Genomic DNA, 72,089 nt, shown 5'->3' with positions numbered 1-72,089 from the left:
TTAAATAATTCGTTACCTAAAATATAGGGGGTCAAAATTTTATTTTACTCTGATGAGATTACTGTTATATCACAAAATCGTCATGTATATTTTATCGGATCTTTGAGAAAATGGGTCGGATCACTGTTGAGTAGGAAGACGGCTGAGCTCCGGAGACACGGAGAACGCGTCTTCGGAGCCTAGGGCGCCCCTTAAAGAGCTCTCCCTATACGGGAGTCACTTACAACGACGATGAGAAGTTATGACGATTATTGCTGAAATTGTGTATGAAGGTTTACGATGACTATTACGACGGAAGGTTTACGATGACCATAGTGGAGGAAGTACGTGATGTAATATCCGAAAAAATTATGTGAATATTTTATGTTAACTAAATAAAAATTATGTGTTTATAAGTTTCAGGTGATTATTGCCATGTGATTAAATGTTATAATTGTTATTTGTGTTCCCGTGCGGACCAGAATTTTTTTTTGAGTCATTAATATATGTTTAAACTGCAATTATATGAATCGATCTGCAATCGGGACGCGTGTTTATTAGAGTCTTTATCGAGGTACTCATTTTATCTAGTTTTATGTGCGTTTGAACGTATGTTATGCGTTTTCGGGGTTTTCTGGTAATTTAGGGATCGTCTCTATGTTTCAAAAACAAAAGGACCGGGACCCCACCGAGATGTCAAAACCCACAAAATTCGTGTTTTTATTTTTATAGAATTATCTGTATTTCAAATACCCTTTAGTTTTATATTTTTGCATTATTCGCAATTTTTGGAAAATTTTGATACAAATTTTATATTTTATCGCTTTTAAAATTATTCCCCGTAATTATTATTTTGGGGCTTAATTAATTTAATTATGGGAATAAAAATACCCTTAATTAATTTTAGGGATATAATTTTAGGTTTAATATAAATAGCTGTATTATTTTTATTTTATTCATTAAAATCATTAAAATTCAGAATAAAAAAAAATTAAAGAACAGGGGGTGTTCTTGAGCTGGGTAATTGAACATCAACTTTGGAAGTGATTTCGATTTCTGTTTTTGCAATTCGAGTAATGGAATCGAAGCTCTCGATGACTACTATTTAATTTCATTAACAAAAACATAAAACAGTTGGTAAATTTTGAATTCGATTTTTTAGGATTCTTCGTCTGAATTTGGGGTTTTATTTTCTGCTGATTGTTGGTTGTTTTAAGTGTTATAGTTAGCTTTATCTTGAGTTTTAGGATCGATTCCATATATTACATGAATTATTTTATCACCAGAAGTTATAGGTCGAACTCGATTTTTGTTTTGGGATTTTGATTCGATTTTATGAATTAATTATTACCTGATTGTTGATATGGAGTTTTAGCCCGAGTTCGATTGAACTCAACGGCGTTTCTCGAGGTTTGATCGGAGTTTCTACTCCGATGACGATTTGATTTGGTTGGTCGCAGTTCTGAGTTGCTGCATTGATTTGGTATAAAACCCTGTTGTTTAATCATAGAAACGGAGGTGTTTGTGGCCCAGATTGAGCTCGTCAGAATCCGGCGAACCGCCGGAAACTGGCTTCAATTCCAGAATCCAGCCGGTGTTCGACCCGGATCCGGTTGGGTTCTTATTGACCTGTTTCCTTTTTATTCTGACCCGCTTTTAATTCTTCTAAAACCTAATTCCCAATTTCAACTATGTTTTCAAAATTCTGATTTAAAATAAAAAAAATTCAAAATTCAATTTTGTTTTTTTTAAATCATTTATTTTACTTTCAAAAATCATTTACTTATTATCTATAATTCTAAAAATTATTTCTTAATTGTTTTAAATTCCAAAAAAAAAAAATTTCTTATATTATTTTATAAAATCCATATTTGTTTTAATTATTTATAGTTTGTTTTAATTAATTATTTATAGATTTAATTAATTGGTTAATTCATTTAATTTTATTTATAAATAGTTAAATAAAATACAATTATTTATAATTAATTCAAATAAATCCTAAAAAAATAAAACTTTTAAAAATTATATTTTGGTATTTATAAATCAATTAATATCATTATTAATTGATTTATTTCCATTTAAATCTTATTTTATTCATAATAAATGAACCGTTCATCCGTTTAATACGAAACGAACGCGTACAGACTCAGAAAAACATTACGCTTTCAATTAAAATACTTTCGAGCCTAATTTCTTTTGTAATGCAATGTAATTTGAATTGTATATCATTCTGAGTCGGTATTTAATCTTTAAACCCTTTTATTTACCTGATTTCAGGTCTGAATGTACTGAGACCTATCTATTAACTATCTGATTTATGTGTTACATGAAGAATATGATTACCTGTTATATGAATAACATGATTACGTGCTATGTGATATACATGATATCTGTTACAGTTTTAACATGCCATGAATAGTTATAAACGATCGGGTAGACGTCAAGACGTATAGTTACGTCAATTGAGTTTAATTCTATCAATTAATATAATCTTTTTGTTTATAGAACCGAGTAGCAATGAGTGCAGTCAAGTGTTAGACGGAGTTAGTAGACAGCAGCTATAAGCCAGGGTTTTAGTGAAAGGTTTTCAAACATACCAGGCAAGTACCCCCGACTTCACTTATCGTTCAAGTGACGTTTATTTCGAATCATATTATGCAAGTATCCATACCTTCACTTATTGTTCAAGTGATGTTTATTATGAAGCCTGTTATGAAAATATCTATATCTTCACTTATCATTCAAGCGATATTGATCCTGAACCCTTTTATATCAGTTTCTATACTATTCTAAGTTTAGAATAGTTGAACGTTTTATATTTCTCTACAAATTACTCTATACAGTGGAACATTGAATTGAGATTAGCGAATAACTAATTGTTCTAGTTATTTCACCATCGGTTGTTGAGATAGCTCTGGTTCATGAGAAATGGGGAAGTTATATTGTTACGGATGTCGTTTGATTTGCCTCCTTTGATCAAAATATTTTATGGATTGGATGAATACGTAAGTGACCGGGGTGGACGGTCGAGCAGAGGGCTATGCATTATATGAAATATTATGATATAACTTGTGCCACAGGTAGATATATTGCCTTTTTATTTGAGTACTCGTGTTTTGGGACATGTTTCTACGAACCATGATCCAGTGCTATCACACGGGCTGATCAGCATGTGATAGTACGTCCGTCGGAGTTAGATTCCAATCTAAAAATTATCTTTTATTGTTGATAGCTTGTTTAGCTTTCATTATTGATCAAATATCACTGGCTTTATCATGTTATTCAGTTATTATCAAAATGTGGTTTATCATTTCAAGCACACTTTATATTGCTTTCTGAGTATATCTTTCGCTCATACTTATTCATTATTCTAATCTTTCAGCTAAGCCAGAGCGGGCTTGAGTTCCAAGTTTGACCAGAAGTTGTGAGCCTGTAAATAGTTTGGTGTGTTTCCAGGTAGACTGTTTTGGGACGTTTGAATAGTCTAGAGGTTTGTAATAAAATTTGAATAATTTTTAAAATTAAATAGACTTATGGTTTGTAATAACACTTTGTTTGGATTAGTGTATATTTCATACTATAACTTGTGATCGATCCGGTTGCATATATGGGGTCATATTTATCATATTATTCCACTGTATCTATTTTAGTTTGTTTATCGTATAGTGACCCCCAAATCTAGACCCCGAGTTTGGAGGGAGTCACACGCGACGACCGATACGATGACGATACCACGACAGTTGCTATAGTAGAAGACGACGACGAAGAACAAATATTAATGAGGAGTCTATAAAGGATGATCTTAAGTCAAGGAAGAAAAAAATGAAACAATCTAGAAATGAAGAATGACTAGGGCTCCGGGGAAATGTCCTCGGATCCTCATAGGGGCTCCCCGTGCTATATGGCCGCACGGGGTGGTCGGTTCCCAATACAAGTGAGATGACAAGGAAGAATTAGCGAGAAGTTTTCTCCCACAACTAAACTGGGAAGTGAACAAAACATAAAAATCACACAAGATAGAAAGAGGAGCCCCCAGAGGACCTCTCCATGCTTATAGCCCGCCCTAGGTACAGGGGGACTCCGGAGGACTCCAATCCTTCACACGCGTACCCCGTAAAAAAAAGGGCCCTCCCGGAGCCCGTTGTCCCGGAAAATATATCGAAGGCGTTGTTTTGTAGTCTTGCGGGTTATACTCGTAGGGGAACATATCTAATGTGTGATTTGGGAGCCCTGTCTACGTATTCGACGGGTTGTCCTCGACGGGAGACTCTGGGTTATCTCGTAATTTCCACTTCTATGTTAGGGATCACTTGCTTGTAGTCTGATGGGTTATTCTCATCCGGGACAAGGATGCGCTTTGGCATTTGATGTAAGTCATGACTATACATACGATTAAGATCGACGGAAGTAGCGGTAGCAGATGAGGACATCCTTCGGTCGGGGGGTTTTCTTGTCCGTGAAGTCCTAAAGTTGTAACCGAGCTTTGGGCCTTTGTGACTAGGTCATGTCGCGGGGCACTCCTAAAGCAAATTAATATTCGAGTTATAATAGGTTTGGTTTGACAACTCCTATTGGGCCACAAAATGAGAAGCCAATTTCATCTAGGTTTCTTATTTTCCAAGAACTACGTAGGGCTTGATCCTCTATAAAAAGAGATATGTATGCACATTATAGGAGATTGGAAGCGAGCGCTCTATAATCCACCACCGAACACCCTTGCGATATCAGCCCCCGATTCGTCAGAATCACCACACTCTGACGACTTTTACGACGAAGGACCACCATTGCAAATCTTGATTCTGGCCGCGAACCTCAAATCTTCGTTAACCAAATTCCCCCGTTAACAGGTACCTATATCAATTATATATAATTTAAAAAATAATACTTACTCAAAGTTTTAAGTAATATAGGCTATGTTAGAACTCAAACTTGAAAAATTTGTTAAATCACCAATAAATTATCTAATTTTTTAAAAAATTGTCCAAAAAATCACAAATTGATAATTAAATCGATTGATTTTAATTTTCGAATTTTATAACCATGAATATAGGTAAAGAGCAGGAGGGTTTGGAGTAAATATATGTTGTATTATATAAAGGGTGGTGTCCCATTAGAGAGTTATTTGTGAAAGTAGATTTTTGAAATATATGCAACTATAGTATATATAGGTAGAGCACGGTTGGATAATTAAAATAATTAAGAGTCTATTATATGTCATCCTAGATCCTAGGTTTGATCCTTACTCTTCCCAAGAATTTATGTGGAAAAAATATTTATTTATAAGCATATAAGCTGTATTTGTTATATATATATATATATGCGTAAATTATATTTATATCTTGATGAATGAATGCAGACGATTTCAAACCTTTTATATACCATGACTCATCGTGTACTAAAAAAAATAGTCACCAGTATTAAATTTATCAGGGAAAGAATGTTAAAAATAGCATTTTTTTTGTGCAAATGAATGAAAATACCAATCTTAGTGGCATGTGGCTGAAAACCGTTTGATATACGAATTTGTCAAATGGATATTTTAATTTGTAGTGCTAGATACGTATTTGTCAAATGGATATATTATGATACGCATTTGATAGTTGGATATCTCAAAAGTAATACCTAAATTGAAATTGTGTATCCTTTATAATTTTCTAAGAGTTATTCAATTCAAAAATATATATTATCTTTACTTAATTAAAAAATGCGTAATTGAATTAATATTTTAGACCATATACTTTTAAAATGGGTATTTTGATGAATTAGGACCAAAAAATAGGTATTAATTTTGACGTCCCTTTACCCGGTTAATCACAAATACACAATACATATAGATATGGCCACTACCGCTACAAACTTGTGTGGTGCTTTCCGCTTACCTTCTTTGGCTTTGCACTTCTATGATTTTCTATTGATATTAATCTTTTTTGATTTTCTATTGTGCGCAGATCAAACTAATATGTTTTTATGATAGTAGGAGATTTAATGGCATTTATGCAGATATATTCAATGGTATAATATTCGTTCTTATGGCACTATGCTTCACATGTTCAAAAATATTATTATATGCTCTTTGATATTGTATTTTGCTAGCTATTTGATTGAACTCTCTATGTCCTATTACTTATGATTAGTACGAGTCAATATCATCTTCTTGTTGATTTGCAGATTTCTGATGATGACTTAATTCAAGATGTACGTAGAGAATGCAGATTATGGAACTTAGTTGTTGTAGTTGTTGTAAGTGATAAGGTTTGGTGTAATTCTATTTGACTGGGTAAACAAGTTTATCTCCAAAACAAACTCTATCTTGATAAACCTATTTGAACTATTCTAATCTTATCATTTCTAAGGTTTATCTTTTACAACCAACTAACGGGTTGTTTTACAAAGACTTATTCAAATATTTTCAAATAAATAGATTATCCAATCTTATCTCTTCTTTGTTTTGAAAATCAAACTCGTTAGATTTGTGTGTATAAATACACATCTTGTTTTTCAGATTCAACAAGAGTGCTTATTCCACGTTCTATCTTTATTCTCTGAAAAACTCTTCTTATTCCATTCTCTTGCATATTCTTTCTAAGAAGAAGACACATCTCATGTTTTCAGATTACACCTAATGATTCCATGTTCTATCTTTATAATCTGAAACACCATTCTTGTTTTATATCTCTTGAATATCCAATCAAACAAGAAGCCTAGTTTGAGTTGTAATCAATCTGTTTTTACTTGTACTCGTGTATTCATATCAACTTTGTGTCGGGTTGTGGCAAGTTTGATTCCAAAGTATAGCAAGGTAGCTAGAAGGCTAGAGAATAGCAGTGGGCTAGGTAGCAAGGTAGCTTGGGAAAGGGTTTCTTTCAGGTGCTATATTTGTAATCAAGGAAAGACTGTAAGTTCTTTATTAAAGTTGATATAATACATTCTCTATGCTAGTTGGCATGGGGACTTGGGTGTAGGCCATAGACTAGGTGTAGGGGCCGAACCAAGTGAAAACTTCTGGTGTTTTTACTTTTCAGTTTTTCAGCATTCTGCGTTTTAATTACTGATATTTATATTCTGCAGTTAATTGAGACTGTCCCATTCATTGTCTCATTTGTAAAGGGACTGTCCCATTTGCATAAGAGACTGTCCCATTTGCCTTGACAGTTAGAATATTATATTATCTATCGAGCCATCGAATTTCATTTGGTATCAGAGCAGGTGCATTTAATTCTCTTTTTAGTGTTTATTTTGCTAGCGATCCATGGCTCAACCAGATAGGTATTCAAACAATTATCCACCACTGCTTCATGGTGCTGAAAACTATAATGACTGAAAGTTCCGGATGAAAATCTTCCTCCAGCGTGATGCATTCGAATGGGATGCTGTAGAAAATGGTTTTACAATTCCCATAAAAAAGGGAAGCCGAAATCTCTCAAGGATCTTTCTCCTGAAGAAGTGAATACAATGAACTCCAATGCTAAAGCTATGAACTCACTTCTCAATGGCATGGTAGCTACAGAATTAAGAAAAGTATCAGCATGTACTATTGCCAAACAGATCTTGGATACGATCAAAGTCAGCCACGAAGGCACGTCTAAGGTACATGAAGTAAAATTAAGTATGCTAATGAGTGACTATGAAGGTTTCAGGTTGGAAAGAGATGAAAGCGTGCGAGATGCTCAAGGGAGGTTTCTGACATTGATGAACTCTATCTCACTTCTGGAAAGGATCATTCCTCAATCTGAGATTAATAGGAAAATCCTCAGAGCAATGCCAAAGAAATTTGCTCCAAAAGTTACCATTCTGCAGTTAATTGAGACTGTCTCATTCATTGTCTCATTTGTAAAGGGACTGTCCCATTTGCATAAGAGACTGTCCCATTTGCCTTGACAGTTAGAATATTATATTATCTATCGAGCCATCGAATTTCATTTGGTATCAGAGCCACCCTTCTAACTCATCTTATAAATCGTCTACTAGATATAAATCTACTAATATTGTTCAGATGTGGATTAAGAAATCAGATAGACATTTATATAAGATTTGTGATACTAACCAACCAGGACCCAAGGTTAAGTGGGTACCTAAGAGATAAAGCAATTTTTGCAGGTTTGTTTGAAGGTCCATGTTCCGCGAAATAAATGGATCATCGACAGTGGTTGTTCACGTCACATGACAGGTGATAAATCCAAGTTTTTATCTCTAGTTGCCAAGGAAGGTGGCTTAGTTACTCTTGAAGATTCAAACACCGTCAGAATTATTGGAAAGGGCACCATTGGTAATGACAGGTTTGTTATTTCTAATGTTCGTTTAGTTGATGGTTTGAAATACAATCTCATTAGTGTAAGTCAACTTACTGATGTTGGTCATAAGGTTAAGTTCGATAAAGATGTATGTTACATTGGTACTAAGACTAACGAGTTTGCTTTAGTTTCCAAAAGGAAAGGAAATATTTTCGTGTTAGATTTTGATGAACAGCAGGAGGAAATTTGTCTTGCTACTGTTCAAGATCAGCGGAATCTTTGGCATCGACGTCTAGGCCATGTTCACATGGATCTTCTTCGGAAGATATCTTCTCATGATCTGGTTCGAGGTCTACCAAAGCTGAAGTACAAGAAAATAGAACCTTGTTTAGCATGCCAACTTGGAAAACAGGTGAAAACTTTCTTTACTGCTAAGAATAAAGTGTCAACTTTTGTTCCTTTGCAGCTCCTTCATCTAGATCTTTTCGGTCCAGAAAGGTATGTAAGCTTAGGAGGTAAGAATTATGCTTTTGTTATAGTTGATGATTATTCTCGTTTTACTTGGGTACTATTTTTGCGAACTAAGGATGAAGCTTTTGTTGAGTTTAAGAATCTTATTACTAACCTTGAGACTAAGTATTCATTTAAGCTCAAGACTATTCGTAGTGATCATGGAGGTGAATTCGAGAAGGATTTCATAACCTTCTGCAAATCGAGAGGAATCACTCATGAATTCTCAGCTCCTCGAACTCCTCAGCAGAACGAAGTAGTAGAACGCAAGAACAGGACTTTACAGGAAACTGCCAGAACTCTACTGCATGAGAGTAAGTTCGATGCGAAATCTACGGAAGGAATCTTCTTGGGATATTCTACTACAAGCAAAGCTTATCGCGTTTATAATTCTGTCAAGAACAAAGTAGAAGAATCCATCAATATTGCGTTCAATGAATCCTCAAGGAATATATCTCAAATTGATGAAGACACTGCGGATCTATCGTCTCATTCCCAAATGAGACAGTCTCATTCTGAAAAGAGTCAGTCTCATTCTGACAAATCAAGCACTCAAGACTCTCCAGGTCCATCTCAGTCTTCTGACAATTCTTCAGGATCTACTCAAGCTTTAGATGAATCTTCTGGCTCTCCAAAGACTCCCGATAGTGTTTCAAATGTGAATTATGTTACTCCTCCAGATAAATCTTCACAAGCGGAAATGAGGCAGTCTCTTTTGAATGAGACAACTCCTATTCATTTCCAGGCAGATAATTCTAATGAGGAAGAAATGAGTAACATTCAACTTCCTAAATCTTCTAGGACTGTGAAGAATCATCCACCAGATAATCTTCTTACTGATTTAGATCAAGGCATTTCTACTCGAAGCAGACTTCATAATCTATGTGCGTTCTGTGCTTTTGTTGCTGAGTTCGAACCAAAGAACGCTCAAGAAGCAGTTGCAGACGAACACTGGTCTGTTGCAATGCAGGAGGAATTGAATCAGTTTGAGCGTTGTGATGTTTGGTAACTCGTCCCACCTCCTCAGGATGCCAAGATCATTGGTACTCGTTGGGTTTTCAAGAACAAGAAAGATGAAGATGGAAATATCATTTGAAATAAAGCTCGTTTGATTGCTCAGGGATACAACCAGCAGGAAGGAATCGATTACGATGAGACATATGCTCCAGTAGCTCGTTTAGAAGCTATTCAAATCTTAATGGCTTTTGCAGCTCACAAGAAGTTCAAGCTCTATCAGATGGACGTCAAGAGCGCTTTTCTAAATGGCTATCTCAAGGAAGAAGTCTACGTGAAGCAGCCTCCAGGTTTTATTCACGAGAAGTACCCTAACTATGTTTACAAGCTCAAGAAATCTGTCTATAGATTGAGACAGTCCCCTCGTTGTTGGTACGAGCGTCTCGGTCAGTTTCTTGTGAACAATGGTTTCATTCGTGGTACACTCGATCCAACTCTCTTTATTTTTCATAAACGTGATAACTTTCTTTTAGTTCAAGTTTATGTTGATGATATAGTATTTGGATCTTCTAACGAATCTCTGTGTAAGTGGTTTTCTGATTGCATGCATAAGGAATTCGATATGAGTTTAATGGGTGAATTGCAGTACTTTCTAGGTTTGCAAATTAATTAGTCTAATGCAGGAATATTTATTCACCAAGGCAAGTACATAAAGGATTTACTCAAAAGATTTGCACTTGATCATGTCTCACCTAAATCAACTCCGATGAGTACTTCAGTTAAGCTTACAAAGGATGAACAAGGTACACCTGTAGATGTCACTAAATTTCGAGGTATGATTGGCTCATTGTTATATTTAACTGCCTCACGACCTGACATTATGTATAGTGTATGCTTGTGTGCTCGTTTTAAATCTCAACCTAAAGAATCTCATTTGAATGCCGTTAAACGTATTTTTAAATATTTGAAAGGTACGAGTGACTTGAGATTATTTTATTCAAGCTCCTCTTCCTTTGACTTAATCGGATTTTCAGATGCTGACTATGCAGGGTCACAGGTTGATAGAAAAAGCACAAGTGGTGCTTGTGAATTTTTAGGAGATTGTTTAGTTGCATGGCATAGTAAAAAGCAAACTTCAGTAGCTCTTTCTACCGCTGAAGGAGAGTACATTGCAGCTGGAAGTTGTTGTGCTCAAATTTTGTGGATGCAACAAACATTGCAGGATTTTGGTATTTCTTACTCAAATATTCCTATTTATTGTGATAATACTTCTGCAATTAATATCTCTAAAAATCCTGTCATGCATTCTCGTACTAAGCATATTGATGTTCGTCACCATTTTCTACGAGATAATATTTCTAAAGGTAATATTGAGCTTATCTATATTTCTACTGAGAAACAGCGTGCAGATATCTTCACTAAACCCTTAGCTGAAGATAGATTTTGTAAAATGCGTCGAGAACTTGGTATGTGCTCCTTGTGTGATTAATTCTTTTGTCTCTTTTATGATGTTGAGGGGGGGAAAGAGTTGTTTTTCGATTTTGATTATGTACTGATTTCATTTGATTCTATACTTATTGTTTTATCTGTTGCATAACGATATAATCTGCATATGCTATTTTCTTGTTACTAACATCTTGAACAGAGCTTAAAGTGTTTTTGATAGGGGGAGCAATTGTTTTCTTTGTCATCATCATAAAAGGGGGAGAATGTTGATTTGCGGATTTTTGATGATGACTTAATTCAAGATGTACGTAGAGAATGCAGATTATGGGACTTAGTTATTGTAAGTGATAGGGTTTGGTGTAATTCTATTTGACTGGGTAAACAAGTTTATCTCCAAAACAAACTCTATCTTGATAAACCTATTTGAACTATTCTAATCTTATCATTTCTAAGATTTATCTTTTACAACCAACTAATGGGTTGTTTTACAAAGACTTATTCAAATATTTTCAAACAAATAGATTATTCAATCTTATCTCTTCTTTGTTTTGAAAATCAAACTCGTTAGATTTGTGTGTATAAATACACATCTTGTTTTTCGGATTCAACAAGAGTGCTTATTCCACGTTCTATCTTTATTCTCTGAAAAACTCTTCTTATTCCATTCTCTTGAATATTCTTTCTAATAAGAAGACACATCTCATATTTTCAGATTACACCTAATGATTCCATGTTCTATCTTTATAATCTGAAACACCATTCTTGTTTTATATCTCTTGAATATCCAGTCAAACAAGAAGCCTAGTTTCAGTTGTAATCAATCTGTTTTTACTTGTACTCGTGTATTCATATCAACTTTGTGCCGGGTTGTGGCAAGCTTGATTCCAAAGTATAGCAAGGTAGCTAGAAGACTAAGGAATAACAGTGGGCTATGTAGCAAGGTAGCTTGTGAAAGGGTTTCTTTCAGGTGCTATATTTGTAATCAAGGAAAGACTGTAAGTTCTTTATTAAAGTTGATATAATACATTCTCTATGCTAGTTGGCATAGGGAATTGGATGTAGGCTATAGACTAGGTGTAGGGGCCGAACCAAGTGAAAACTTCTGGTGTTTTTACTTTTCAGTTTTTCAGCATTCTGCATTTTAAATACTGTTATTTATATTCTGCAGTTAATTGAGACTGTCTCATTCATTGTCTCATTTGTAAAGGGACTGTCCCATTTGCACAAGAGACTGTCCCATTTGCCTTGACAGTTAGAATATTATATTATCTATCGAGCCATTGAATTTCACTTCTATTACTTTAGTCCGCTACATAAGAACTTAAATTAGGGTTTTGCATACACATGCAATGGCTTCTGAATCTAAGCATATTCCTGCAGATTTGTTAATAGATCTCCTTTGCAGATTGCCAGTTAAATCTCTTTTTCGATGCATGTGTGTTTGCAAAACATGGCATCATCTTATTCGTACACCTTCCTTCGTTAAGATCCATCTCAACTATCAAAAAGCCTCCTCAAACACAAACAAGTACATACTTTATCAAGATTCCCATTTGTGCACATTACTTACTGATAGTGAGCAACTATTCGGTTTTACTAAATCTAAGCTATACTACACTCCCCGATCATTTGATATGCACATCCGTCGTCTATTTGTACACGGTGTTTGTGACGGGTTAATCTGTTTGACGGTTTGGCTCTCTGCAATCAGTGATATGTACTTGTGGAATCCGATTTGTAGAAAAGTCAAAAAACTTCCGAATTTAAAAATCTCTTCGTTTGGTACCACTTCAACTCCACCTCCATTTATTTGTGGCGTGGGATTTGGGTACTACGATGACGATTATAAGGTAGTAGTGATTGCTCACTTTGGGAATAAATACGTTGTCTCAGTTTACAGCTTGAGTTCTAATACTTGGAATGTTATTCGTACTAATTTCCATTGTAAACATGCTGGCTCCTTCCGTGATACCAAGTTTGTAGGAGGTACTACTTATACCATGACATCTCGAAACACAATCGTATGTTTTCAGTTATGTGACGAGACCATTCGTGTGTTCGACTTTCCAGAAGAATTTTCTCCAGCAGCTGTTACCGCTGTTGATATGATCCGAATAGAAGCATATGAAGAAACAGTAGCTCTTTTGAGCTGTGATTCTGGTTACTTTTACATGTGGATATTAAGAGACAAGTCCTCGTCCACATCATCATGGGAAAAGAAATTCAGGGTCCAATTTCAAAAAATTGGAATTCATAAAGTTGTAGGGTTCTTGAATAATGGCAAATATTTGGTAAGGACTCTCAGTTATCCAAGGGGTTTAAATGTAAAGTTATTTTGGTGCGACCTGGATTTTCCGAAGTTGACAGAATTTAGATCAATGGAAGTAAGGGAATCAAGCTACCATGCGGGCATACATGCTAACTGTACTGAGAGCCTTTTTCTACTCGATGAAGATAGGATAGATCCTTTTGTGCACTCGGAGATGGAATCTTTCTGCAGTTCTATGCTTTTAATATTGAGGCAGGACTACTCCCCATAAACTGCATTATGTAAGGAAAGAAGAATGGTAGAGCGGTGTCTTGTTATGGCTATTTTTGCATGCAGTTTGAAGCCCCGTTTGTTATTGCTGTTACAGACAGTTACATCAATTTTTTTCTGAAAAACTGTAAGAAAAGTTTTTGGTAAATTCTGAAAGCTGTCGCTTTTGTCTAAAAGCTGTTAACTTGTTAACAAAAACATGTCCCCCATGAAAAAAACTATTTTCAACTTTTGTAAGAAGTAGCTATCAGTTTCACTATCAAACCTTCTCAAAAATATTATATTTATATATTATATCTCAAAATATGCATAAATTAAAAAAAAAATATCAAACAATTATCTAATGTTCCTGAAAGCACTTTTTGTAGCACAACAATTTTCAACAGCACTCTCAGAAGGAGCATGAGTGATGTTGAATCTTGTTAGCTTTCGGTAATCTCAGTCTAAGGTGTTGCTAGTTGCTTTTAGTTTGGTTTAGTTCTTGTTCGGAGTTGTGTTTCTGTAGTCCTATATCTTTCTGTTGCAGTTAGTACTCTAGCCCTCTACTACAAATGAGGGGCTTTTGCTTATCCATGAATGAGTATTTCAAAAAAAACACTAGAGGAATCTGAGAGGTTAAATTTTTTGATTGACTTCTGTTCTTTACTTTTAAGATGCATGTGTGTATGCAACACACGGCATCATCTTATTCTTAGTCCATTCTTCGTTAAATTTTATCTCAACTATCAAAAAGTTTCCGCAATACCCAACACCTCTCGATGTAGCTCACTTCACAGAATATCACAACTATTGGATTTTGCTATTCATTTTATCTAAGCTATACAACACTCCGGAATCATTATGATAACGATTACAGGCTCCGGAATCATTATGATAATGATTACAGGGTAACAGTAATTGCTTGTGTGACAGTACATAATTGATGCTAATTTCTATTCTAAAGATGCTAAAGTTGTTCTATTCCATGCTACCAAGTTTGTTAAAGGTACTGCATATATGATGACATGGGCAAGCCAAAGAGTAATTATATGTTTTCAATTAAGCAACAAGAAGATAACTTTTTCCAACAAAAAAGTACAAAATAAAAATTCATAAACTCTAGAACCCTACTCTAATGGACAATATACATATAGTGGGACTGCATGTGTAGAATATATAGGAACAAAATAATAGCTTCCTAGTACAACCTATATATCATCCAGTGAATTGCCTGTCATTATTTCAAAGAACCCTAAAACTCAAATACTAAACAATTAAGATGGACTTTAATTTAAAGGTAATTTGTTCTTAACTTCTCTCGATCAAAGAAATTTGCACTGTTGCAGTTCAACGACCAGATATGAACAATGAATTGGTTGATAACTGGTTCTTTTCAGCCTGAATTCTTTTCAGCTTTGCCTTGTCGATACGTGAACGTCTAACTGCTTCTTGGACATGGCGATCACGGTCTTTTAGTATCTGATCAACTTTGCCTGCTGGAGCTAGCAGCGGCCCAGAGTAGTGAATGTTGTTGCCTTTTGACCCGTAACCAAGCTGGAGAAGAGAAGGAGAGTTATAAAAGAAAATATTTAAATGTGTGAAAAGGCAAAAAATATTCATGGAAAGTTGGATCAATTCGATGGTGAAGGGAACTTACAAGAATTGGATCTTTATTGCTATTTCTTCCATCCTCATTTGGTTGGCCTGCAACACTTTGCATATGATCCTGCTTTCTCCCTGAATCAGAAGACTCCTTAAAAGATCCTGGAAACCTGCCAATTACTTTCGGAGTTTCTTGTTGTAAATAACCAGGCTTATCTCTGCGATCTTCAGATAATAAACTTCTCCTGGCTGCAACTAGACTATTGACCGAGGATAACTCGGCACCAGTTGAAATCTTGGGTGGATCCTCCATGTTTTTCCCGACCTTAGTCCATGAAGCTCGGCGAACCAATGGTCCGGAATGAGAAGCTCTTTTGTGAAGATTTTCCTGGGGGTCATTGACTTCTTCTTCAACAGCTTGGGATGGTCTAGGAGGTTCAATGGGAAATCCAGAAGCTACTTCTTCCTGAGGAAATTTCTCACTCCGAGAATTGGACTGACCTCTTCTTTTCTGTATGTAAAAACACCCACTTCATAAATATATGTGACATAGAATATGTATATGTATCTAAATGGAGGGAAACAAGAGGCCACATGCAGATGTTAAATGAATATGATGAATTACACACACAAAAATATACCTGCATTGAGAGGACTAGCTCAGCATTGGCATCAGGTGCTGGAACGGCCCGAGACTCTCTTTTTACTTTCCTTTCAACATCGTATCTAGGACCCTTATTCCCACCTGCTGCTTGCCTACAAGTTTTTTTTTTTAAAAGGTGATGTTACGAAATAAAGCATTCCTCTAGCCAGGTTAGATATACTATTAACAGGAATGATCAAAAGAAATTAAGGATTTTTACAGAATGCATAATTTTAAGTGATGACCTTACGGTACGACCAACTTGTATTCTAAGCAGTGTAAATGCATGATCTTAACAAGCCAAAGCCAAATTCAGTTACAGGGAAATGAACTCATAGACCTTAATGAAATGTGGGAGGTGTAATATGTGGCACGTGCTATTGTGTGAATAAAATATTCCACATTATGCCAACATAAAATTTTTGCTTTGAAATATCTATGTACACACAAAGAAATTATTTCAAACTACGCACCTTCTAGCTTCTTCATCCCGTAATTTTGCATCTAATTCTTTGCTAGGGGGATACTTTGGCAAGCTTGAAGGCTCACATGGAAGTGGTTTGGAATAAAAGAACTGCAAGAAGAAATAAGCCAAAATTTTCATGGTTAGATACTTTAAAATTGAAAGGGGCTTTAATGTAACCCATTTGTTACGCTACCTTGACTCGTTCAATGTAGAACCATGATAATATAAGACTCATTCCAGATAAATTGAATGATATCCACCAGTTGAAATTATACGTCGAGAACAAAGACCTTTTAAAATGACATCCAACAGCACAGACTGCATGAAATATAAATATTGGCTTCTATACTGTTAACTTTTTTTAGGTGTGTGTATATTTAGGGGGTTATAGGTGTGTAGGTATCTACATTGTGCAAATAAGAAATGTAACGTGAAATGCATATCTTTATTATAATCATCTGTGACCTTTTATAGGCCAATACATAACAAACTAATCTTATCTCCTAAAAATAATACAACCATAATTCAAAAACATTCAAATCTAAAACATGTCTAAACATAAGTTACTATCCTAGAGATTTAGTCAGCATAACCAATTATTAAAATATATTTATATTCAAATATCAAAGCATAAAATTCTAACACTGCTCCTAGCTTTGATATTTAATTTTCATCAAAATAAATTATAATCTTCATGCTCCTCCTGTGTTTGTATCCTAACCTTTCATTTCTAGGACATCGTTTATGTATTGCAAAACATGTTGTTCTTGTGCTCCTCCTGGATTATAATTGTGCTCCTCCAGATTGTAATTGTCTCCATTCATTTTCATGAATGTGATTTTAGGTTATATTTTTGTATGCCATAGTTTGTTATGATTTTGGACTTCTGGGTCATGTGAGTTATGATTTTAGACTTCTCAGTCATGTGTTATAGTTGTGGGTTATGGTTATAATTCATGGCATGTGTTATGGTGTGTGTATGAGTCATGGAAATGTGTTATGGTGAAGATATGAATAAGTTATGGTGTTTCACAGCTCGGATACCATGTTAACTTTTTTTAGGTGTGTATATTTACGGTCATAGATGTGTAGGTGTCTACATTGTGCAAATAAGAAATGTAACGTGAAATGCATATCTTATTATAATCATTTGTGACCTTTTATAGGCCAATACATAACAAACTAATCTTATCTCCAAAAAATAATACAATCATAATTCAAAAACATTCAAATCTAAAACACGTCTAAACATAATTTATATCCTAAAAATTTAAGTAAACATAACCAATTATTAAAATATATTTATATTAAATATCAAAGCATAAAATTCTAACATATACGTATGAAAATATCTAATAATATAGATCAAGATTGTAAATGATTCTTAGTCTTGAAAAAGAGATTAAAAGCTGCAAACAACTATTTTCGAGATGAACCATGCCGAATCTAGTAAACCTTTGTACCTCACTCCTCAAAGCATTAGCTGCAGATTGACGATCAGCAGGATCTATGGAAAGCAAGGTTTCCATAAGCGCCAATGCTGGTGCAGGGAAATCCTTAAATGTTTCTGCCACACATCTTCTATATGGCTGTTGAGGCTTAAAAATTGTTGCATGGGGCAGCTTTGATTTTTTCCAATAATCTTCAGAGGGTGAGCCACAAAGCTTGAAAATTTTATGCAGTTGCTCCACCTATTATATGAATTTGTTAACTCTTTGCATTAACAAAAATAAGTTTCAAAACCCAAACAGAAGATTAATTATATCTTTCATATGTATCGGTATATCAACTGATGGATTATAGCAATAACACAATATAGATGGAAAGAACAGAATGTAGAGCAACTAGCTCACTAGAAATGCCTACTCTATTTACAAACAACAAACGGACTTCACTGTTTCCTCTATATATTACCTCTATATCTCATTCTTTCAATTTAAAAGAATGTTTTTTTTGCTAAAGCAATTTAAAATGATCGCAAGGAAATCAGAGATAAAACTTTAACATAAAAATTTAGACAATTCAACAAAATATTCAAGCATACTACGCACGCCTGAACTAAAATTAACCGTAAAAAATCAGACTGCCTCCCTCATCTAAAAAAAGAAATAAAAATAGTGGAATGGCATGTTTTCTCTCGACTACCACATATGAGGTTATGGATAAAAGAAAAAGGTGATAAAAGCCTAAAACCCTGTTTGGAGTTTGAGAGACTTCCCCTATCTGCTACTGTCAACACTCAACAGCAACAAATCTATGTTGATGCAAGGAAAACACAAGCCAGTCTTTCTAACAGTACCAAGAAAAATTATGCACCACATATTTAAACAGAATAATATATTTTGTAAGTGAACTCAAATTTGATAGTTTACATTTGTGGAAAATAAGTTACCTAAAGAAAACAGTAATGGTTGTGTTTTGGTGACCTTAACTTGCTTGGAGAAGCATGAAATTAGCCATAAGGCTTATTTGTAAGTTATATCAATTTTACGCTAGACATGACTAAATATTCTCCCAAGGCAACACATACATAACAAAATTACCTCAGTTCTTCCAGGCATAATAGGTTTGCCTGCATATAATTCAGCGAGTATACAACCAGCACTCCATAAATCCACGGCCGTACCATAGTAAGTGGCACCTAGCAAAAGCTCAGGAGGGCGATACCAGAGAGTAACAACCCGGCTTGTCAAAGGCTGAGTTTGCCGAGGATCATAAAAGCTTGCCAGACCAAAGTCTGCTATTTTTAAAATGCCATTGTTGTCTATTAAAAGGTTTGAACCTTTTATATCACGATGTAAAATACCACAATTGTGACAATGATCTAGTCCACGTAAAAGTTGCTGCATGTAACACTTTACCTGCAGAGAATATTTTAAATTTAAAAATGAATTCAAAAATGATACTAGTGAAATGTTATTAACCCATTGAATCAGATACCATCTTTCTAAGACCGACTCCCTCTGACTTCTAGATTGTCATATCAAAGCACCACAGCACAAGTTCTTAGTGATACAACATCTGATATCAATGGTAATGCACTTCTCTTTTAACTACTCTTTAACATAATGTGTGTTCTAAAATCTGTTTCAGAGATGATCGGAGACACAATAGCAATATTTGAACAATAGGTACACATTATTGAAGAAATGTCAGACATTTAGCATCAGTTTTAAAAAAAAGGAATATTCGTCATTAAGATGGTCGGGTTATCATTTTATGAGGCAGTTTCTATTATTTTTTAAATTAATGCGAGGCAACATTACAGAATAAAGAGATTAACAAGTAATGATAATTTTCAAATTACATGACATTAATAGCTCAGTGGATATAGGATAAAATATATAGTAGCGTCTAAATCTGGTCAATTCTAAAACTGTGCAAGTACCTGTGACTCTGTGAACTTCAGGCTAGGGTGAGAAGCAAGCCCCGAAAGATCATGCTCCATGTACTCGAAAACAAGATATAAACTGCATGACATCCTTGACGTAACAAGACCTTCCAATTTAATTATATTTGGATGATCGAGTCTGCGTAGAATATGAATCTCTCTAGCCATAAAACGGACGCTCTCAGGTTCCAGGTTATCAAACCGTACTTTCTTTAAAGCAACTATCTTTCCCTTATCTAGATCACGAGCTCGATATACATTACTGTATGTACCTTGGCCAATCTGCAATAACATCGGAATCGGTGAAGTCAACAGGTCATAATGACAATTTCGAAATGTCAAGGAGCATAAACTGTTCCCAAAAAAGATCATTACGTCAAAGACTATATCTAAAATGCATGAGATATCAAATATTTCTCATATTGTGTTCATATGCATGAGAATAATAGTGCATGGGTAAACCTTCAAGCTACTTGAACGGGAGATGATATTAGGGCAAAGAAATGCAGAATAAAAAAGGTTTAGTCATTTGTGTTCTTTTTTTTAATATAAAATAACTAAGATGTGAGTGACATGGTTGTCATGTCGGTCGACTAGACTAGTCGGCGACTAGTCGACTAAGCGGTGATTGGATGTCGACTCAACATGTCGACTAGCTGAATGTCGATATTTCGGTTGCCTGGTCGACTAATCGGTCGACTGGTCGACTCAGCGGTCGACTGGTCGACGAGTCGACTTGTCGAGCTGCTCAGTGTAAAAAAAAAATTCTGCATAATTTTTTTTGCATATTTGACATGATTGCAAATACTTTTCTTTGTTCAGACAATTGGTATTGATTAATTGTTACATATTTTACATGACTGCAAATACTTTTCTTTGTTGTACTAAATTGTTAGATGATTGCAAGTACTTTTCTTTGTTGTCATTTCTTAACTCTTCTAGCTTTTTCATCATTCTCTCCAAGTGTTGGATTCTTAATTCCTTATAATCTGAAATAAAACAGTGTGGAAGGAGTTGGAACTTTGAACCTAGAACTTAGAAATCTAAAATACATAATATATATACATTTGTGTGTGTGGATATATATGTATATTATATTTTTAATTTATAATAATATATTATTTTTTGTCGACTAGTCCACGACTAGTCGACTAGTCGACTAGCGGGAGGTCCGTCGACTCGCCTCGACTCATCGACGTGACAACCATGGTGAGTGACATTTTATTTCTTTTCTAAAGAGGTGGCAGTAGAAGTGCAAAGGTGGGGTTCTATCTACAAAAGCATCTGCCTGAGGCCTGTGCTCAGTGCTAATTTTCGCTCTATATGCTATGAAAACTGAGAACTACTAAAATGTGCAAGGCAACTTTTTTCCTTTCTCATTATCAATGACTATAATTTTCCTTTCTTATTATCAGTGAGCACATATTTGCTTTTTTCATGGCTTTAATATATATACATTTCTTTTTTAAAAACTTATTTAGGTGAGAAGGGGCATGGCTATATGTTAACAAATAAAAGGCCATCTATGTAGGAGACGAGTCAATCAAATTTCATTTTCCCTTGTTATCATTGTAGTACTAATTGCACTTACAAACAAAATAAAACACAATGAGAAAATCAAATTCTAAACATTAAGCCAATTCAACAATGCAAAATAAAAATAAAAAAAAAAAAAAGAGTAAAGAAGGGCATACTTTATCTAGTTTCTCAAAAGAATCTGCCTTTCTTGGTATCCATCCTCTAATAGCTTCACCTGCCACTCCAGCCAACCACGGGGGCCATCCAGCAGCAACCTGTTCCCCTTCCGTGGTTCTCAGAATTCTACCCGAGCCAGGATGGTTCATAGCAATAGCATACTCACTCTTCTCTCGTTTCCTCTCAAAATGCTCTCCATTTAACCGAATTGAACCATTCACTTGCTTATCAATCAGCATTGCCCTCCCATCATACCCATCTAACCGATCTTTCCCCCTACACCCTTCCTCTTGCCTAGATGAAGTCACCCTCCCAACCCGAATATCCGAGGAAGCCTTACTAGACAACCTCTCTCTTGGACTTTCCCTACTATCTTCAATTGCAGAAGGCTTACAACAATTCACACCCATATCACACCCCACAAACAATGCCTTAAACACTTCACAAAACAATCACTCAAAAACCCCTATATCATAAATTCATCCTGTTCATCCATCAAATCACCATCAAATTTCAATTACTACCTAACAAAACTCAATCAAGAACTAATCTTTCTTTCAAAAAACCCACCAAAGATTCAACCCAATATCAAATTCAACTAATGACACAACATAAACACAAAATTTTTCAAGAACTCCAATACAAAAAATCAAGAAAATTCAAGATTAAAGCTTTCTGGTTAAAAAACAAAAAGGGCTATTAAAAAAGTACCTGAAAAAGAGAGTGACACTAAAAAGATTCAAACTTGAAGAGATTAAATGAAGAATGCATGGATCTAGGTCATGGATTTGTGTCCAGGAGCAGACAGGAAGAGAGTAAATCTTGGTAGTGTATTATTCTTAATTATTTAATATTTAAATTTATTATTATTTAATTGTAGAAAAGGTTGTCAAAAAAATGTCTATCCGTTTTCTTGTGCAGTATTTATGTACTCTGACCACTGGGGGACAGCTTTTTTGCAAGTGTTTCTTTATTTTCATGTATAGATACAGATACATACAGAGAGAGTGAAGTGCAGCATCTGCAAACTGCAACATTCCTAAACACAATTAAGGAAGGTGGATATATTTTAATAATTTTAATTATAGTTTAAAAGTAATAATCTGTTAATTTGTCAATATACTAATTAGTTGTCTATCATTTTGTCCTTTTATAATTTTTTTTGTGAAACCTTGTCTTTTGTTAATTTAAAATTAAGTATCTTAACTTGTTTGCATGATCTGAAATGTTTTCTCTATATAATTGACATTCTAAATTTCCTTGTGGGTAATCATAGCTTCTAAATTATCTTTGTCCAGATCCTTTCTCTTTTTATTTAGGGTTAAGGAGCGAAAAACACCCTTAGTTTAGGTTGAGAAGCAATTAAACCCTCGTGGTAACAAATAGACCAAATGAATCCAAAAAATTAACTTTTTAATAGCAGAAGTCATTGAGCTTAGTCTACTTCATTGTGTTTGTTAAATTAGACAGAATGATCATGTTACTACCTTCTAACATTTCTACATAAACCTAAAGTTGGATACCATTCTGTTGTAAATATTATTTTGCATGATCAAAATGAATACTATCTACAAAGTACAAACCCATATTTTTGTTTGATCCTTGAAAATTAGAATTATGTTATTCAAATAATCAAAAAAGCCGATTAAAGATTGTATTTGGAAATCTAATCTCATATATATTAACAGAAGAATAATAGGTAAATATCAAAATGAAAAGAAACATAAAAAATTGTCTTAACTAAAGTTGATAAAAAAATTCAATGCTAAAACAATGAATTCTTATGTAGCAGTCAGCAAATATGAGCATACAACATCGTCATGCCAAAAAGCAGAAAAAAGTCATTTTGACAATTTTTGGCTTTTTCGTAGTTGTTTCATTTCTTCAAGTTGTCTTGATGTGATACAATTTTGTCCTCTTCATTGTAGTCTAGGTGGCTGAATTGGCATAGATGTCGTATTTATAGGTCCGCCAACCACTCTAATCCCGATTCGTCTATTTGATTGAGTTGTACTTGATGTTTGACCAACTCCTTGAATTTTTTCTACTCGATACTCTCTCTCATTAGGAATAGGAAATGTCAAATTCGGGTCAGAAGAATGAGGCAATGACTCATTCGTGCATTGCACGATTTTACTCCCGGTCTACAAAATTATATATGATCAAAATTCAAAATTAAAGCTAACATGAGCAATACTAATTTACGTCAATAAGTTAATCTAGGAAATGCTTACACTAAAACTCATAGCACCAGTTGTTTTGTCATAGAGTATACCCATTCCAGATTTTTTTGTTGCCTTGTGCAATGAGCTTGATCTAGCAGCCTGTCTCATCTGTTTTAGTGTTCTTTTTCGCGATGGTCCAACTGATTCTTGGACTACAGTGTTCTCAGGATGAGGTAAAGAGCTAATTTCCGTCGACAACTTCAATAAACAAACATAAGAAAATTAATGTAATTAGCCGGGGAAAATGAATGTAACATTTGTACGCTAATATCTTACCTGCCCAAAATTTTCTATTTCTGGTGATTTAGAATTACTTTCTGAATTCTGAACCTATTAGTAGATACATAATATAAATATAAAATTAGAAGAATGAGAAAAATATAATCTATTAACTTAATAAAAAATTAAGAAATTTGTTTATTTAACTTACATTTTTACAGGTTCTAGTATTGTGTCCTTACTGGTTGCATTTGTTGCAAGTGACACTCTTTCCTCTCCTTGTCAATTTTGTCCTAGAGCTTGGTCTATCTTCATTCACAGAACGTACCCTTTTTTCTTTGATCTTCCAGGCTGAGATTCAATTTTAGGAGGCTCTATTGGTTGATAGTTTTCACAATGCCAAAATTTCTTTCCTCGTAATGGTTGAATCTTCCATTTATAAGTTGCCTTGTATGTATCTTTATGATACCAATTTGATATAAAATCAGCAGGGTCTTGTTTACTATGCACATAGGCACACATGGCATGTTGACAAGGGATTCCACTCAAATCCCATGCCTTACAAGTACACACTTGTTTGTCCAAAAACACGGTATGTGTGTCATGTCTTCTACAATTTCATATCCGGAATCCCCATTGAATGAAATGTTGCAGCCTATCGTTGCCATCTTATATGCTTCAAATATTTCCATACAACAGGAGAGTACTTTCCAACCCATTTATGAGCCACAATTTCCATATTAGAAATTCGTTCTATCGTCCTCTTTCTAATATAATCCATTAAAGACTTAATAGGTTTATGCCTACCTTCTAAAATCCAGGCATTTAAACTTTCATACATATTATTATCGACACACATCGATTTGCATCTACCGGAGAAATAAGCTCTGCACCAAGTGTGGTGGATATTTCATTAAATCAACAGCTGATTGTTTACTAACCTCTGCTAACTTTTTTAAGTGATCTTGAAACTCCTCTTCGTATGTTGACCAAACATAAATCCAATTTTTTTTGCGTAATTCTCGTCCGCTCCATTTCTTTGACCAGTTAGCGTAAATGTGCCTTGCACACCATCTATGTTCAGCGGTAGGTTGTATATCAATGATTGCTTGCACTAGACCCTGCGTGCATAATAAAAAACAATTTATTATATAGTACATTAAATAGAGAAGGGAAACATCCACACTAAATGTATTTTTATAGTGTATTTTGTATTTTAATTAGCATAGTAAGTCTGTATCCTCCTACAATATGAACCACATTTTTTACCAGCCTGGTTGTCTACATACATGACACTAGCTGCTCAATTTCCTTATAATTAAAATAATGTGAAAATGCAAGATCTGGTACAAGCTGGTTTGGGTTATAATTATTTGAATATAATTAATATTTTTAGAATTCATCTGAAGCTGCTTAGGAAGTATTAAAAATCCGAGCTAAAAATCTAAAAAATAGTAGAAAAAGAAGCATATTCAGACCAAAATATATAAAGTTACTAGCCATTAAACATACCTTTTGCATATCGGAGATGTAAGTGTATGCAGCCCCATCACCCAATTCCAAAGCATTTGCAAGCAATGTCAAAAACCACCTCCAGTTGACCTTGGTTTCCTTGTTCACACAAGCCCATGCTAGTGGAAAATTCTGATCTTGAGCATCTTTTGCAACAGCTACTAACAGTTCGCCCTTGAATTTTGTTTTCAGAAAGCAACCGTCTAACCCAATGAGTGACCTACATGTCTCCTTGAAGCCCTTCTTGCATGCATCTAGACATACAAAAAATCGCTTAAATACCCTCCTACCATTCCTTAGTTCATCATTGCATAATTCTAAACAAACAACAGAATTAGGATTAGATTTTAATAACTCTGTAGCATAAGGTTCAAGCTCACTAAATTCAGTTGTAAACCTTCCGGTAAACTCATCCAAAACCAACTTCCTGGCCCCTTTACATTTAAAAAAAGAAACATCGCATCTTAACTTAGTCTCTGCATCAGACTTCATATCATTTACCTTATAGTCAACTTTATTTAAAATTCTAGATCTGAAATGGGAAGCCAAGAATCTTGTCGAACAACGAGCATTATTAAAAATTCTAAAACAGTTATGCTCCTCCAGAATAGTTTTGACACATAAACCAGGGTTAATACCATCTTTTGACATTAATAGTAAGAAAGGACACCCTTTCTCGCACTTCACCCGGATCCTAGAGGGTTCATTTTTTACATATTTTAATGAAATACCCCTGGAGATACCATACTTTGCAACTGCCGATCGAACTTCAATAGCATTAGCAAATGTCATCCCTAGTGTAAAAATTGGCCTATCATCATTCATTGAAAATTTATTTTTAAAATCCTCTAAATCACCTTCATCGCTAGATACTTCATTTTCATCTACTGCATTATATATTTCATCTTTGAATTCATCATCACTACTCTCTGAAGTATCACTCCCAAAGTATTTTCCATTATCACTTTCAACCACCCTTTTCTCAGTCTGTCCACCACTGACCCTTGTTTTCATTCCGCTTTATAAAACTTCGTTGGTATCACGTTCACCCCTAGAATCAGCCCCTTGCTCAACTACCTCTCCTGGTATAGCTATATTAGTTTGAGCATCACAATATTCAATAACTCGATGTAACCAGCCATCATCAACGTCATCACTTATTGAATCTGTTTGTTTCACCACATAAAAGTCCACACCAGTACTTTCGGGACTAAGTACATTTCTTAAATTTCTAATTCCGGAATCATTTTCAATTAATATGTACAAACTATTATCTTCCACTCCGTGCTCTCTACCGTAAACTACCTTGATATCTATATACCCGCATAAAGACTTGAATTCATTAACAATATCAATGAAATTCAAAAAATCAACATCAAAATCTTTTTGTATGTCCACATACCCTCCAACATACGTCATTTCAGGCTTGTATATCCATTTTCCACCAAAGTGAAAGTACAAGTCCACATAGCCAATCATTTTGCACTGAACAAATATAAAATAACAAGTTTAGTACAAAGTCTTAACAACATAAAACAACAATATTTTTATACACACATGTACATCTTGTCTCTCACGGATGAATAATTAAAATGACACACTATATGTTTGATATAATCTACCAAAGAAACTCGTTCAACTTTGATCAATAATTTACACAATCACAATGAAACAACTAAAATTTTAATACATGTGAATCCTTTCGCTTTAGAGATGATTTTGGAATAACAAAGTGAGAGATTTTGAGAGGGGAATGGGTCACTTTCACGTGAAATTTCCCGCTATTTTTTTTACCTAAACAACCGGGGAAGATGTGTGTAATATACAGGATCATGGGATCATGTTTGGTATATGATCAGGTAACTCTGTTAACTCAATCCTGACGACGAGGGGTTTTTTGAACCATTATTTTGTTTTTATGGGCTTAATTGATCCGCTTTTAGCCATGGGAGCAAGAACTAAACTACAGGGGTTATTCGCTCCTTAACCCTTTTATTTATCAATCCTATAGGGTAAAGAATCAAAATTATTATAATTGATATCTCCTCCTTAAATATGTAATCTTTTTTGACATGACTTAAATATATAATATCTCGCCAAATTAAATCTGTTTAAATATTGGACTGAAAATTGTTATGACATAAGTATATAATAACATATGATTTCATATAATTATTAGTTTTTAGTGATTTATATACATGATGATATTTAACGGTGTTGTAACAAAAGTATTTTCGAGCTATAAAATACCTTAAAAAATATAATTCTGTCCAAAATACTCACAAAATATGCATATGTTCAATTTTTTAAAAATTTACAAAAATATGTATTCAGTTTTGTCATAAACTAAATATGCATCTTGTCAATAAGTATTCCTTTAAAATATAAAATGGAACACACAACTTTTATATCTCATGTTTTTTGTAAAATCTTGAAAAAAAATGAATAAGCATGTTATGTATGTATCGGACATTTTGAGTGGTATTCACGGTTTTTAGATATTTTGGAAAGTTGGATGGAAAAAATGAAGTAATTTTGTTATTTTTTCGTAATATTATGATGTGTGAGTAGTAATCCCACGGGGTTCTAAGTTATGTATATGTAAGGTTAAAGGTTTGTTAAAATCATAGATATATCTTTACGCCTTTTTCAGACATATTTATCTTTCGAATCATATCTCTTGTCTGCTCCATTATTTGTCTTTGGTGTCTTATTATCTTCAAAGAACAACTGATCCTCTTTGGTGTCCTAACAACTGATCCTCTTTGGTGTCCTGTTGTGTGTTTGTAACACTAACACGATATTGATATCAGAGACAATTCTTTTAGATTGGTGGGGTTATATACTAGAGGGATTTATGAACATCGAACAAAAAGTACCACTTGGACAGTTGGTCACTCGGAAAAAAGTAGGTGTTTCCTTGGGGTAATCAACACCAAGATTAACAAAAATAAAGGTCTCGGCAGAACTAGGATCAAAACTCATCAAGTTCAGATATGTCAAAATTAGGTAAAGTTTTTATTTTAAAGCCTACAAACTACTGCAAATATGCATGCTTAGAATCATGTTTTTATAAATTTAAGAATATACAAATCTTTTTGTTTTCTCTATGATTAGATATAATAATCGACTGAGACTTCCTAGACAACCTTGGAATCTGTTAGAAAATGGTGAATTCCTTCAATTAAATGAAGATGATATCTTCACTAGAATACGGGATTTAGCTTGTCTAGATCTACAAAGAAATACAACAGACTGACTTAGAGAAATCTATATCAGTCTACAAATGATGAATGAACACCAAAGTAGTTTCTACATCAATAATAGTCAACATATCGACGCATCAAAAAATTATATCGCTAATTTTGTCGAACTAGGAAATAATGAACTCATAGCTAATTAATGTTAGGTTTTTTATTTTTGCAAAAACAAACAATAAAAAAGCGCTTTTTAATTTCTTAAAATGAGTTTTTTAACAGAAAAACAACTTGAGAAAACTCATGAAAATAATGATGTAGAAATCGAGTTTTCAAAAAATGAAAAAGGTTTTCAAGCAAGTTTTTTAGTAAATCAAGAAATGCTTTCAAAAATCAAAAATAACAAACTTAATTTAAGAAAATCAAAAATATTTAACAATCCTATGTTAAATCGTTTTAAACGAAAAAACAATATCTTTTATTATATTTTCATCAAGAAAATGCATGTAGACTACTACATGGTTAGTTTTTCTTCCTTTAATCACTATAGATGATATAAGCAAAAATCTATTAAAAATAGACTCTAAGACAAGATCTACCATCAGAATAGTTCACCCGAGAGCTATAACAATACTGCTCAAAGCATAATTTCAAGAACGTATAGATTCTCCTATTAAAATGGTTTTAATAGGCAATAAAATCAATGACCGAAAATGCTGTATTTTAGGTGCTGCTAGTAGGGTTCTCAATGGGGCAGGTTCGGAGTGGGGATTGCAATTGTTAAACCTGCCCCGTATAAATAAAATTTGTCTCATACCTGCCCCGTTTCTCCACGAGGATTTGTAATGTATCCCCATACCCGTCCCACAGGGCAAAAAACACAGTCCCCCCTGCCCCATTTAATAATTATTTATTTAAAAAATTGATAAAAATTTATTTATTAAATATATTATATATTGTTAAAATAGATTCATACTTGATTTTAAATTAAGTATTTAATAATTTTATTATAATATATATAATGAAAAATAAATAAATTATATCTTATTATATACAATAAATATATTATATAATATGCTATAAATTTTTATATTATATTATATTCGGGGCGGGACATATTTTTTCTGCGGGGATCCTATAAATACCATACCCGCCCCATATTTAAACGGGTTAAAATTTTGATCCCCGTGCTTGGCCCATTCCCCATTTCGGCTCGGGTTAGGATGGGTTCCCCATTTTTCCCGCCCCATTGAGAAGCCTAGCTGCTACATGTAATTTAGCATACCAAAAATTTATGTTTACTGTAAACCCTAAATTTGGTTTTAGTTTAGATAAAAAAAATATTGATCAAAAATTATCTTTTGTGCATGATTTTGAAAGACACAATTTCATGAATGCAGTTGATAAAGTATTTAGCATAATTTACGTTGTCGCTCATACTTTAACTAATAGTTATCACAATTTATCACAATATAGACTATAAAAGAATAAATATATCGAATTAGATGATGCATTCTCGGAAATATGATCTGTCGAAGAGAAGCAATTCTCATAAATCGATCATTTAGATAATTCTTGGGCAATTGATATTGCAAAAAATGAATCGATTTTAGGACAAAACCCTAGAAAGAGTTTTTGAAGAAACACCTAAGAGGTTGGTGAATCTTCCAATAAATAATTACTTCATAGTGTCTGTAAGAGAGTTGATGATTTATGTCAGACACTGGATCTCCCGTAATAATTACCGCTCTTACAAATATGCAACAACATAATAGTCCTTCAAAAAGGCATCCGCACATGTACAGAATGGGCAAAATTCTGGAATTTAAAAAGTTAAATGAAGGAGTAGACCTTAAACCCAGAAATTAAACAAGCTTCTCCTTCTTCTACCCCAAAGCAAGAAATGAGAGGAATATCAGGAGTTAAAATCGAAGAAAACAGAAAAAAGAAAGGCAATTCTTATCCTTATAACCTTGAGACAAAATGAACTACTAATATCTTTGATAGTAGTATCTTAAATATTGATGGGAAATCAAATAGAAAAGAACTAATAAATGCATGGGCAAAAGAAATCAGTCTGATTATTCAGACTAACAAAGAATCTTATGATGATCAAACACAGTTTTGTTATTGGTCGAACAAAAGACTTTAAGGGTTGTTAATTCTTTTATTAAAACCACCAATTGGGATTCACTTATGAGTCTTGTTATAACTTTTGAAAATATTTTAAATGTTATCTATAACATGTTTTTAGGAATAAATCAATTCTCTGATAAACTTTAGGAGTTACTAAAAATTAAAATAAAAGCAAAAACCATGATTATTAATATGCAGCTTCGTGACATATGTTTTCTAGATCAATTTTATTGTGATTATAAAAAATATATGTACCAGCTACGCGATCAGGTATAGTATGCAAAATACATCAAAGATTATCTCCTTAAAATTCCTTTTGCAAGATTAAAAGCTTTAGAAAGATTTAATTTGGAAGCTACTGGACCAACAAAGTAGAATTTAGATGATGCTCAAAGAATTGTTAAAAAAGAAATCACTAGGTTTGTGATTTAACTAAGAAGCAAAAACAATTAAAATAATTAATTTAAGATTTAAATTGAATAAGTAATTTATAAGTGATAAATTGATGAATACTTATAAGTTATATAAGTGTTTGGATAGTTATACTTATTATTCAGAATTCTTTTTACTTAAATGGACTAAAATAAATATTTTTTATATATAATTATCTTAATTCTTATATTTTAAGTTTGATTAACATTTTTAAAAATATTTTTAAACTAAAATTAACGAAAAATAAAAAATAACTTGAGAAAAAGTACGTCGTTACTAATATTCAACTTATTAGTTTATACGTTGTAAATTCAACTTATAAGTCGGGTCGACAGACACTCGTCGATAAGCTGTTGCGGACTATAAGTTATTAAGTTGACTTATCATATTTGTCAAACAAACCCAATATTTTCCAGTGTAAGGAAGTTATATTTACACCGCAAATATTTTACTTCCCGAGCAAATTTAAGAAAAAAGATTGAATTACTCTCAAATTATTTTTTTTATTTATTGCTTATTATGCATGCATGGAGGACAATATTATATTTTTATTATATGTTAGCTCCGAAAACAAAAAAAAACATGCCTGAAAATAAAATTTCCCTTCCCTATAAGCGCAAGTCCAATACAATACTATTTTTGGTGCTATTGTTATATTATAGCACAAATGCAAAAAAACTGAACTCCAACTCCAAAGGAGTGTCATACTTAAATGCAAATATACATTCTTGCTTCTGTATTTGAAACAAATGATACATATATGAATCATTGCTACATCGTCTATTACTACAAATTAAGGGTAAAAGTTAAATAATTGTTGTTTTGTACATTGTAAAGTATCAAAATAATATTAAATTAAGTAGAAGTTAAAAGATTTATGAAAATTTGAAATTAGTCATGAAACTAGTATTGTAGTGCAATTTTTATTTTAACACAAAAAAATACTTTTGATGCCAAATTATAATAATGGCTATAATCATTTTGTATCTGCTCTTAGACTTGCTCTAATAACACCATAATCACATATGTATTTATTGATAGCTAAACCGGAGGTGACCATGTATGTCTATATTGAATAGGAGGACAAAGTACCTGTCGGAAAAGAATAGGACAACACTTATCCACACAAATATTATTGCAATAAACCAACCGAAATTAATGGGGTTTGTCCGGCATTAACATTTTCTTGATTACTCATATAATTAACCAACGCAAGGACCCACTAGTAATGGGCCTTCGGTTTAAGGCAGGCCCACCCTACTGAGCAAGTCCTGACCTACACACTGCTCCTGTTAGCCTATTGGCTTTAAGCTTTTTCACAGTCATCGAGTATGTAGTTTTAACTTATCCTTGCCTTAACTTTTATCTGCTGCAGAATAAAAAAACAGAATTTTATTAATAAAATTAGCAACCAGATATATCATAAAATTTAAATATTTACGATTTTTAATTTTTTTATTAGGTTCTATTTAACTGATTATATCTACTTATCTTATTATTTTTAGAGTATAAAAATCTTAATTCATTTTAAATTAGTATTGAAGTTAAAAACTAATTATAAATTTAATAGGAAATTGATAAATAAGCTCGAAAATTGCTATTTAAACTTCAAGTATCTTGTAAATGACAAATTCAATGAATTCCACTTGTTAAAAACATGGGCAAATGTGTAATAAAAATGACTTAATTTTAAATTTGAGTTTAAATAATAAAATGGGGAGTTTATTTATAAACTCCCATTAATATTGAACAAATTTACAATAATAATTAATTCTAAAAACAAGTCCACAAAATGATTTCTCATTGTTTCATATTATTGGATTGGGGTATTGTTCTCAAAAGCAAAAATCGACATTGTTCGGTAGAGCAATCTTTCAGTAATTAATCAAATAAATTAAATATAAAAATAATTATTCTTTCATATTATTTCAAAGCATTGGACGTGTTAAATAAAATATAAAAATAATTAATTTATTAAACTAAATATATTGATTTAAAAAATATATAATAATTAATCGAATTATAAAATTGAATGTAACATATTGAAACAATTAATGGTAGTGATGTCTAAAACAGAGACTTTGGGGTTTTAAATCTGGTCAAATCCCAATTGATCCATTTTGTGCAAATTAAAAATTAGGGTTTAACACCCCCTTTGCTCTCACCTCAATAATTTCAATTCCTATAAATCAGTACTTTTGTCCAAGATCTAACATGGGTTTTGCTAAAGTTCTCATCTTTTAGTTACACACATGTTTTTCAACTATTCTCGATCTATATATTCTTCTAATTGTCTATAATCTCACTTAAAATCAAGAAAACCAAGAAAATACAGTGTGATTGAATAGTTCATTTATTGTGTTTGATTGATGGAGTCATTTACATTTTTTGTTATATGTGTTCTTCACTCTGTAGTAGCTTTAAGTTGTGGAGCTATTATGATGTTTTATACTAATGAATTAGTTGTGTTTAGTCATGGTAAAGAAACTGCTAGTAAGCTTATGGGTTCAACCCCTCATGATCAGTTGTTGATTCAGACTTCTGATTCTTTTTCGGGGTTGCTTTTGTTTGCGATCGGGTTTCTGTTAATGATGGTTGCATTTGTTAAGGATAAGGAGTTTCAGGGGTTTTTTGCTAGAGGGTGTGTGATGCTTCATGTTGCGATGGCCGTTTGGAGGATTTATTTTGATAGGAAGCTTGAGGATCTTGGTGGGACTTGGGTGAGGTTGGTTGTTGGGGACATTGTGTTGGCGTTGTCGTGGTGTTTTTTTCTTGTTTATACTTGGAGAGAGAAGTACGATTGATTTACGAGTGGTGGATTAGTATTGTGAGTGAAGACGGAAATGTTTGTGTAGTCGGTATGTTGAAGTGCTATGCTGGATTACGAATATGCTTGGTTGGCTGGTGATGTGATGAAGAGTACAAGAAGCAGGTTTATTGAGGTGTATTGTTGTGCAGTTACATGCTTATTTGTTTTGTTTTTCGTGTTTATTTTTCCTCCCTGTTGATAGAATGCAATTACCCTTTCTTTGATATAGTCATTATAAAATGTAAAAAATTCTTGAACGATTATGACATTTGTGTTCCTTTATCAGTTTCAGTGAGCACCGTCTCTTTTTTATTTCATGTTCCCTATACATGCTATTGCTTTCCCTTCTAGATTGAAAACTTTAACGAGGCATATATGGAGAATGCTCAAGCTTATATGATTGAAACTCATATTTAGTATAAAAGGTTAAATTGCTGTCCCATGCCCCTCATTGACTATATACGTTCTCAGTCCTATAATAATGACCGGCACAGTTTAACAGAAAGATATTGCATATTTTTTCTTCTAAGTGTGTTTTTATTGTTTTCTGCTTTACTTATGACCACCTTTGGGTGTTATTATATGTTGATTATAAAAATAAATCCTGCATTGCGATCACAAAACAATTAAGTTAGCGATTCTTAGTATTCTGATCCCTGGTGGCATCCTGGACTCTTTAGTTTTCCTGAATTTCTGCTATGAGCGGATATTATAGCTCAATGCAGTTCCAGAAAAATGTCTGGGTTGGAAAACAAGATTCAGTTTTCTTATTGTTTAGCTTTAGTCCTTGCATTATCTTATATGGTTATAGCAATTATAGGATGCTTAAGTTACAAATTTTGGTTTGTGAGTTTTTTTTTGCTGAAATTTAGGAGCAAAAAGATTGAATTGTTCAAAAAAATATTGTCGCATAGTCAAAATGTCCGAGTACTGTGCTGGACCGTGTCTATGTTACTCTGTATGTTAGGTTATAATATGGAGAATAGAAAGAGCAGTTTAATGAGGTTATCATATTTTGCTAGGATTTTTTACAAGCCGTGGAGTGTATAGTGTTGATTATAGAGATGGATGGGAAGTGAATTGTATTTACAAAATCAGGGACTTGGGAGTAGTTATTCTTCAAATTCTAGCTCCATGGTCTCCTGCTTTCTGCTTATATCCCCCGTAAAATTTGCTCGATAGCAAAATGTTACTACTATATGTATTTTTATACATAAAGGCTGATGAAACTATTGAGCGTCTATAAGAATAGGTGCAAGGTGGCAAAAGACATGCTAAATTATTAAAGCTATGTTATGCTACTCCGTTTGGGCATATACAATGTTAGGCAAGTCGGTGCCAGAAATGGTATCACTGAAATTATGAAAAGTGTGTGTAATGTTTGATGGTTTCTTCATTAAACTTAGTGAGGGTTTGAAGATGCTAAAAATGGATGAAAAGCAGCTTCAGTGTTGTTTGTCAGGGTGGGAAGACGTCTTGAAGTGAATGGAATTAGGCATTTGAGTAGTGAGCTAGAAAAGATTGCTAAGAACAGTGTATAGCAGTTGAAGGGGGTTTGTTTTAATTAAGAAACCAAGTTCCCTAAATTTCTCTGGACTCTTTGTTGTATATATTGTTCTTGTGTTTTTGGTCTCTATTATTATACTTTTCTAAACTGACAGAAATTGTCAAGTGGAAAGAAGCTTATCAAGAGAGCAGGGAACTTCAATAGTGTCAGAGTATTGTAGCTCTGGTAATACAGGTCTGTTTACCTTCATGTAACGAGAGAAAAGAGAGAAAATACGTGTGTTGAGCATTTAAATAACCATTATTAACTAGCATGATAACCCGCACGGGCACCATTTAAATCGTATAAATTGACGGTTTTAATTTTTGAAATAAATAACTTGTATTTTTAAAATATTATATATTATAGTATGATATATTTTGCAATATATATATATAGGGTAAGACTCCATGGAGAATCATTATTGTTTTAAAAATATAGAATATATAATATATTTCATTTTTCATCATATATAGTTACAAATTTTAATTACCAAGTTAAAAATCGAAGTTACAATATATTTTTTTTTAAATCATTGAAATTTAATGAAAAATTTTAAATTGGTTGTATAGTAGAATCACAGTAAAATTACACTTATTAAAAATTATCCTACTATAGAATCAAATTTAAAATCCATTATTTTTTAAAATTTTAATTGTTAAATTTTTTATTATATTCAAATGTGATTTTTATTCTAGATTAGTATCGAATTATATATTTTTTAAAATAAAATTTGACAATTTGTGATGAGATTTTATAATAAAATCAATGGTTCTCCATGGAGTAAAGACACACATATATATATATATATTATATAAACGAATATAACTCGAGCTTATTATTTGAATTTCAAATGTAATCATAACAATATACTCTAATTTAAGAATTTATAAAGAATTTTATATATAATTAAAAAAGTATAACATAAAATGACAAAATAATGCATATTTTTAAACGCATATTCTTGAGGTAGTAGACTGACGTCTGTGAGTGTGTGTAAGTGCCCAAGTAGAGTTAAGAACTTATTATATACCCTTATTCTTTATACATAAATTTAATCATAGCAACGCATATCTGCATTTCACCTTTACGCATCCTCCATATTTTATACCATTTTTGGCAACTCTGATGATATCATTATTAATCCTCCGCTTGTACATCCTCATCATCATAATCGCTCCTAATACAATACACATATTTATATTGTGTGTACACCATCTTCTCTCGATCATTCCTCTGTATCATCGAATCGACCACCAATCCATCATTGCAGTAACTACTTACCAACAAATTTCTCTCATAATTCCAACTTCATTCACAATCACACCTTTGCAATCTCATTTATTTCATATTTCATATTCTCACAATAGATTTGAGTTTATAAAACTCCAATTAGTGTTATTTCATCTCCTCTACAATCCTTAATATCATAAACATCATCTCTAAACACTGTCAAAATTTAGATATGGAAAATTGTGGTAGTTTGCATTTTAAATTTTAGTTATTTGAGTTCAGATTTTAGTGATTTTGGTCATTTTGATGGTATTGATGTAGTTTTAGATAAGTTTTTTTTGGTGATTTTAGCCTGATTTTTTTAATAATTTTGGCACTGGTGCATGACAAGCATGGGGATGTGTCGTGAGGGATGACAATATCGGTATATTCGTAAAAAAATAATTTAAGAATATATTATTCAACTTATATATAATATTTTTCACTAAAACTCTATAAGTTATCCAATAAATATATATGTGTGTGTAAATGTATATGTCATATATTCTTACATTAAAGATTCACCGATATTAAACCAAAATTTTGAAAATTAATAAATATAATTAATTAGTTATTTTTAGAATCTATCTTTTTAAGTACAATCAATTTAGTTGCCCCTAAATTCAAACCATCGATTACTATTATTTATTTATGTATACAATGTAGTATCGGTTTATCTAGTTTAAATATTAAAGTTGATATAACATAAAACTTATTTGATATAACTATATATGGGTAGCACTCTATGGAGTACTCTCTTATATAGAGAATCGTGCAGAACCATTATTTAAAAATATAAAATATATAATTTATTTTATTTTTCATCATATATAGTTATAAATTTTAATTATCAAGTTATAAATTGTAGTTACACAAATTTTTATTTAAAAAATCATTGAAATTATTAAAAAAGTTTAAATTGGTTCTATTGCATCACAGTAGAATCACACTTATTAAAAAATATTTCACTGTAGAATTAAATTTAAAATCAAGTAATTTATCAAATTTTAATTGTTAAATTTTTTTATTATATTTATTATTTTAGATTAGTATCGAATTTTATATTTTTTAAAATAAAATTTTACAATTTGTGATGAGATTCTATAATAAAAACAATGGTTCTCCACGGAGTAAAAGTATATATATATATGATTATTCTAATAGAAATCATTTTAGAATATAAACTAGAAATCAAATAATTTTTTTTAAAAAATATTTCGAAATATAACACATATAAAATGCAAATCGATCGTTGGAGGATGGAGAAAAATACAGTAAAGTCGAATTTAAAAAAAACTTACCGTTTGACGGAAAAAATCAAATTAAAAATTGCTCTTTATGCGAAGGGTGAGAGTTCCGGGTCACGAGGGTTTTTGAGTTGATACAAGAATCTATTGCCATGTTCTCCACGGTTCTTAGTTCTTACTCAAGTAAAATGATAAATAAAACTAGTCCAGATAAATAAGAAAAATGGTCATTTGTCAAACCTGAGGATAAATTTCTTAATCATTAAAATATCTGAATAATTTGTAAATTTGAATAATTAATAAATAATATTATTTGGTACATAAATTAATAAAATATATTTTTTTCAAATGATTAAATAATCTATCATAAATTATTTGAATAAAGTAATAATATAAGCTTATCACTCCGTTACAAGTCTCAATTAATATTTTTATATAATTTCATTTAAGTTTAACACTCAATTAAAAAAATATAACAGAAAAAGTTAAAAAAGATATAAAAAAAAATGTATGGGACTTGGCCTTGACCGCATGTTTTTATGGCATTGAAGTTTTGCAAAGTACTTAAAACGAAGTTCAGGGATGGACTTTTCAAGCTCAACGATTAAGAGAAATTAAGCAACAATACTAAAATCAAACAATCTTAACATTTTAATCATTTAAGATAAGTTCTACTAGGGGTTGTTTGGTTGGGGCATTAAACGAAATGAAAATAAATGGCATAATTTTTTTTTTTTTACGGTTTATTTTGTAAAAATTGTAATTTCCCTTTTTTTGTTAGTTTTGAATTTATCCAAAATCTCTCTATTCTCGTTCCCTCATACCCCCTAGGTCTTAGAATTACTTTTTATTTATCATTTTTTATTTCCCCAATAACTCACTTCTCCTTTAGTTATATATATCAAAAATTATTTTTATAATTAAAAAACTAATAAATTATATTTTTAAAAAAATAAAAATCTACGATTAAATTTCCGTTTCCCTTCACTCCGTTTATGGGTCACAGGCAAGCACGAAAAATAATTCAACATCATTCATTTTCTTTGTCCTCAATCTCTCTTTATGATTTTTTTCCGTTTCCGATAAACAAACCAAACACCCCTTAAACTTTATTAAGAGATAAACAAAAGTGGAGTATATAGTATATTTTCAATATAGTTATTATAATCTTTTAAATTAATTATGTAATTATAATATTTAAATTAAAATTTATTTTATACTCACATGAGTTATATGACTTTAAATTTTGATGCAGTTTCAACTATCAATATTATTTTCACTAAACATATAAAAATTTTGAATTTTGATCCACCTTAAATGTTCAATATAATAATATATAGTATTAGGATCATGCTCCATACAAAATACATTTTAGCGTCATAATAATAAGAACAATAATATTTTATAATGTGAAGAATAACCTAAATTATTATTCACATTCCCCCACCAAATCACAATATAATAATAAAAATTCTCATATATAAATTTGACCCGGCTTCTCTCATTTTCCTCGTTTCCTGAAGCTGCTCCTCAAAATTCAATTACTCAGAAGCGCTAACCCTAACCCTAGATCCGACCCGGTGAAATACAAGAGGTATGTTCTCTACTCCTTAACATTTCATTTGAAATTACATGCGTTTACAGTTGTCATAGTGATTTCATAGCTTGTAATTTTAGTTTTAATACTACCATCAATTTACTACTATCTTGATATAATAGTATATAAGACAATTAATAATCTGTTCCGCCCCTCTTTGTTGCCCAATTAATTTGTTGAACAAGTTAACTTTAAGTATAATTTTGTATGTATATATTTACCGATTCGAAAGATATAAGAAATGTTATTAATCTTTTGTATTCAGGAAACTCTGGTTATGTAATTGTATGTTCTCGTTTCGAGATTTGTACGAGTCTGATAAAATAGCTAAGCAGGATACTCTTCCGTGTCGTCTCCGTCCCGGTGTTCACGATAACTATAAGAATAGATATTACTAATATCAGCCTATAAAATTAGAAGCTCGGTCCTTGGTAATTGGTATGGTGAGGGAAAAGCTTACTTCCAGTACTTAGTTTTCAAACCAAGTTGTAAACGGCCCAACTCTTGTATTAACACTGTATTGAGCTAGACGTTTAGTTATAGTTTATTTCTGCTGCTTGCTAGATAGTTCTTATTCTCAGGGGAACTTTTAGTCTCTTTTGTTTTGTTGTTTCTTCTCAGGGAATGTCCTTCGACGTTGTTTCCTCATTTTGGAGCAATAAATTTTTTATTTAAAAAAAAAACTTATAAAAGTTTCTGTTGAGCAGTAAAAGTTCAACTTCTAGGTTGTCGGTATGCTTAGTCGTTTTCGTGGTAGTAAGGGAAAATTGAGTTCTGCTTATGCGTACAATTTCTCACTTTGTTTCTTTTCATTGTTAATATGTGGTGTTGTTCACAGTAACAAATAATTGAATCTTGGTTGACGGAGTTGTAGAGGATCACGTATATAGGAATTTGAAGTGGATAATTCTAAACACGTCTTTTGGTTTGTGCTCAATTTACTTGAAAGCACTGAGTGCTGTTTGGAAAGTTTGTGTCTTCTTGTTCAATAACACAATTATCTGGTTCATATGTTTTTGATTGATTTCTTTTGCATTTAGTTCTGTTTTGTTTGCGAAGTTAAAGTTACAGTTTTCCCACTTTCTTTTTGGAGTTGCAGTTTTTTGTTTCCCCGATTTATTCCTATAAGTCCGCGTCAACTAATGCTTTACTGTATTGCAGGAAGTTCAAAAAATGGATGCGCTGCCTACACAGAACATTTCTTCGTCTGTGACTTTGTCACGCTCACAGGAAGGCAAAGGGCAAGCTGCCAAAGAAACTGGGAGTGATACCAAGCCAAAGAAGAAAATTTGTTGTGCTTGTCCCGACACGAAGAAACTAAGAGATGAATGTGTAGTGGAACATGGTGAAGCCGCCTGTTCAAAGTGGATCGATGCTCATCTTAAATGTCTTAGGGCGGAAGGCTTCAATGTCTGAAATGATAACCGTGGGCAATTATGATAAGAATAAATAGAATATGTCTCATTTTTGTAGAACCTTTTATCAACTATTTGGGGGTATACAGACTAGATTTTACTGGGTTATTAAAATTCATGAATAATGAATACGCATTGTAATTCACTATCCAGTTCAACATATGGATTTGTCGTTTTTTTTGTAATTTAGAAGATTGTTATCTTCATTACTGCAACATTATGTTTATCGTACTTGTTAAGTTTCAAATTTGATACATTATTCATGTGATACTGGATTGCCATTCACCGGAGTACCTTAATATCCAATATCTATGAATACAGATGATGATATGTATTGTATGTATCTCATTGTACGCCCTGAGCATTTTCAGACATCGAATTTGTGCAAAAGTAAGCCTTCTTAGTAACCTAACTTAGGTCTTCTTTGATTGTAATAGTAGATTAATTCTTGGAAAAGTGTGTGACTTGTGTTAAAAGTATGTTTAAGAAAATAAAAATGATCAGACATCAGCAGAAAAGAAAAGGGAACAAAGATTTAAACTAGGAAGTGATTCATTTAACACAACTGTACTAATGTAGCAGCTGTGAACACATTACACAGGTAACAAGGAAACTGAAATACAAGGGGACTAATTGACACTCAGACACTTGACACTATAGTCACAGTTTTATTGTACAGAGCTCATGCATGCACAAGTTCTATTTGTAACATATTATAGTTGTCTGGAGGATGGAGAAGGGCTGCTTAGTGACCACCGCAACTGCAGTTCACACAAGTGCAGCTTGTTCCGCATTTGCACTTGCCGTCGTTCTCAGTTGCCGAGACTTCCATCACAGTGGTCTGGACATAGCTGCAAATAGTGCAACAGAACACACATCATCAATATTACTTCTTCAGAAGATTTGTTTATTATTTTAATAAACTTCTAGTTAAGACTCTTGAGAATTGAAGGTATACCTCTTTCCAGTTTCAACAATGTCAAGGCCATAGCTGGCTCCCTTCTTCCTGCAATTAAACCACCAGTTGTTACTCACAACTTTAAGATACAATCGATAGTACTAATGTGCGTAAACATGGTGAAGAAATACTTACACGCACTGGCTCTTGTCGGAGCAGTCACAGTTGCCACAGGTGTTCGACATAATGAATGATAATCTAAGGTTGTATGTAGCTGATATGTAAGTGTATTAGCCTGCTTGATATGTTTCAAGTTCTATGCTTGGACACGTATTTATAGACGGAGAAATGTTGTAGTGCATGCCAGTAAGGGAATTAATGATAGAAGAGGACAAGCTGAGAAGAAAATCTTGAAGGAATCTTGTTGATGATGGTATGGGGTGAATTGCTATACTCCTCTCATGTCACATTCATTCTTCTTTAAATAAACAAACACCATAAAATAAACTAGTAATTATATTTCTTCTCCAGAAAATAAGTTTCATACAAACTTTCTACCTAAAACAACGACATTTTGATTATAAAAATCGATAATTTCTAAATTTTAAAAATCAATTTATCTCACATGTTAACATCGAAGTTGTTTATTGTGGAAGGGAAGGAGTATATGATCAAGAGAGTGTTTGTACATCTTTTCTGTAAATTGACATGTTCATGATTGAGCCTCAAGTGGCCTGAAGACTCTTTCTTGGGGTGACAGAAGAATGTGATAATCGACTTCTAGGTTTTAATCACTTTTTCCATCACACATATTGTACATCACTTGGGATATGGTAAATATATCAAAGGACTTCTTCATCAATAATCTTTGCTCAAAAGGGTTACACATGGTATCAGAGTTCAGACAGCGGGAGAACACTCAGGTTTGACTCTCTGCAACCCCCAATATTCAAACAAGTTATTATGAAGACGAAATGCAAAGTTATGCCCCAAAGATGGGCGCCCGTGATCCATTTTTCGACCCAAAAATTGACTTTCGAGTGGGGGGAGTGTTACAATATAGATCCGGATGGGCCTTCATCGGTTTTAGATGGACCGGTTACTTAACAGAACTATAGTTGTGGATAATTTATTTGCTCGAAGTAAAACAGAACACGATGTAGATTATGGTATCAAACATATTAATTTTCGATTCTACCAATAGTTGGTTCTGATGCATATTTTGTTTATCAGGATTAGTACTTTTATTCTAAGATCCTAGATAACAAAAGAAGCATAAATGCTTTAAAATTTGGATCATCCAAATGGTAGGCACCAGTTACTTGCGTAAACTTACTCCCCTGCTTTTACAATGCCACTTTTTGCAAAGAGCAAGATAAAAACTTAACTGCTTATGTTTTATGTATGTGCTAACAGAATTGATTCCCGTTTGTTTTGTTCTGTTAGAAAACACAAGACAGAAACATCATACATGAAAATCAATGTATTTGCTTCTTCATTGCCTGCCGTAAACCTGTTCTACATTTATCTATGTATAAATCTTAACCGTAGACTCATGCTTTATATCTGTAAGAAAAGTAGCAGCAGCAGCAACTACATCATGGCTGTCGTTACATCATGGCTGTCGTCTTCGTTCTCCTTCCCACTATTGCGTTCAGACAAGTCTGAATCAAAAGATAGTAGTGTATAAAAAATCTAGTGTTAGTTTCTTCTATCCACAAATATAAGTTTTAGACAATTACACAAGGCGAAAGCCGGACTCTGCCGGTACTTCTCTACATAATTTATATAATCGTCTGTTGATTTGCAGATTTCTGATGATTACCTAATTCAAGATGTACGTAGCGAATGCAGATTATGGGACTTAGTTGTTGTAAGTGATAGGGTTTGGTGTAATTCTATTTGACTGGGTAAACAAGTTTATCTTCAAAACAAACTCTATCTTGATAAACCTATTTGAACTATTCTAATCTTATCATTTCTAAGGTTTATCTTTTACAACCAATTAACGGGTTGTTTTACAAAGACTTATTCAAATATTTTCAAACAAATAGATTATCCAATCTTATCTCTTCTTTGTTTTGAAAATCAAACCCGTTAGATTTGTGTGTATAAATACACATCTTGTTTTTCAGATTCAACAAGAGAGTGCTTATTCCACGTTCTATCTTTATTGTCTGAAAAACTCTTCTTATTCCATTCTCTTGAATATTCTTTCTAAGAAGAAGACACATCTCATATTTTCAGATTACACCTAATGATTCCATGTTCTATCTTTATAATCTGAAACACCATTCTTGTTTTATATCTCTTGAATATCCAGTCAAACAAAAAGCCTAGTTTGAGTTGTAATATTTCATTGTTATCTATTGCGTGTATTCATATCAACTTTGTGCCGGGTTGTGGCAAACTTGATTTCAAAGTATAGCAAGGTAGCTAAAAGGCTAAGGAATATCAGTGGGCTAGATAGCAAGGTAGTTTGGGAAAAGGTTTCTTTCGGGTGCTATATTTGTAATCAAGGAAAAGACTGTAAGTTCTTTTATTAAAGTTGATATAATAAATTCTCTATGCTAGTTGGCATGAAGACTTGGATGTAGGCCATAGACTAGGTGTAGGGGCCGAACCAAGTGAAAACTTCTGGTATTTTTACTTTTCAGTTTTCAGCATTCTGCATTTTATTACTGTTATTTAATTTCTGCAGATAATTGAGACTGTCCCATTCATTGTCTCATTTGTGAAGGGACTGTCCCTTTTGCATAAGAGACTGTCCCATTTGCCTTGACAGTTAGAATATTATATTATCTATCGAGCCATCGAATTTCATTTGGTATCAGAGCAGGTGCATTTAATTCTCTTTTTTTTAGTATTTATTTTGCTAGCGATCCATGGCTCAACCAGATAGGTATTCAAACAATTATCCACCACTGCTTCATGGTGCTGAAAACTACAATGATTGGAAGTTTCGGATGAAAATCTTTCTCCAGCGTGATGCTTTCGAATGGGATGCTGTAGAAAATGGTTTTACAATTCCTATGAAAGAAGGGAAGCCGAAATCTCTCAAGGATCTTTCTCCTGAAGAAGTGAATGCAATGAACTCCTATGCTAAAGCGATGAGCTCTCTTCTCAATGGCATGGTAGCTACAGAATTAAGAAAAGTATCAGCATGTACTACTGCCAAGCAGATCTGGGATACGATCAAAGTCAGCCACGAAGGCACGTCTAGAGGTACGTGAAGTAAAATTAAGTATGCTAATTAGTGACTATGAAGGTTTCAGGTTGGAAAGAGATGAAAGCGTGCGAGATGCTCAAGGGAGGTTTCTGACGTTGATGAACTCTATTTCACTTCTGGAAAGGATCATTCCTCAATCGGAGATTAATAGGAAAATCCTCAGAGCAATGCAAAAGAAGTTTGCTCCAAAGGTTACCATTCTGCAGGATTCAACACTGCTTTCGACTATGGATACTCTAACACTGTTCAGTGAATTAGAAGAATTCGAAAATCAGCTACGCAGATATGATGAAGAAGATGAAGCTCCTCGTAAGAAAACTCTTGCACTTAATGCAGATGCAGACGAGTCTCCTGATGATTCTGATGAAGAGATTGCTCTTCTAACAAAGAAGTTTCATAAATTTCTTGCCAAACGGAATGCTTCCAAACGACCTATGAAGTCACAGTTTCCAAAGAAGGACTTCAAATCTAATCCGAGCAAGGAGAGTAAAACAAATCAAAACAAGGATACCTGTTTTGAGTGTGGAAAGAAAGGGCACTTCAAAAAGAACTGCTACAAGCTGAAGAACAAAAAGAAGGCATTAATTACCTGGAGTGATGATGAATCTGACGTGGAGATCGATTCAGACGATGAAGTTGCTCAACTTTGCTTTGCTGGACTAGATGACAACTCTAGTGACAATGATGAGGTACAGAATATTAAGTATAATTCAACTATATCTTCATCCATGTTGAATTTGCAGGTCCAGGTTAAGAAGTTAAAAGAAAAGAATGCTTATTTAAAACAAGCATTAAGTGAAGTTCTTAGTGAAATGGATGACCCCATGAAGGAAGAAGCCTTGGTTGCAGAGAACAAATCCTTGCTTGAAAGGGTTTCAAAACTTACTGAAGAAAATCAATATCTCAAAAATGAGATTGAGATGAAGGATGTCTGTCTTAAAGCCTTGAAGAAAGAGTCAATATCTATCGATCCAGAAACCGTTAAAGAAGACAGTGCTCCTGATCCACTGGTTCCAGAATTAAAGCAGAAAGTTGCACAACTTGAAAATAATTTAGCAAAATGTTTTCATGGAGAAGGAACTTTGAATGCTCTTCTTGGTGAACAAAAATCTTCTTTTGATAAAGGAGGTTTAGGATGTGAATCAATCAAGAAACGTGCATTTCAAGGAGGGTATAAGCGAGCTCCTATGAGATATAAGATGCCTTATGAGAAATGTCGAGATTGTGGCAAAGCTGGCCACCCTACATCTGAATCTAGATTATGTGGTATCAAGGGCCACTCCTCTAACTCATCTTATAAATCGTCTACTAGATATAAATCTGCTAATACTTCTGTTAATATTGTTCAGATGTGGATTAAAAAATCAGATAGACATTTATATAATATTTGTGATACTAACCAACCAGGACCCAAGGTTAAGTGGGTACCTAAGAGATAAAGCAATTCTTGCATGTTTGCTTGAAGGTCCATGTTCCGTGAAATAAATGGATCATCGACAGTGGTTGTTCACGTCACATGACAGGTGATAAATCCAAGTTTCTATCTCTAGTTGCCAAGGAAGATGGCTTAGTTACTCTTGGAGATTCAAACACCGTCAGAATTATTGGAAAAGGTACCATTGGTAATGACAGGTTTGCTATTTCTAATATTCGTTTAGTTGATGGTTTGAAATACAATCTCATTAGTGTAAGTCAACTTACTGATGCTGGTCATAAGGTTAAGTTTGATAAAGATGTATGTTATATTGGTACTAAGTCTAACGAGTTTGCTTTAGTTTCCAAAAGGAAAGTAAATATTTTCGTGTTAGATTTTGATGAACAGCAGAAGGAAATTTGTCTTGCTACTGTTCAAGATCAGCAGAATCTTTGGCTTCGACGTCCAGGCCATGTTCACATGGATCTTCTTCGGAAGATATCTTCTCATGATCTGGTACGAGGTCTACCAAAGCTGAAGTACAAGAAAACAAAACCTTGTACAGTTTGCCAACTTGGAAAACAAGTGAAAACTTCCTTTATTGCTAAGAATAAAGTATCAACTTCTGTTCCTTTACAGCTCCTTCATCTAGATCTTTTTGGTCCAGAAAGGTATGTAAGTTTGGGAGGTAAGAATTATGCTTTTGTTATAGTTGATGATTTTTCTCGCTTTACTTGGGTATTATTTTTACGAACTAAGGATGAAGCTTTTGTTGAGTTTAAGGATCTTATTACTAACCTTGAGACTAAGTATTCATTTAAGCTCAAGACTATTCGTAGTGATCATGGAGGTGAATTCGAGAAGGATTTCATAACCTTCTGCAAATCGAGAGGAATCACTCATGAATTCTCAGCTCCTCGAACTCCTCAGCAAAACGGAGTAGTAGAACGCAAGAACAGGACTTTACAGGAAACTGCCAGAACTCTACTGCATGAGAGTAAGCTTCCAAGAAAATTTTGGGCTGAAGCGGTACACACTTCCTGTTATGTTTTAAATAGAGTACTTATTCGTCCTATTTTGCTTAAAACTTCGTATGAATTGCTTAAGAAAAGGACTCCTAACATTAGTTATTTTCGAATATTTGGTTCAAAGTGTTTTATTTTAGATACTCAAAATAATCGAGGTAAGTTCGATGCGAAATCTACGGAAGGAATCTTCTTGGGATATTCTACTACAAGCAAAGCTTATCGCGTTTATAATTCTGTCAAGAACAAAGTAGAAGAATCCATCAATATTGCGTTCAATGAATCCTCAAGGAATATATCTCAAATTGATGAAGACACTGCGGATCTATTGAAAGGAATATGTCCTAAGTCCAATCATGAATTAGGATTTAGGAATAACTTTTATGTAATCTGTTTTGATTTCATTGATATTAATAAAGACTTGTTTTGTTTTTATTACGGGCTTTATCTATTTAAGTGTTTAAATAAGATATACCATAGTTTAGAGTAAAGCTTTTTATGGATTATGATGAGATCATAATAGTGAGACCTAAAAAGATGATAACTCTAAACTTAAATAGTTCCTGGTCATAGGATTACTAACTGGTAATTAATAATCCGCAAAGATCGGTACATACTATGCTTGCTTCATTATGAAGGATGTCTGTTCTCATAGACATTTGTGTGGTGACACTATAGCTAGTATGTAGGTGCTTATTATGGAATAAGTTCACTGAACATGACTCGTACAGCTGAACAACTGATGGAGTTCACTCACGTGTCAGCAGTTGTTCACATAGTGATAGTTGTACAAGTATCCTTAGACTTGAGGTCATCATAGTCATCTTGTGTACACTGAACTATGCTTTGGTTTAGTTTTTAGTCTCCAGGGACAATTATTAGGGCTCTTCTGGGTATAGGAATTTGTACACGAAGATAGTGTATGATCAATAAAGGATCTACCCCTTCCAGTGAAGGAAGCAAATGTTCAAGGCTGATCCACTTATGCTAGTTCAGGAATCTCTGGCCAGAGTAAATGAAATTAGAAAGGAGTTTCTAATTTGCATAGAACTACGCATAGTAAATGGTAAGCAAAGTGATTGAATTAGATAGGCTTGACACGAGATCCATGCCTTGTATTTAATCGAGACATTGTAGGGTAGAAGGAGTTTATTGTACGGTAACTATTCACTGACAGGTTCTTGGTATTCTATGCAGTAAATTCATATTATCCGGATAGTCGCGATATGTTGAGAAGCATCACTCACGATGTAGAATAAATGTGATTAATTAATTAATCATATTTAATAAATTAGAGAATTTATATAAATAATGATAAAATAGTTTTATTATTATTTATTTCTACTACCGGCTTAATATTGAACCTACAGGGTCACACCATAAAAAGAGAATGATTTATTGGTGGAGGAATTAATTAATAATGGCTAATAATTATTTATTTGTTAAATAAATAAATAATTGGCAAATTTAATAATTGATTAAATGAGATTTAATTAATTATAAATTAATTAAGAAAAGTTCTTAATATTATTAATTAAGGATTTAATTTTTGGAAATTAAATCAAGAGAGAGAATTATTTCTAAAGTGTTTAGAAAAATGATTAATAATTAAAAGGTGTTTTAATTATTAATGAGAATAATAAATGAGATAATAATAATATTATTTATGGGAAAATTTCAGCTGAAAATTTTCCCTATAAATACACTATTATAGACCCTATTTTTATTCTAACCCGAGAAACCCAAAAGTTTTAGAAAACCAAATTCTCTCCACCTCATCCTCCTCCTCCTAAAAGTCGTTTTCTTGGTGGATACCGGTGGAGTGCTTCACACTTGAGGAGCAACTGCTAAGGATCTCTGATCGTTGTCTCCGAATTATTTTTAAAGGTTAGATTCGATCCCTCGAATTTTTATTCACGATTTATATGCTTTTATTTAAATTTTGTGTGTGTAAAAGTATTTTTCCACGCCCCCGCTGCGTTTAAAATCCAACATCTATCGTCTCATTCCCAAATGAGACAGTCTCATTCTGAAAAGAGTCAGTCTCATTCTGACAAGTCAAACAGTCAAGACTCTCCAGGTCCATCTCAGTCTTCTGACAATTCTTCAGGATCTACTCAAGCTTCAGATGAATCTTTTGGCTCTCCAAAGTCTCCTGATAGTATTTCAAATGTGAATTCTGTTACTCCTCCGGATAAATCTTCACAAGCGAAAATGAGGTAGTCTCTTTTGAATGAGACAACTCCCATTCATTTTCAGGCAGACAATTCTAATGAGGAAGAGATGAGTAATATTCAACTTCCTAAGTCTTCTAGGACTGTGAAGAATCATCCACCAGATAATCTTCTCACTGATTTAGATCAAGGGATTTCTACTCGAAGCAGACTTCATAATCTATGTGCATTCTGTGCTTTTGTTGCTGAGTTCGAACCAAAGAACACTCAAGAAGTAGTTGCAGACGAACACTGGTCTATTGCAATGCAGGAAGAATTGAACCAGTTCGAGCGTTGTGATGTTTGGGAACTCGTCCCACCTCCTCAGGATGCCAAGATCATTGGTACTCGTTGGGTTTTCAAGAATAAGAAAGATGAAGATGGAAATATCATTCGAAATAAAGCTCGTTTGGTTGCACAGGGATACAACCAGCAGGAAGGAATCGATTACGATGAGACATATGCTCTAGTAGCTCGTTTAGAAGCTATTCGAATCTTAATGGCTTTTGCAGCTCACAAGAAGTTCAAGCTCTATCAGATGGACGTCAAAAGCGCATTTCTAAATGGCTATTTCAAGGAAGAAGTCTACGTGAAGCAACCTCCAGGTTTTATTCATGAGAAGTACCCTAACTATGTTTACAAGCTCAAAAAGTCTGTCTATGGATTGAGACAGTCCCCTCATTGTTGGTACGAGCATCTCAGTCAGTTTCTTGTGAACAATGGTTTCATTCGTGGTACACTCGATCCAACTCTCTTTATTTTTCATAAACGTGATAACTTTCTTTTAGTTCAAGTTTATGTTGATGTATAGTATTTGGATCTTCTAACGAATCTCTGTGTAAGTGGTTTTCTGATTGTATGCATAAGGAATTTGATATGAGTTTGATGGGTGAATTGCAGTACTTTCTAGGTTTGCAAATTAATCAGTCTAATGCAGGAATATTTATTCACCAAGGAAAGTACATAAGGGATTTACTCAAAAGATTTGCACTTGATCATGTCTCACCTAAATCAACTCCGATGAGTACTTCAGTTAAGCTTACAAAGGATGAACAAGGTACACCTGTAGATGTCACTAAATTTCGAGGTATGATTGGCTCATTTTTATATTTAACTGCCTCACGACCTGACATTATGTATAGTGTATGCTTGTGTGCTCGTTTTCAATCTCAACCTAAAGAATCTCATTTGAATGTCGTTAAACATATTTTTAAATATTTGAAAGGTACGAGTGACTTGAGATTATTTTATCCAAGCTCCTCTTCCTTTGACTTAATCGGTTTTTCAGATGCTGACTATGCAGGGTCACAGGTTGATAGAAAAAGCACAAGTGGTGCTTGTGAATTTTTAGGAGATTGTTTAGTTGCATGGCATAGTAAAAAGCAAACTTCTTTCTACCGCGGAAGGAGAGTACATTGCAGCTGGAAGTTGCTGTGCTCAAATTTTGTGGATGCAACAAACATTGCAGGATTTTGGTATTTTTTACTCAAATATTCCTATTTATTGTGATAATACTTCTGCAATTAATATCTCTAAAAATCCTGTCATGCATTCTCGTACTAAGCATATTGATGTTCGTCACCATTTTCTACGAGATAATGTTTCTAAAGGTAATATTGAGCTTATTTATATATCTACTGAGAAATAACGTGCAGATATCTTCACTAAGCCTTTAGCTGAAGATAGATTTTGTTTGATGCGTCGAGAACTTGGTATGTGCTCCTTGTGTGATTAATTCTTTTGTCCCTTTTATGATGTTGAGGGGGAGAAATAGTTGTTTTTCGATTTTGAGAGTTTGATTATGTACTGATTTTATTTGATTTTATACTTATTGTTATATCTGTTGCATAAAGATATAATCTGCATATGCTATTTTATTGTTACTAACATCTTGAACAAAGCTTAAAGTGTTTTTGATAAGGGGAGCAATTGTTCTCTTTGTCATCATCATAAAAGGGGGAGAATGTTGATTTGCAGATTTCTGATGATGACCTAATTCAAGATGTACGTAGAGAATGCAGATTATGGGACTTAGTTGTTGTAAGTGATAGGGTTTTGTGTAATTCTATTTGACTGGGTAAACAAGTTTATCTCCAAAACAAACTCCATCTTGATAAACCTATTTGAACTATTCTAATCTTATCATTTCTAAGGTTTATCTTTTACAACCAATTAACGGGTTGTTTACAAAGACTTATTCAAATATTTTCAAACAAATAGATTATCCAATCTTATCTCTTCTTTGTTTTGAAAATCAAACCCGTTAGATTTGTGTGTATAAATACACATCTTGTTTCTCAGATTCAACAAGAGAGTGCTTATTCCACGTTCTATCTTTATTCTCTGAAAAACTCTTCTTATTCCATTCTCTTGAATATTCTTTCTAAGAAGAAGACACATATCATGTTTTCAGATTACACCTAATGATTCCATGTTCTATCTTTATAATCTGAAACACCATTCTTGTTTTATATCTCTTGAATATCCAGTCAAACAAGAAGCCTAGTTTGAGTTGTAATATTTCATTGTTATCTATTGCGTGTATTCATATCAACTTTGTGCCGGGTTGTGGCAAACTTGATTTCAAAGTATAGCAAGGTAGCTAGAAGGCTAAGGAATAGCAGTGGGCTAGATAGTAAGGTAGCTCGGGAAAGGGTTTCTTTCAGGTGTTATATTTGTAATCAAGGAAAAAACTGTAAGTTCTTTTATTAAAATTGATATAATACATTCTCTATGCTAGTTGGCATGGAGACTTGGATGTAGGCCATAGACTAGGTGTAGGGGCCGAACCAAGTGAAAACTTCTGGTGTTTTTACTTTTCAGTTTTCAGCATTCTGCATTTTATTACTGTTATTTAATTTCTGCAGATAATTGAGACTGTCACATTTATTGTCTCATTTGTAAAGGGACTGTCCTTTTTGCATAAGAGACTGTCCCATTTGTCTTGACAGTTAGAATATTATATTATATCATCCTCAAGCAGAAATTAACTAATTTATGACGAAAAGATGCAACCATCAGTCAAGGGATAATACTTATGTCTAAGTGTACTATAAACCATATCCAGATAATATATAAACATTACTATAAAAAATTTGGAGATGTTCAAAAGGCCAAACAAAACTTGTATATCAACAAATTTCTTAAGCGGCCATGAAAGAGCTTAAAACTATTTCTAATATCTGACAGCATCCTGGAGACAATCGTGGGAATGTGAAATGCTGATCGTTTGTTTCCCTGAGTAGACAGCTTCTGCTTCCCCGCCTTATTCTCTCTGAGCTGCCATTTCAAGCACCATGTACATCTTCTTGATAGGCACCTATAATAAGATTATCATTATTAATTAGTACTGTACTTCTAGAAACTTTCAAGTTTAGCTCCCTGAGGCTGTCAGTACTTCTAAAGACTTCAAATTCAAAAAACATATATATATGCAACACTGAAGTATTCCAAGAAAATTTTCTGGTTTGTTAATGTTTATATTAAAATGCATGACAAAGACTGAGAACATTGAACAACTGCATAGATAAATGAGCTCACATCATTGAGGGCCTCAGCAGCAGTATCAATATCTTCCTCAGAGAAAACATTAAGTTGTTCCAACACCTGCAGGCAAGAAGAAAACCAGAACTTGAATTTAATAAATGACTACAAAATGTATCCATGCTGGCGGGATGCATTTAACTGCTGGTAACAAGGAAAAAAACACAGAAAATTTAAATATTCAAGACCAAGAATATATATGTAGATTGTAGCAATCTGCAACCGCTCTGCTGAAATTTCTTTAGGACCGTAAGGAACCATAACCAGAGAAAATAACTTAATGACTGAATCTAAGAGTGAATACATTATACAGTAGGATCATCTAGTCCGTAACTTTACAAGTTCGTTTACTTCATTAAAAGGCAATAGAGGCGATGCTTGAAGTTTGCACGCTCGTCCTGTTTAACGAGAAACTACTGCATTATGGAAAGTTTCTCAAGACGAGTCTAAGATACCTACCTCATTCTTCCGTTATTTGACAACGTTACATAGTAGTTAATTCTTAAATTTACAACCACATAATATATCTAAAATGTGTTACTTGTGCATGCCTGAACATGGTAATCTAAATGATCTCATGTAAAAGTTAACATATAGCTTATAGCTAATAACTCATAGAGTATATGTTGGGCCTATGCCATTCAGACCAGATAGAATGAGAAGGAGACATGCAAAAGAATAAAATGGGCTTACACAACGTAAGAAGCACACATGAAACTCAGCACAGTACTTCCTAGAAGCTTAACATAGAATACTTGTAATTAAATCTGACTGTCAGATTGGTTCATACAACAAATGGATATTGGTAAATGCTGTTACAGTTGTGTAGAGTGGAGATAAACATGATTTACCTTCTTCGTGTCTTCTGTCTTCAGAGTTGGAACATTATATGTGACCGAAAAAGCATCTTGAATACCAACTGAATCCAAAAAATTAACCTCACTTGTTGTGCCAATTACCAAAAAATTTTCCCCTAAGAAATGGTTCTGTGAGAAAACTGGGGCTTAAAAAGTATTGCAATAACATCTACATCGAAGGGAACTATGATTAGATAGGATCCAACCACAAAAAAGGTGCTGAAATGCACTTAAACCTGTATAGGACAAAACCTGTACAGTCCATAGTTAAGAGAGTCCCTAGGGCCTAGAGGTAGCCAGAGAAGGAAGTGAGCAGTGAGGCCAGATGAAGTTTCCTCGAATCTTGAAGGAAGAAACCAAGGAAAAAGCTCATATACATTAAGATATATAGTCATGATAAGCAATTGAATAGATGTCTGAGTCTGAAATCAAGGAAATAGCTTCTTGTTGTTTCCCCTTACAGGATACTTTGGCACATAAGAGATTTATGATTGTCAGATACAGGAAGAGCTATATCTAACTAAGAATCCATAATTAACACAAGCGAAGAAAAAACCTTTGGAGGAAGCCGTTTGAGCAGCACCATTAATGTCTGAGAAATCAAATTTGAAAATCGAGGTCCTATTGCAACATACTCAAGCAGCCTGCGACATGATAACAAGATGTACTTGATATGATAGATCCTGTGCAGAACACCAAATTACAAATAGTAACTTAACAAACAGTAGTACATGTTACCTTTCAATATCCTCAAGTATGACAATGCTTAATGGAGACTTATAAGCATCCTCAAAAACCTACAAAAATCACAAGAAAAAATAAAATAACTTTCTTCACGACTCAAAGAAATAATAAGATGTCCAGAAAGCTAATACAGGCTCTTGTAGAGATGGTGTTCATAAATAAAAGTTATACTTAAATGCTAGGAACAGCAAATCATATCAAACATGCTCCGGGTTATATTACAAACATGTATAATGTTTACTTGATTGATTCCATGTGTAAATCAACTGCCAACAAATTAAAATAAATGCTATGGCGAGACTACAATATTTCTTACAACATACAAGTCACCTGACATTGTTTTAAATAAATTAGAGTATATTGTAAGAACACAGAGTAATATTGTAAGAACCTTGACAATCTGAGCACACTAGGTGCTTTCACTGAGACCAATCATTGATTCAGCTGAGACCTACCCATGGAGGGAAGAAATTTGAAGCATTTCAGAGATAACATGGAGACCCCATAAGGTTAGAACTCCAAGCCGCCCTAAAGAAAAAATAAATTTATGTCGAAATATGAAAGGTGAACTTCTGAGAGCAACTTACAATCTTAACATAAGGAAAGTTGCTGTTAATACCAACAGTGGATGCCATTGCAGTCTTACCGCTGCCCATGAGAGAAAAGAAAATCACCACTAAGACTTGGATCATGAAAGATAAATAAATACATAAATACATAATCACACCCTAATTACCTGCCACTTGGTCCTTCCAAAAGACAAGTAACCAGCGGACTCCCTCTGCTCACCTTTGCTTGCTCGGCTAATAGCATTGTGCTTCTAAATATGTGTGCATGTCTCCCACCAAACTCTACTATGCCATTAAGTCTGAAAGATTCATTCAGTTGGTGGAATGTGAATAAAGTGTTTCCAAACACCGAAGATCAAGCTTATTGTGGACTCAGACTCGCGCTAAGCTCGATAAAGTGCTTCTGAACACCGATAATTAAACTTTATAAAGTCAAATTCTATACACTGTACATTTTCAAAGAACCAAATTCAAACACATTGTTCGAGCCTGTATGTAACTCGAGCTGAGTTCAAATACTGTAATTTCTTAACAAACCCAAGCATGAGCACACTTGCAGTTGTGCTTGGCTAGTTACAGCCCTACACACCATGGTTTTTTTAATCTGTTCTTCTTTTCTTTTCTAATTTTGTGAGGAATCAGGGGCTTAAAATAAAGTGAAAGTTTTTTTAAATTTTCCTTATTCATAACGAATGCAAATACAAACAATTTCTATCATATGCAAACTTAGTTTGGCACCAATCTTAATTGTACTTAATACAATTGTAGAAAGAATGGAACCTCTGGTCAAATAATTCATACCTGCAACGATCAAGGTCATTTATAGATGCTCCAAATGCTGGAATTATTTCGTGGAGGGCATTCAGAAAATCATCCATCGTGACCTTTATATTCTCCTCATCCACAGGTTTAGAAAGATCTTCGAGATTCAGTTGCCGGTTTAAAGCAAATGAAACTGCACTTTTTACTACACCTTCTAGCTCGGCTCCACTATAGTTTTTTGAACGAGCAGCTGCAGTCAACAAAAATATTTCTTTGTTAACAGTATGAAGTTCAACCTCAAATGGTCAAGCAAGATGCCACCAGATAAGTGCAGATATAGCATGACATAGCCATTTAGACAGAAATGAAATATGCACGCAAAGAATTGCACAACAGGGAATTTTTTTTATCATCTCATTGAGATGGATGTATGAGGAAAAAAGAAAAAAATTAAAGACACACTTTAGTTAAATTGTTTCTCACTATCAGTGTGAAAGAGGATCTGAATGAACAGGCGCCCAGAATAGTAAGTAGGCATCTTAGCAAAGACACAAATCAGGCGAAGAGACAACATACTAACACCACATTGAAATTCTCAACCAAATGCAATATCCATTTATCATGTGAGAGGATATATAAAATTTTCATTAAGATTCATATTGGCATTCAGAATCAAGCAGATAAACATCAACGCTTTAAAAGCATCTTCTTTAAGATCAAGTACATTTTATTACAAGTTTACAAGTATCACTATTATAAGCAGCCAAATTTTACAAACATTCTACAATTTTACGCACTGCAGTAGTACCTTATGTCACCTGAACTTATTCAGAATCAGGAATGATAGAGTGCGAGACAGTTTTGTAAGTTGTAAGTCCTTCAGTGTTTGGTTATGCTGCTTAATGCAGAATCATCTATAGTACATAGTAAACTTTATATGTTACATATTAATCAATAAAAGGAAAGGGAACTCATATAGTCAGTCTTAGTTAAGAACCGACTCCTTTTAGGTAACTTTTTACATCTGAAAGAGTTCTGGTTGAAGCATCAAAACTAGGAACTTTTCTAGAAGAATTAGAAAAATGATAAAAAAAAGGAAGGAAAGATTTTTAAGAAGGCCCAAGGATGAAACAAACTTGAAAATTCTGAGCTTCCGCAGAAAAGGAAAAATGAAGTTCAGTGACACGAATTATAAACATTACGATATTGTATCCTGACATAGTATAAAAACTGAACTTCATTAATGTAATGCATCATAATAAATATGCAAAAATATAACTTAATGTAAAAGTATAAAAAATATTAATCTAGAACACGTAATTGACATTTGCATACATCCATCTACAGTTTTTGTAAAATTAATTATAAGATATTTAGTGAAGAAAAGAGATTCAGAACTTCTCATTTACTAATCACTTCAAAATTAACAAGTCAGTAACAAAACAACGAAAGGCTGACTTACTTACCAAGCTCTTGCAAGTCCACATCTGGAGCAAGAAAAGAACTCTCTTTCATCTTGTTTGTATGTATCTGGATAATTTGCAGCCGCCCATTCTCATCAGGAAGGCTAATTTCTACTTGTACTTATAAACGCCCGGGTCTGAAGCACATAAGGAGTTTGTGAACAGATATTTATGCATAGATGTATTGTATGCACACTCATCACTGAATGGTAATCATAGTTTGGTCTTTATATTAAGTACTTCAAAATCAAAATTGTGGAGGACATTCACATCACCTTATAAAAAGTGCTTCATTAAGCAAATCTTTCCTATTCGTCATTCCAATGAGGAGAACATTATTCAGAGCTTTCACACCATCTATCTAATTATAAATTGATTATCAGTCAGATAGTGTCATTTTTCAACTCATCTTAGAGCAAACCACTGTCAGCTCTCAAGCAAATTAAAAGCTCCTAAACCAACCTTTGTCAGAAGCTGGTTAACGATGCTATCATGAACTCCAGTGCCATCTTTAGTCGAACCTCTGGACTGCAAAAAGGAAAAGAAAATATACATAGCATGAGAATACAAAAAATTTACATATTGAAGTAGTGACATGTGCGCATAATTGAATTTCATATCTGATACAGGGCCATCTCAAAGAGTTTTCAAAGCCCTATGCCAAACTTCAATTTAGGCCCTTAAGTACAGAAGACACATTTCTATACGAACAAAAATTATATTCATTCAATTATCATCCATTTGTTTTTCCGAATACACTATCAATGTATTATAACACTATAAAATAAAAAATGACAATCTTTCTAGTGTTCCCCCCGTCTGGAATTAAAGGCCTGTGCAGTTGCATACTCTGCACTGGTATGAATCGGGCCTCAACTGACATTGATTTAGATTCTTACATTTAGAGCACATATCACAGCCTAAAAATAAATCTAATTCACTGTAAAATAAAACACTAATAATATCTAAATAGAAAGTCAGTATGGTCAAATTTTAGATGGCACTGTAGAAGTCCGGTTACTCCTATAGCATGCCTTCATAACCTTGTCAGACTTTTGAGATTATACATATGTTTCATCATATACTCAAATTTTTCATGCATAAATGCATGTATGACTAAATATAGTAGAAACTGTTAGAAGTCAAACCTTCTATCTTGAATCAAGAAACTAATCAGCTTAGCCACTATTAAGGAAATCTATTATGAGAAAGACTTGACCTATGGTTTGATGTGAAATTGTTAGGTTGGACAGTTAAATATTTAATATTTCATATTACTCGTATAAATGTTGCTACTATATTTGTAGTTGTGAACTCATAATCTTGAATTGTGCCACATTAATTTTTCCAAATTTGAATTATTTTTAACCTTAAACTCAAGTCTTCCTATTAATACAACAGTGTTACTTTCATAATGTAAAAACAGAAATTATCTTTAACGGAAGTGAAAACCAGACACCTACATAATGTTCATGAGAAGGGAGGGGGAATGAGAGAGATCCTTTGGTGATAAAACATTGTTATAATGAGCAGAGACTTTGAGTTGTATAAATATGGGACAGTTCCTACCTTGCAGATGGCATCGATTTCATCAAAAATGATAACATGCAGGTTGCTTTCATCCCCTACAGGTAAGATAAGAGAATGTTTACAAAAGGAATTCAAAGAAGTATCTATAGCCAGTAATCATCATTACCTCGTGTTCTTTACATCAGCAAATAATTCTCTTACATTCTTTTCAGTTTCTCCAACAAATTTACTTAAGACTTCAGGCCCATTGACAATCTACAATTAAATGTCAAAAGGTTGGAATTACCATCAGTAGATGATTAAAAAAGTTAAGCTATATTTGCAGCACAAGTCTAGAAACTTGGCATTTCAAAATACAATGTCTGTTAACGAATAATAACCAAACAAATAACTTAAAACTTGTTATGGAAAATGCTTAAAACTAAAAGCTGCAACCAAGTTGTCTCAACATCCAAGGAATTGATACACACGGGCATGTTTGCTTTGGTTATAAATTAGTTACTCCCCCGTCCCTTTCCATTAGTCCATTTTGAAATTTTTACGCATATTATGGAATTTCAAACATTAGGGTCTGCTCCCATTTTTACCCACCATTATTGCATTATTCAATATTTATGTGGAAAAAGTCAACATAGGAACTAACAGAAGACGGTTTAACATTGGAAATTTGTTAAGAAAGTTGTATTTATTACAGAGATGGACAAGTAATTTGGGTCGATTTTTTTTTTTTTAAATGGACTAATATAAGGGGACGAAAGGAGTATTATATGTAACAAAGGCAGAAATCATATGCTATAGTAATCCCTGAAAACTTTAATTTCATACCTTGGGGTTCTTTCCATTTAACATTTTCCCAATCTGGCGAGCCATTAGAGTCTTTCCAGTACCAGGAGGTCCATAGAGCAGCATTCCCTATGCTTGATGCCAAGTCTGAAATGTACACCATCCAAAATGGAATTAGATTTAACCCAACTTGTCCAAGGAAACAGTAACTTTCATTGTGTCATTGCGTCCTGTGCATCTAACATAACTTAGAGGTTACATGAGGGGGGAAAACTCTAGAGGCAAAAGCTCTTCGAAATATGTCTCCAAACTCGTCACTTAATCCACCAATACCCAGTGACTGAAGATTGAACTCTTTGTGCTTGAATAAGGTGCTGCTAGCCCCTCCGCGCTGGTTTGTAATCTGTGGAAATAGCACAAGTAGAACTAAAACTGATTAGTAAAAAAAAAGTTGGCAAAAAAAAAGAGCAAGATAAATTGGACATAGAAACGAGTATACAACTGACACAAACTAAAGCATGTAAAGAAGTTTACAGTAAATAATCATTGCTTATGCTAGAAACTGGTTTGGAACTGACAAGAAGGAACTCACCTTTATTCCACTAGAGTTTGGTGTTGTAAATAAAATGTAAGTTTCAGCTGAGAGCATCCCTCTGTTTTCGATGTCATATGACTCTGCTTGCTCACATATAGCAGCTTCGTTGACTATAAAGACGTATTTAGTTCCCTGATACTCCAACATTACCTTTTGCCCTATTGTCAAAACCTGCATGTCATGACACCTAAAGTTAACTTCTAAGATTACCTGTCAAAAAAAACTTCTAGGATTTGTATATCTCCAGCAAGGCTTTGATTTTATTGCAGGAAACTGTTATTCAGGGAGGTGTAGCATTAAGGTACTTCTCTTTGTTCCCATAATAGCTTAAGAAACAATGTGTATACCCAATATTTGATGGAAGACGCCTCTAAAATTTTCTCTGAGATTGGATATTGCTAAGATAAAAAATTGACCAAAGAAAATTGATGGTGCAAAGGACAAGCTAAAAATCAATCATATAGTTACTCCCCCGTGCAGTTGTAATGTCACAGCCCTGGATTTACAGTTTTTAAGTATCGTCTCGATGATGCTAAGGGCAATAGAGAGAGTACTAAGGAAGGATCCTCAAACGCAGCCCCTCCTCATGTTTATTGTAGTAGGAAGACTTTGATGATTGAGTTATCCAATTTGGGTGTGAGAATGGGTACCTGGTTGGAAAATCTATCATGAATTATATGGTGTGCCAGACGAACCGCATCAACCTACAAATGAAACTATCAGCTTAGCTTCTTGATCAAACATAATACATAATATGATGAAAAATGTAGCTTTAATGTGTATGATAAAGGCACTAATGCATTATGCTCTGCATCAATTGAAACTGCCACATTATATGCATCAAGAATGAAAAGCAAAGAGAAAACATACATATTCCTCTTTAGTCCCCTTTTTCCAGAATTCGAGCTCAAGAGTAAGCATTGTAAGGTTGAAATCATCAGGTGGGATGAATCTGGACACATTAATAATGAAAAATTCTCACTTATCCAAGATCGATAGATTAAAATCTGGTAAAATTGCATTTACAAAAACTAGCACCACAACAAACCTGCTAACAGATTGTTAGAGACACTTGCATGTCTACGGTGAATGGCATTAAGTCCAATTTTACCATCCTCCATACTATCATGAGCAGTAAAATATCAGTTTAGGCAACTTGTTTCAGTACCAGTTCATACATTAATCCAATAAATACATATTACTCCTAGATAGAGAAATGGACCAAAATGTCACTTCTCGCTGTTAAATGGTCCAAAATATCACTTCGGAAAAATGTCACTTCATCACGTTACATCGGGTAGCCTTTGGAAAACCATCCAAAACGCTACATGATATAACGTTTTGTTATTTTTTTTTATTTTTTAATTGCATAACATTAGTTGAAGTAACCTTTTATGTCCCTTTTTTTATTTTGACCTCATTTTGGTGTATTGTTTAGGGGTCCGGAAACATCACTTCATGTCAATATTTCCTTTTATTTAATATTTTTAAAATTTATGGTTTTTTTTTGAAATCAATTTAACAATTTTTAACATTTAGGGTTCACCAATCCCCTTTTGGGTTTTAGAAACATTAAAATAAAATAAAATGTTACACCGATTAAACCCTAAATCGGTGTAACATTTATTATTTTTTTTAATATTTCTAAAACCCAAAAGGGGATTGATGAACCCTAAATGTTAAAAATTGTTAAATTAAGGTATAATATTTAAATTAAAAAAAATATCGAAAACGTAACATTAAGTTGTGTTTCGGGGGCCCTAAGCAATACACCAAAAAAACAAACTCAAAATGAGAAGAAAAACAGAAGTATACAAAACGTGACATGAAGTAACGTTGTCACCTTTAAAAGTAAACAAAACAAAACAAAACAAAACGCTACATCGACTAACATTTTGGGTGATTTTCCGGACGCTATACGATGTAATGCGGTGAAGTGATAATTTGAGTTATAATTTTCAGAAGTGATATTTTGGATCATTTGACACCCTAAGATAACATTTTGGTCCATTTTTCCCGCCACATGCCCCTAATACAGGCCCCAAATTTTGAAGCCCTTATATATATATACATATATTTACGAACAACAATATTACGATAAATGTTATATGGACTTGCATAGATGTCAAGTAAAAAGTGAGCTTTTCCATGAAGTAGACGCCAAATGTGTTGTAGATGACATTGTTGAAAAATATGGGAGAATAACTTTTCTTAATTTGTGAGAATAACATCTCTTTTTGAATGAATTGTTTGAATATATTTCTTGTTTACAGGTTTGATGGTTCTTTTTTGTCAAAATTTATCTCCTTAAATAATTTCTATTGATTCAATTTTGTGATTTCGCATAGGGCTCCTCAAATGTTTTGTCCGACCCTCCTAAAAAGGATATGCGATAGTGAGAACGAAGACATCCTTAACGTGGATGAGTGCATAGTGGGAGGTTCCAGGAACAACGAAGTTTTGAAGATCAGAAGGACTGCAGCACTACAAGAATTATTACATCAGACAACATTTTTTAACCGCTGTCTGAAAGAGTATTTTGTCGTTGTCTATCCAGGCGACGTGTGTTTAGCCCTCGTCCATGGTGTAAAAGGGGTTGTCTGATGCACTTTCTGCTGTAGTGGAAATTAGTGGCAACTAGGCTTGGATTCTGAGTGCTTCCTGCTATCGATCTCCCGGACGTTGTTCTTATTTTATTTTTCCTTGGCATGTAAGAAATGTTTTATAATAAAACTTTTATTGATTTATAGGGTTTCAGATTTATATGTTTTTTTAATCCTAGGAATCCCAGCTTCTTTAGGTGCATACTTGTGAATCAAGTAAATCGTATTTAAGCTATAGGTTCTGTTTGAGGAGACATGCTCCCGTGACACCTGTAATCAAAATAATAGTTATCCTCTCCAAAAGAATAGTTATCCTTCTTTTTAATTGCTTGATCTGTAAGGAATGTTGTTTAAGGTGGTTTTGAATTTTTAAGTTTTGCATCACAGGAGAGTCTGGTCACGAAATTTTAAGTCTTTTATTGGGTTTATGAAAATTATAGATCAATTAAAAAAATAAAATTTATTCGTTTAAAATTACCAATCAGGTGAGTTTTGCAGTTAGGGAGCATCACTATCAAAATTTTATGATTATTTGGTTCAACAAATTATGAAATCGTGTATGCGTTTTTCATAACCAAGGGGAGGCAGGTAGAGTTATATGATTAACTTTATTTTTATTATTTTAATTCTTATATACGCAATAAAACATAAATGTTTATTATCTAAATAAATCAATAAATCATATTTAATTTTTTATTATTATATTCATTTCAGCACTCTGTTAAACACATAATATCAGCTTATATGTTTTAACTGGATTTGGCGATTACTGATTACAATTTCATATAACTTCATTTTTGAATCAAACAACTCTCTGGTATTTTCTGGTATTTTCTACTGAGGTATTGAAAATTTGGGCAAAAAATTGAAATTCATGTATTTTACATAATTTAGCTTGTTCTTACTGCATCAACGGGGCTCTTGGGTCAACTCATATTAAATCCTTGAGACTGGGTCTGTGGATATGATTTTAAGGGCTTTGATTTCTATTTTATTTATGTGTACAATATTTCAAAGCTTTTGGAAGTTGATTAGCTTTCTTTAGTCTTCTCAGGAAAGTTTCTTTGATATTTCCATTCTACTTGTTTACATTCTTTTCTCTATAATGGTATAATACTCTCTCTTCCCTCTCAATTCTTTACATATTTTTTTTATTTATATTTGACACGTATTTTAAAATTACTATAAAATATAATTTAATATTTTATTTTTAAAATTTTGTTTTCTATATAAAAAATTAAATATTATATTTTTATTTTAAAAAAAATTATATTTAAAATTATTTAGTGAATTATGTTCTACCTGAGTCTGATGTCAATCCCCGTCCCCCAATATATATGGAACATATAAACACTTTTCACAAGTCGTTGAAAATAAGGTGGCTAAATTTACAGACTTCCAAAAATGTCTACAATGATTTGAAGGTGGCCAAATTTATTTTGGTTCCCATTTAAAGTACTGAAGCAACTATACTATTTACTCTAAAACAAGGAAACTCTTTCATTCAACTACTAAAAATTGGCAATCTATTGCAATCACCTGTACAATTTGGATTTCTAGAAAATTTTAATGAAAAACAAACTATCCTGGTTTGTGAAGTAATTAGCAGTGATATTAATAACTAATTTAACATATTAAAATATAAAAATGACAAAGAAATTTTCTGATTGGTATAAAGTGGGGATAATAATGCAAGGCCCAAATTTTCTACAGACTTTTCCAAGTCTATTGATTTTAGCCATGGAGCACAAGACTTGTCAGTTGACTTGTTACCTCCATAATCTTATATATGTGCGCTCACTATATATGTCACTAAATGCTAGATATATTTCATAATCTATACTAATCTTTCTTAAATCTTGAAAAGTTTTCACAATCCATCTTTGTTAAAGATGATTTTCACAAGTTTTTGCCAACTTGCATGGCCTCAAACTTGTGCATTTTTCTTGTTAATTCTCTACAATTTTACAATATCAGCTAGTAAATCATCAGTCTCTTACTCCAAAAACTGTGGCTCTGTTGTCTCTGAGGCAACTCCTACTACTTATGCTGATTTTGCTTTCCCTTATCTGCAAACATCAGCTTCTTCCTTAACAGGTGGTGAAAGAATTTTCGGAAATTCACCGTATAGTTATGTATATTCTTTCGACTTTCACACCTCGAAAAATGTCTATGCAACCAGCACTCAAGGGGTTTACAAGATTGAAGCAGTGATGGCTTTTAGGGTGTATAATGATGTGTATTATCCTGAAAGTAATGCAACTTATGGGATATCACCTCGTCGTCGTAGGAGGTCTGATAGATTGAAGTTCTTGCTACATGGATTCTGGTCAGAGTCTTCTGGGAAAGGTTGTTTTGTAGGATCTGCTTCATGGTATTCCAGTAAAGGTGAGACTCTCAATCTTGAAGCCAAGTTTAACATAAACTATTCCAAGAATTCGACATATTCTAATAGTTTTGTAACTGGAAAGTTGGAGAGTTTGAGTCATTTAAATGATGAGAGCTATTTTGAACCAATTTCAATATTGTCTTTTCCTCAAGTAAAACATTATGAGTACAAGTTGATATCTGAGGAAACCGTGAGAGGTTTTCATGTTGATAATATTGAAAAAAGTTCGGTTCTTGAGTCACACCCTGGAGAAATATGTTCACTGTTTAACATGGAATACATTCCTTTTAATCTGGAGTATGCAAGCAGTTGCAATAGTTCTGTTAAGAACTGTTCTCCACTAGACGGGGTTCCTGGATATGTGCCTACCTATATTTCCTTGTATTCCATTCAATGCCATGAATACGGAAACAATATGCGTTTTTTAGCACGTCTAACTAATAGCAGCTATGGTGGGAGGTATGAAATGTTTAAATCCAATTCAGCATTAGTTGGGGAAGGATTGTGGGATGAGAAAACAAATTCTCTAGTCATTGTTGCTTGCAGAATTTCAAGTCATTTGGGAGATGCTCATGTTGGGGATTGTTCATACCGGTTGAGCCTATGGTTCCCTTCAGTATGGACAATTAAAAATAGAGACAAGGGCTTGGGACAGATTTGGACAAATAAGACTGCAAAAGATTTAGGGTACTTTGGCAGGATCAATCTCAGGACTTCTGATAAGTACCTGAATCTTCCTGGTTTGAAGTACGAATACACTGAAACCGAGAAAGTGAATAACTTATGCCCAAAGAAGATAGCAAGAAAGGGGGAGAAATACCCAAGTGCACAGTCTTATGAAATGAGGTTTGACATGTCTGTAAAATATTTTAGTTGGGGTTATGCAGAACCCATATTCATAGGAAACAAACCGTATGCACATGCTCCTGTGTACATGTCGAACTCAAGATGGGGAGGTTATGGAGGTATCATGGAATCTGAAGTTGAATTTGAAGATGCTGATTTGGACAACATTCCATTGAATGTCAGTTACGAGTTAAGTTTTTACTCAATGAGCAATGTCAAACCAGGAGCTGGCCATTCATCACTAAATGCATCCCTGGATTCAAATGGCAGGTTGGGTATCTCTGCTGAAGGAGTTTATGATCCTAGAACAGGATGTCTTTCTATGGTTGGCTGTAGAATTATGGGATTTAACCATTCTCTGGTTTGTGATATTGTACTGAATTTCCAGTTCCCCGGATCAAAGGGTTCTAATGGAGATTTTATCAAGGGTAGCATGAAGAGCACAAGGAAACAAAGTGACCCTCTTTTCTTTGAGAAGTTATCCATGACATCTACCTCTTTCTCTACTTCTCAAGCCCAACGCTCCGTATGGAGGATTGATTTAGAGGTCACACTGGTATTAATTTCAAACACTCTTGCTTGTCTATCTATTTGCTTCCAGATTTACTATGTAAAAAAGTACCCTAATTCCCTGCCCTGTATCTCACTTGTTATGCTTCTGATACTTACACTGGGGCACATGATCCCTCTTGTGCTAAACTTTGAAGCACTGTTTACATCAAAGCAAAATACACAAAATATAATGTTAAGTAGTTCCGGATGGCTTGAAGTGAATGAGGTGATTGTAAGAGTTATTACAATGGCAGCCTTTCTATTGCAATTCCGTCTCCTTCAATTAGCCTGGAATGCACGACAATCAGGCGAGAGTAATAAACAGGGCATTTCAGTTGCAGAGAAAAAGACTTTGTTTGTTTCTTTGCCAATATACATAATTGGTGGACTGATTGCTTTTCTTGTGAACTGGAAGAAGAATTACTATGGAAATGCACCACCTGCATTTGACTACTATGAAGCACAGTATCAACAACATACGCTCTGGGGGGACTTCAGATCATATGCTGGACTGATACTCGACGGCTTTCTCTTCCCTCAAATCCTGCTCAACATATTTCAGATGTCAAAGGAAAGTGCTCTTTCCATGCCATTTTACCTAGGAACAACATTGGTTCATATAGTACCTCATGTCTACGATATTTATCGAGCCAACAACTATGTTCCATCCCATGTCATGCGCTCGTATATTTATGCAAATCCTGGTGCCGATTATTACTCTGCTGCCTGGGATATTATCATTCCACTAGGAGGTCTGTTGCTTGTCGTAGTCATTTTTCTGCAGCAAAGATATGGTGGTCGCATTATACCCCCTAGGAAATTCAGGGAGTTGGAATTATACGCCAAAGTGCCCGTGGATGAGACCTAAATGGCCTAATGATGAAGTCATGAAGCTGATTTTCTGGTTTACAAATTAACAGATCCCTGTAATGTATTGCTGTAGGCTTTTCTAAGATTTTAACATTAAACTTACTATCTGAATGTATGTTTTTAATATGTGAACATCGTTGCATTTGTGTAATATAAAGTACTAATAAGAGATTTCATATCAGGGTAATTGGTCAGCACTTACGTCAAATGGCTGCCTAGTTTTGTTGGCATTCAACATGAAGCCGAATCTTCTGTCTCTGCCGTGTCAAATTAATAATAAAATAACACATAAATATAAAAAAATTCATATTTTAATAAACCTATAGAACGATCTGCAGTACCCAAGAGTTGACAAAGTCAAGGGCGAGGAAGTTGCTATTTAGGTTAATAACATTTTTTACAGATAAAAAACATAGAAATTCACGCACATTCGTACAAAACGCGCACTAAATTTCCGTATCGTATACGAATTGTGGGGTCTACTATAATAATGGAAGGTTCTCATATTCAAAAGACTTGTATTGATTTTAGGCTTTTAGCCATTAGAGTCACACCCCAACAATAAGCACAAGACTTCTAAGTTGACTTGAACCTATATATTACAGTCACTGTAGTTGTCTATGTGTTACTCCTTGGTCCCTAAAAACGTTTCTTATTTGTGTTGAACACATTTGTCAATACACACTTTTAAACGATAGTATCTATAATTTCGTATTAATATTAAATATAAAAACCTAATTGTATTAAAGTACTCATAAATACGAATCCAACAAAATCACACATGTATGTTATAAAATAGACGTAAACTAATAGTCAATCGCTTAACATGAACAACATGAGAAGTCAAAAAAGGAAAAGTTTTATGAGACGGAACGGAGGGAGTACATGTTAACACAACTAAATGTATTAGCCTCCTTTCCTTTTTTCTGAAAGCTTTCATATATCCATCTTTGTTATAAATCATGTTGACAAGTTCTTGTCAATTTACATGGCCTCATACTTGTATATTTCTCTTGTTGATCATCTACAACTTTACAATTGCAACAAGTAAAACAACAGTCTCTTACTCTGAACAATGTGGCTCAGTTGTTTCTGAGGCAACTCCAACAACTTATGCAGATTTTTCCTTCCCTTATCTGCGAACATCGACATCTTATTTAACAGGTGGTGAAAGAATCTTCGGCAAGAACTCATCCAGTAGTTCTTTAACTTCTTTCATCTTTCGTTCCTCGAGAAATGTCTATGCAACTAGTAGTCCCGGAGTTTACAAGATTGATGCTGAGTTGACTTTCAGGGTGTATAATAACATTTACAATCCTGGAAGTATAAATTCAACGTTTGGAAGATCAGCTCGTCGTCGCAGGAGTTCTGGTAGATTGAAGTTCTTGCTACATGGATTCTTGTCGGAGTCTTCGGGGAAAGGTTGCTTTGTAGGATCTGCTGCTTGGTTCTCAAGTAAAGGTGAGCCTCTCAATATTGAAGTTGTGTTTAAGACTAATTATTCCAAGAGTTCAACATATTCTAAGAGTTTTGTAACTGGAAAGTTAGAGAGCTTGAGTCATTCAACTGATGAGAGTTACTTTGAACCGATTTCAATATTGTCTTTTCCTGAATTAATTCATTATGAGTACAAGTTGATATCTGAGGAAACTCTAAGTGATTTTCATGTAGTTGATGATAAAAAAAGTTTGGTACTTGGTTCGCAACCTGGAGAAATATGTTCATTGTTTAACAGAGACTATAGTACTTTTCGTTTGGAGTATGCGAGAAGTTGCAGTAGTTCTTTGAAGAATTGTTCTCCGCTAGACGGGGTACTTGGATATATGCCTCCTTATATTTCCTTGTATTCTATTCAATGCTATGAAAACGAAAACAAGATGCGTTTTTTGGTACAATTTACTAACATAAGCTATGTTGAGAGGTATAAAATGTTTGATCCAAGCGCAATATTAGTTGGGGAAGGGTTGTGGGATGAGAAAACAAATTCTCTAGTCATTGTTGCTTGCAGGATTTTAAGTTCGACTTCCTTAGAAGATGCTCGTGTTGGGGATTGTTCATTTCGGTTGAGCCTGTATTACCCTTCAGTATGGTCAATTAGAAATAGAGACAAAGCCGTGGGACAGATTTGGAGTAATAAGACTGCACAAGATGTAGGGTACTTTGGAATGATCAAATTCAGGACTTCTGATGCATATATGAAAGTTCCTGGTTTTAAGTACGAATACACTGAAACTGAGAAGGTAAATAAGCTTTGCCCAAAGAAGAAAGTAAAAAGGGGGCAGAGATACCCAAGTGGACATTCTTATGATATGAGGTTTGACATGTCTGTGCAAAACTCAAAGTATTTTGGTTGGGGTTCTGCAGAACCCATCTTCATAGGCAATGAATCGTATGGTTATTCTTCTGTGTTCATATCAAACTCAAGGTGGGGAGGTTATGGAGAAACTGTAGCATCCGAGGTTGATTCTGTAAATGTTGTTTCAGGTAATGTTCCATTGAATGTCAGTTACAAGTTAAGTTTTTCGTCGATGGGTGATGCCAAACTGGGAGCTGGTCATTCTTCACTGAATACATCCTTAGATTCATACGGCCAGCTGGTTATCTCTGCTGAAGGAATTTATGATGCTGGAACAGGATACCTTTGTATGGTTGGCTGTAGGAATCTGCTCTCCAACAATTCGCTGGACTGTGAGATAGTACTGAATTTCCAGTTTCCTGGATCACATAAGACTGAAGGTGGTTTTATTAAGGGAAGCATGCAAAGCACGAGAAAACAAAGTGACCCTCTTTTCTTTAAGCACTTGAACTTGACATCATCGTCTTTCTCGGTATCTGAGGCACAACGATCTTTATGGAGGATTGATCTAGAGATCACAATGGTCTTGATCTCGAACACACTTGCGTGTATATTTGTTGGTTTCCAACTTTACCATGTGAAAAGTTACCCTAACACCGTTCCTTATATCTCACTTTTGATGCTTCTGATACTTACATTGGGGCACATGGTCCCTCTTGTGCTAAACTTTGAAGCACTTTTCAAGACAAAGCAAAATACACAAAATACAATCCTAAGCAGTTCAGGGTGGCTAGAAGTAAATGAAGTGATCGTAAGAGTTGCTACAATGGTGGCCTTCCTCTTGCAATTTCGTCTCCTCCAATTAGCCTGGACTGCACGAAATACTGGTGAGAGTAATGAATTGAGCATATCAGTTGCTGAGAAAAAGACTTTATTAGTGGTTTTACCAGTATACATTTTTGGTGGGTTGGTTGCTTTTCTTGTGAACTGGAAGAAGGATTACTATGGCAGTGCACCACGCATATTTGATTATTCACAAGCACAGCGCCCACGACATACACTTTGGGGGGATTTAAGATCATATGCTGGCCTCATACTTGATGGCTTTCTCTTCCCTCAGGTCCTTCTTAACATGTTTCAGGTGTCAACGGAAAGTGCTCTGTCTATGCCTTTTTACCTAGGAACAACATTGGTTCATTCAGTACCTCATGCCTATGACATTTATCGAGCCAGCAACTATGTTCCCGCTCATGTCAATGGCACGTATGTTTATGCAAATCCTAATGCAGATTTTTACTCTGCTGCTTGGGATATTATCATTCCACTGGCAGGTTTGTTGCTTGGTGCAATCATATTTTTGCAGCAAAGATATGGTGGCCGCTCTATCCTTCCTAGGAAATTCAGGGAGTTGGAATTATATGCCAAAGTGCCAGCAGTTGACACCTGAATAGCTCAATTATGTATTGCTGACTTGTTGTAGGCTTCTTTGAGTTTTCGACATCAACATTCTCATCCAGCTATTAATGTATGGTTTGTAATATCGGAACGTTGTTGTAATTCAGTTAGCTTCTTGGTTACTAAGTGAGTTACAGTTTAAATTTATTGACTCAACACATCCCTTAAATGCAATTGTCAAACTTGACTGTTCATTAAGAAACTCAAATTCATTTATATATTCTGTCACAAATCGAGCTCTACTCTACATTGAAGTCAACAGAAACCATACTATTGCTTGTTCTATCCTGTAAAATATTTCCAAGTGCTTGCTTAGGAAGTTGCTAGGTAACAGAACAAAATTAATTTAAGCATACTTATAGGGGCAATATATAACGGTCACTAGAACTTGTTTACAAAATATTTGATAAA

General features: G+C 33.7%; 7 protein-coding genes and 1 pseudogene across 7 annotated transcripts; 5 read left to right on the top strand and 3 right to left on the bottom strand.

Moving 5' to 3' along the window:
- Positions 1 to 12,469: 12,469 nt before the first annotated feature.
- On the top strand, positions 12,470 to 13,660 carry LOC141713845 (F-box protein CPR1-like). Its single transcript, XM_074517414.1, has one exon. The coding sequence runs from the start codon at positions 12,470 to 12,472 to the stop codon at positions 13,658 to 13,660; it is 1,191 nt and encodes a 396-aa protein (XP_074373515.1).
- A 1,006-nt stretch (positions 13,661 to 14,666) lies between these two features.
- Positions 14,667 to 22,418, bottom strand: LOC141711622 (putative serine/threonine-protein kinase At1g54610). Its single transcript, XM_074514198.1, has 9 exons — positions 22,147 to 22,418; positions 21,435 to 21,919; positions 19,738 to 20,022; positions 18,893 to 19,210; positions 17,813 to 18,040; positions 16,357 to 16,457; positions 15,882 to 15,996; positions 15,296 to 15,751; positions 14,667 to 15,192 (listed from the first exon to the last, which is right to left on the bottom strand). The coding sequence occupies exons 2-9, from the start codon at positions 21,843 to 21,845 to the stop codon at positions 14,986 to 14,988; spliced, it is 2,121 nt and encodes a 706-aa protein (XP_074370299.1). The 5' UTR covers positions 21,846 to 21,919; positions 22,147 to 22,418; the 3' UTR covers positions 14,667 to 14,985.
- Positions 22,419 to 33,247: 10,829 nt separating this feature from the next.
- LOC141711621 (uncharacterized) lies at positions 33,248 to 34,282 on the top strand. Its single transcript, XM_074514196.1, has one exon. The coding sequence runs from the start codon at positions 33,526 to 33,528 to the stop codon at positions 33,958 to 33,960; it is 435 nt and encodes a 144-aa protein (XP_074370297.1). The 5' UTR covers positions 33,248 to 33,525; the 3' UTR covers positions 33,961 to 34,282.
- Positions 34,283 to 39,476: 5,194 nt separating this feature from the next.
- On the top strand, positions 39,477 to 41,312 carry LOC141711619 (cytochrome c oxidase copper chaperone 2). The gene is made up of 2 exons (XM_074514194.1): positions 39,477 to 39,624; positions 40,789 to 41,312. The coding sequence occupies exon 2, from the start codon at positions 40,801 to 40,803 to the stop codon at positions 41,041 to 41,043; it is 243 nt and encodes an 80-aa protein (XP_074370295.1). The 5' UTR covers positions 39,477 to 39,624; positions 40,789 to 40,800; the 3' UTR covers positions 41,044 to 41,312.
- A 264-nt stretch (positions 41,313 to 41,576) lies between these two features.
- LOC141711620 (metallothionein-like protein type 3) lies at positions 41,577 to 42,285 on the bottom strand. The gene is made up of 3 exons (XM_074514195.1): positions 42,136 to 42,285; positions 42,001 to 42,048; positions 41,577 to 41,893 (listed from the first exon to the last, which is right to left on the bottom strand). Exons 1-3 carry the CDS (start codon positions 42,183 to 42,185, stop codon positions 41,788 to 41,790), a joined length of 204 nt encoding a protein of 67 aa, XP_074370296.1. The 5' UTR covers positions 42,186 to 42,285; the 3' UTR covers positions 41,577 to 41,787.
- A 10,506-nt stretch (positions 42,286 to 52,791) lies between these two features.
- LOC141713844 (vesicle-fusing ATPase-like) lies at positions 52,792 to 65,049 on the bottom strand (annotated as a pseudogene).
- Positions 65,050 to 65,162: 113 nt separating this feature from the next.
- On the top strand, positions 65,163 to 67,925 carry LOC141713843 (uncharacterized). Its single transcript, XM_074517413.1, has one exon. The coding sequence runs from the start codon at positions 65,163 to 65,165 to the stop codon at positions 67,923 to 67,925; it is 2,763 nt and encodes a 920-aa protein (XP_074373514.1).
- A 964-nt stretch (positions 67,926 to 68,889) lies between these two features.
- Positions 68,890 to 71,670, top strand: LOC141713842 (uncharacterized). Its single transcript, XM_074517412.1, has one exon. It carries the CDS (start codon positions 68,890 to 68,892, stop codon positions 71,668 to 71,670), a length of 2,781 nt encoding a protein of 926 aa, XP_074373513.1.
- Positions 71,671 to 72,089: the final 419 nt, after the last annotated feature.

Source organism: Apium graveolens, chromosome 3 (genome assembly GCF_009905375.1).
Source record: "Apium graveolens cultivar Ventura chromosome 3, ASM990537v1, whole genome shotgun sequence".
Taxonomy (NCBI): Eukaryota; Viridiplantae; Streptophyta; class Magnoliopsida; order Apiales; family Apiaceae; genus Apium; species Apium graveolens.
The sequence above is the reverse complement of the archived record's forward strand: the minus strand, read 5'-3'. Positions and strand labels throughout refer to the sequence as shown.

Excerpts from the sequence above, each read along its gene's own strand:
- LOC141711622 (XM_074514198.1), bottom strand. The coding sequence starts at position 21,845 with ATGGGTGTGAATTGTTGTAAGCCTTCTGCAATTGAAGATAGTAGGGAA. Across the intron at positions 20,023-21,434 it reads CTTTTGAGAAACTAGATAAA|ATTGGCCAAGGTACATACAG; the intron begins GTATGCCCTTCT and ends ATGTTATTGCAG. Across the intron at positions 19,211-19,737 it reads TGAAGTTCACAGAGTCACAG|GTAAAGTGTTACATGCAGCA; the intron begins GTACTTGCACAG and ends TATTCTCTGCAG.
- LOC141711620 (XM_074514195.1), bottom strand. The coding sequence starts at position 42,185 with ATGTCGAACACCTGTGGCAACTGTGACTGCTCCGACAAGAGCCAGTGC. Across the intron at positions 42,049-42,135 it reads TCCGACAAGAGCCAGTGCGT|GAAGAAGGGAGCCAGCTATG; the intron begins GTAAGTATTTCT and ends GTTTAATTGCAG. Across the intron at positions 41,894-42,000 it reads ATTGTTGAAACTGGAAAGAG|CTATGTCCAGACCACTGTGA; the intron begins GTATACCTTCAA and ends CACTATTTGCAG.
- LOC141713842 (XM_074517412.1), top strand. The coding sequence starts at position 68,890 with ATGTTGACAAGTTCTTGTCAATTTACATGGCCTCATACTTGTATATTT.
- LOC141713843 (XM_074517413.1), top strand. The coding sequence starts at position 65,163 with ATGATTTTCACAAGTTTTTGCCAACTTGCATGGCCTCAAACTTGTGCA.
- LOC141711619 (XM_074514194.1), top strand. The coding sequence starts at position 40,801 with ATGGATGCGCTGCCTACACAGAACATTTCTTCGTCTGTGACTTTGTCA.
- LOC141711621 (XM_074514196.1), top strand. The coding sequence starts at position 33,526 with ATGGAGTCATTTACATTTTTTGTTATATGTGTTCTTCACTCTGTAGTA.
- LOC141713845 (XM_074517414.1), top strand. The coding sequence starts at position 12,470 with ATGGCTTCTGAATCTAAGCATATTCCTGCAGATTTGTTAATAGATCTC.